The sequence below is a fragment of the Pantherophis guttatus genome, chromosome 2 (genome assembly GCF_059756535.1).
Source record: "Pantherophis guttatus breed Tessera chromosome 2, ASM5975653v1, whole genome shotgun sequence".
Taxonomy (NCBI): domain Eukaryota; kingdom Metazoa; phylum Chordata; class Lepidosauria; order Squamata; family Colubridae; genus Pantherophis; species Pantherophis guttatus.
Window position 1 is genome coordinate 231,873,278 of NC_142064.1, and position 72,089 is coordinate 231,945,366.

General features: G+C 39.5%; 1 protein-coding gene across 2 annotated transcripts; it reads right to left on the reverse strand.

The window, feature by feature from the left end:
- Window positions 1-2,358: 2,358 nt before the first annotated feature.
- On the reverse strand, window positions 2,359-36,893 carry ARL8B (ARF like GTPase 8B). 2 transcript variants are annotated; one of them, XM_034431649.3, is made up of 7 exons: window positions 36,525-36,893; window positions 14,000-14,080; window positions 12,130-12,203; window positions 10,243-10,336; window positions 8,489-8,556; window positions 7,725-7,795; window positions 2,359-4,647 (listed from the first exon to the last, which is right to left on the reverse strand). In XM_034431649.3, exons 1-7 carry the CDS (start codon window positions 36,645-36,647, stop codon window positions 4,598-4,600), a joined length of 561 nt encoding a protein of 186 aa, XP_034287540.1. In that variant the 5' UTR covers window positions 36,648-36,893; the 3' UTR covers window positions 2,359-4,597. The 2 variants fall into 2 exon arrangements, with proteins under 2 accessions (XP_034287540.1, XP_087744032.1); XM_087887906.1 differs by lacking the exon at window positions 36,525-36,893 and adding an exon at window positions 35,390-36,484.
- Between the last annotated feature and the right edge of the window lie 35,196 nt (window positions 36,894-72,089).

Below are 72,089 nucleotides of genomic sequence, written 5' to 3' on the forward strand. Positions count from 1 at the left end.
ACGAGTTTTTAAAAATGACCAAGAAAGGAATGAAAATAACATATTTTGCAGAAATAAGTTTTGCCTCAACAGCATTCTAGAATTTTCTGAGTGTTAGTAGGCTTTCAGATAGCAGTGACCTTGTTGATACTATATATCTGGATTTTCCAGAAGCCTTTAATTGAAGTTTCCATCAAAAGTTCACAAAACACAGTAATCTTAAAATAAGAGGATATGTCATTTTACAGATAAAAAATCAGAAAGCATAGAACTGGAGCAGATGGTAATTTTCTCAGGAAGAAAAAAAGATGGAGTCTCTCAAGTATCTGTATTCAGACTATAGTTATGCTTTTAACTTTGGTTATACACAATTCTAGGGACGCGGTGGCTCAGTGGCTAAAGACGCTGAGCTTGTCGATCAAAAGGTTGGCAGTTCAGCGGTTCAAATCCCTAGTGCCGCATAACTGGGTGAGCTCCTGTTACTTGTCCCAGCTTCTGCCAACCTAGCAGTTCAAAAGCACATAAAAAATGCAAGTAGAAAAATAGGGAGCACCTTTGGTGGGAAGGTAACAGCATTCCATGTGCCTTTGGCGTTTAGTCATGCCGGCCACAATCACAGAGATGTCTTTGGACAGCGCTGGCTCTTCGGCTTTGAAACGGAGATGAACACCACCCCCTAGAGTCAGGAATGATTAGCACATACTGTATGTGAGAGGGGAACCTTTACCTTTACCTTATGCACAATTCAAGGTGGGCTTATTAGTTTATTTAAATCACCTTATGGTAAATGCAGTGCTATTTAAGTCAAGGCAACTGAAATAATTTGAGAAAACGACATCCACTACCAAGTTCATACTCCTGTGAGGGGGACAGCAACCAGAGTTTCATGGCGCATGAATCAATGTAAATGGGATTCAGCGTGCAGCAGATATGAAAATGGCAAATTTATGCTTGGAATCATTAGAACATTTATACAAATCTATGATACATGTGATAAGAACATCTTTGTCATACATATTATAAACCTTTGTAAGTCTGCTGTCAACAAACCACCTCAACTTGCACCGAACAATAAGCTGTTTAGGCAAACTTTTATCATTGGTATTAAAATGCTTTTTCTGTAAACATGCCGATAGGGTCTGATCAGAATTGGACTGGAAGGATAGTAACTGCAGTTTATAGAGTTCTATCCATCTGAAAAGGGCAAACAGCAAAACAGATGTGCAAACCATAACAGGAGTGGGGAAAGAGACACAATGAGGTGTGTAAGTCACTTGTAGCATGAAGAAAGTGGGCAGAGTGTGTTTCCTGTTATCTCAAACATGGCAACCAGCAACTTATCCAGTGAAGCTAATTGGAAGGAAGATATGATGGCAACTAACTTGGATGGCTGGGGGACGGGTTAGATAAATTCATGGAGGACATCTTTCAAGGGCTATTGATCTTAAAGATTCAATGTTACAGCAAGAATCCTGGAACAGCACTCATCAACAGTAAGGGAACAATGACAGCACAGAGTATGTATGTCTCTATCCCAAAAATATTGGGTTGGCCCCTGCAGGATAAAGTTGCTGTAAGAGGAATTTTGGTCTTATCCAGCAGGCCTTATGCTTAAGTGAAGGTCAGCTAATGCTACTACTTATCTATTCCACTTCAGTTAGGCTATAATGAAAGCAAATAGAACAAATCAGATGTGACAATTCTGTTACATGCAAACTTATATAATTGTTTTGTGATGGGGTGGTGTCTTCATCACATTATGCTAGCTTAAACTGGCAGAAGTTCTACTCACCTCAGGACCAATGCATTAATTTGAAGAAAACATGCCAAAGCTCTCTGCTGGAGGCAGCTGGAGTCCCATTTTTTTTTTACACCCTTCTCTGGTGATTCTGCTCTTTTGAGGGAGTTGAACTAATATACAGTGGATTTGAAACTATTCTAATTTTTCTACCCTAGTTTTAAGCACTTAGTGGGTAAGCAATATCGTTGGAGAAAAGAAAATGTACAGAAAACATGTTTCTACTAAATGAGATAGATAACTGGCTATATTTTTTTCTGTTAGTCTTCAAGCCAGTCTTGACTCCTGTAATTTTCTTGATAAGATTTTAAGAGTCACTTGCCCTTGCACTTCTTCTTAAGGCTGAGAGACTGACTGGCCCAAAGCTGGTTTCATATCTAAGGCAGAAGTAGAACTCAGGACCTTTAACCATTATACCAAAACTAGTTCATGTGCTCTAATTTTAGAATACACAATGAAGAGAGAATATGGTCTCTTAACTCAGGCACTTCAGTTACTTGTAATATATAAAGCATACACTCAAGTTTTAATGAAATAACCGGAGTAGATATGTACTCTTACATATTTCAACTAGACAACGATTCTTGAGGAGTCAAGTTATATAAATATCAACATGACCCTGAAAACTTAAAGTTTATTGGATAAAGCTAAATAGCAGTAAACAAATAAAACGCATTCCACCTAAATAAAAAAATTCACATATTTACAGAATTTCATAAATGTGTAAGTTGTTCACATGCCAAGATTAATGCAAGATTAAAAAGTTGATAGTGGTTTGGGGACGTCAAAACACTGAAAGCTGTGTGGTATACACTAAAATCCCAAATATATTGAATTCAGCAAAAGGCCAGTTACCTAAACAATAATTTAGTTCCTGCAGGAAAGGCTGACATGTTCTAATTCAATTTCCTTATATTTTTAGGCACAAGCAGAATTGCTCTTGTCAAATACAGCAGTCCATAGTGAGCTACATATACAATCGGGAGTCAGTGAACCTTTTCTACAGCACCAACAATATAGGATTTTATTGAAGCATAGAGAAGTTAAAATTGCAAGCTCAATTTGTAAATGGAGGCAGTACTTGCATGTTGCAATAGTGCAGGAATTTGTACGGGAACAATAAGGCCATGGCAGTTATAACTCAAAATTTATTGTGCAGGGGCACATTTTTAGGTTGTAACCTCAGTCCAATCATTATGAGGAAAATGGTGCAATTTAGTACAGAATGTGTACATTACACTTGTAATGCTTTAAGCACACTTTAAAAGTAATCTAGACTTGCTGCCACTGTAGCTTCTCATTTTACTTTCTCCAGATGATCTATGACAGAACTACAACAGGCTTATACAAACATTTCATGTATTACTGTAGAGGTACCATCCATGCCTTTTGGCAAAGAATCTTTGAAAATAACAGAATATCTATATAAGGCCAGAGAAGTTTCATTCTGCATGCAGGTAACAAAAGAAAACATACTATAGCTAATAGCAGTACTTGATCCAATATAAAATGTTCATTTTTGAGAAACAATTTGTACTTGAACAAGCACATTAAGAATGGATGCATCAAACATATATTAAACAAGGGCTCTGAACAGCATTTAAATACATACAGGTGTTCCTTAAAATAATAATACAATAAGGAGCAACCGAAACACTTGTACCATGTATTTGCATACTGTAGCCTACCTCAACATTACTGCATCAACAACTTCAGCTTTGACAAATCTGTTTAAATATTGACACTACCAAGAATGTAAAGATATGAAAGTAGTGTTAATTTTTCCAGTTCAAATAACCTCTATACTGCAGAAGCTAACTGAGAAAGACAATCACTTCATAAATTTCCTTGTGCTTCAAGACACAATTTAATGTTTCATAGCCTATGAATTTTATACATGATTACACAGTGAGAAGCAGGCAAACCTAGTGTTGTCACAATAGCCTAGGTATTTAGCACCAAGTGCAACTGTGCACAACTACTCCATTAATAGAAGAATAAGCTAGACAGTGACACATATTTTTGTGCTGGAAATCAATATGACATCCAGAATGTCATAAAGCTGTAGCCTATGTAAAGCATTTCTAGAAGAAAGATGTGACTGTTCCATCTAATTCAAATTACGTAATACCTGCTTATATGTTCAATTTTTTGACAGGCTGATTTTGAAGTATCTTATTCTTTACTCCACTTAAAAGAGCTTTAGCAAATATAAAGAAATTAGCAATGCCCTGCACGATACCAAAACAAAAAAAGCTGACAACCTGAATATTTTATTCATTGGGAGGAATACAATTTGAGAATTTATGATAATTTAGTGATTTAATTCTAGTGCCTCATACTTTCCATTGAAATCTTTTTACAATAAACATCACATGCATCTGAGAGGAAAAATTAGTACAGTATCCCATTTAAACAGTGTCGGAAAAGCTTTATAATAACAGTTGATCTAATCCCTGTGCTGCCACGTGCCAGCATTTCCAATGAGCGGCTACATACAAGAATGAAATAATTGTGCGGAGAATCTAATATAAAAATCTGGATCAGGAAGACCAGAGAGAAAAAAAATTCTGGAGAAGAAGTACCCACTGCCACTGTCTAGATGAAATGAATAAAAAACATTTGCACGACTTATGACAACTCTAGCCAACTCTTTGACAGAAGTAGGATTATAAGTCATTCAGCAGTGCATATATGGAGGCATGAACTGTGAAAAAAAGGCAATTCCTTGGACACAGGAGGGCTATCCTGGATAACAATTCATCACGGAGGGAGTAGACAATTGAGAATATGGCCAAATGAGCAGCTATGTGAACGTTTTCAGCTTCTTCGAGACTTTGAGTGCTGAATAAGCCACTGAAGTGTGATATCTAAAAAAAAAGGGAAAACATGACAATTGGTTTTCAAGATAATTGCTGTACCTAATCATTCTTAAAAATAAGCATTTAAACAGGAGCGCACATGGATTCATTTTTTCCAGATTCCAGAAACATCCACTGTAAGATCGCAAACAGAAGCATGTTCTATGTGGCTGAATCAATAATGAAAATATTTCTGAGATTTGTTTAAATCTGGGACAGTTATTTGGACAGGCTTTGGTAATTTTAATTCATTCAACATTTGTTCCAACTGCATTACTAACTTTTTTTTTTTTAAATTAAAAATGAATTTCAATGCAGGCAAAAAGGCTGCCCAAGTGATAATTCAAATTCTTTAGTCAGTAGGTGTTATTCTATGAAAACCATGTCTAAAAATTTGATTGCTTCTTTGATTTAACAAGATCCTTTGTCACAGTCAAGTTTTTTTTCACAAAGCAAGACTTGCTGTCACGTGTTAGACAGTTCATTAAAAGATATGCATGCAAGAAAATCAGATCCTTGTAAAAGAAAAAAAAATACTGCATATAAATTTAAATAGTCCTTTAGCACATATGGATCTTGCCCGGCATTTAACTGGACTGAACCATCACTTGAAAGCATATTGTACATTTTATTTGTAAGTATGAATTGCTTGAACCTTAGAAACTTTGTAAATATAAAGGAGTTCTTTTCATAAATTCTTAAAGGATCTTTAAAAATATATGTTTATTTTTGAGGCATCTTTAGAGACATGTTTTCAAATGTTTTCTGTTCAAGTCATAAATAACATACCTTTGTATAAAATGAGGCTGATGTGAAAACCATCATTTCACAAAATGGTGGTTTTCACATCGACCTCATTTTATACAAAAAGTATTTGCCTTCTAGATGGCACTGATTTAAAATTCAAGAATGTGTGAATTTTTTTTTCAATAGCACCAAGATTCTGATTTGTTTGAATGGAGTAAAATGGAATAGAACAGAATAGAACAACAGAGTTGGAAGGGACCTTGGAGGTCTTTTGGTCCAACCCCCTGCTCAGACAGGAAACCCTATACCCATGATGGCGAACCTATGACATGGGTGCCACAGGTGGCACGCGGAGCCATATTGGTGGGCATGCAAGTGTTGCCCTAGCTCAGATCCAGCATACACGCGCGCACCGGCCAACTGATTTTCAGGCCTTCCGGTACCACCGGAAGTCGGGAAACTGGCTGTTTCCGGCCTCCGGAAGGCCTCCGGGGGAATGGGGAAGGCTGTTTTTGCCCTCCCCAGGCTCCTAGAAAGCCTCTGGAGCCTGGGGAGGGGGAAAAATGGGCCTACCAGGCCCACAGTGCCGTCGCGTACCAAAAGCAGGGGGAAGTGTGGGAGGGTCACGTGCACATGCACGGGAGGGCGGGGCGCATTGAATTATGGATGTGGGCACACGCACCCGCAACCCCACCACACTCCCCACGCTATTGGCACGTGATGGCAAAAAGGTTAGCCATCACTGCCCTATACCATTTCAGACAAATGGTTATCCAATCTCTTCTTAAAAACTTCCAGTGCTGAAGTGTTCAATGAAGTATTGCTAGAAGCGAAAGTAACAAACTCATGGATGGAAGTATATATTACTCTCATACCGAAAGAAGATTCAGATTTACAACAGATAAAAAATTATAGACCAATATCCTTATTGAATGCTGACTATAAAATATATGCCTCAATAATAGCAGAAAGACTAAAAAGGTTCTTAAATGAATTTATACATTCAGATCAAAATGGATTTTTACCTAAGAGACAAATTAAAGACAATATGAGAATAATTTTAAATATACTGGAGTACTGTGAAGCATATCCAGGGAAGCAAATGGTGTTGATTTTTCTAGACGCACAGAAAGCATTTGACAATGTGAACTGGCAATTTATGCTACCACAATTAAAAGATATGGATTTTGGGGAGAGATTTATTAACATGATTAAGGCAATATAAGCAAAGAGCAAAGGTGATGGTAAATGGAGACATGACAGAGAAGGTTAACATTAAAAAAGGTACAAGACAAGGATGCCCCTTGTCTCCACTATTATTCATATTGACACTAGAAGTATTAAACAGAAATATTAGACAGGACATAGAGATAAAAGGTATGGAAATAAAAAAGGAAAAATATAAACTACAGGCATTTGCAGACGATTTAGTCTTCATTCTGGAAGTTCCACAAGAATCAGGGCCTAAATTAATAAAAATAAATAAATAGAGGAATATGGCGAAGTGGCAGGAAATTCCTCCTTAATTCTAGGTTGCTTCTCTCCTTGATTAGTTTCCATCCATTGCTTCTTGTCTTGCCTTCATGTGCTATGGAGAATAGTTTGACTCTCTGTGGCAACCCCTGAGATATTGGAACACTATCATGTCACCGTAGATTTCTTTAAATTAAACTAGACATACCCAATTCCAGCAACCGTTCTTTATATGTTTTAACCTCCAGTCCCCTAGTGATCTTTTTTGCTCTTCTCTGCACTCTTTCTAGAGTCTCAGCATATTTTTTACATCGTTGTGACCAAAACTGGATGCAGCATTCCAACTGTGGCCTTACTAAGAAGGCATTATAAAATGGTATTAATTTAATAGGGTTTGCTTTTTGTTTTTTTAATTTTTGTTTGGAAGCTACCCAGAATTTGTTATAAGAGGGGTGGCTATACAGCATCTTTCACAATCCAGCCTTATTTGAAGATAACTTACAAAAAAACCTCACAACTTCATGTATCAGCCTGTTCCAACGACTAACAGCTTGATGTCTAGCCTGTACCTTTCTTTAATTCTACTACTATTTACTGGGCAACACAGAATAAATTAATTCCCTCATCTTGTGAAAACCCTTCAAATATTTGAAGAGAGCTATCATATCTCCTCTAAATCATCTTTCTGTAGACTAAACACACCCGGATCCTTTAACTGTTCTCAGAAGCTTTGTTCCAGAATGGTATACCATTTTAGTAGCCTTCCTTTAAACTTGTTTCAATTTGACATTGTCCTTTTTGAACTGTGGTAGTCATGGGTAACATACTGTGTACTCTAAAGTTAGCATTACTGATATTGTTATTACCTATATTGTCCTTTTCTTTGCAAGAAATGGAGTAGCAGCAGATTTCTCTGTCTTGAATAGCAGCCAGGTTCCTGGAGGAAAAGCAATTCATAATTTGTTGAAAATTGACAGCAACATCCTATTAAATGTGATGTACATATGATTCACATTAAAATATGAATTATTTATAATTACAAAAGCAGTGTATTGGAAACTTTCTCCTATGACAGCAAACATATATACACATCAAAATAACTGTAACTAAAGTAATCTACTGTTAGAAAGTCCAGGCACAGATCATTTTATAGATCCAGCAAATTCATAAAAAGAATTATGTGATATATGCTGGACGTACCCATATTTATCACTGATGGACAATATTCCATAGGCCCTTATGTGACTGATGAAATAACAAAGCATCATGGGCTGTCTAGGGAATTCTGGGAGTTGAACTTCACAGGTCTTAAAGGTTTTTCTTTGAAGACATTTCACTTCTTATCCAAGAAGCTTCTTCAGCTCTGACTGGATGGTGGGGAATGGAAGTATTTATACCCCATCATCCAGTCAGAGCTGAAGAAGCTTCTTGGATGAGAAGCGAAATGTCTTCAAAAAAACCCCAGAAAGTCCAGTTGCCTCTTGAAAAAGCACCTTTGGGACAACCATGACCTGGATGACTGAGAATCTCCATAGACACAAGTCTTAAAATTGCCAAGGTTGGACACACCAATTTAAAACATGTTTTTTTTTAACCTTACTTCTTAAAATATGCTTGCTTACTCACTTACATTTTTTCAATAAGCTGCTTCTCATCCAGTGCATTAGCAAGGTCTCTTTTGTTTCCAAGTACTAGAACCTGCGAACAGAAAATATGTACTGATTTTAGCATTTAGCTTTTTAAAGCAGGAAGCAGTTAAATTTCATTTCAATAAGAATCCATTTTTGTGACACATAGAGGAAATAAATCACTCATATTAAGGAACTAAAGTTGCAACATTTATTCCCAGATACAAATAGCCAGTCTTTAAAAAAAAAACATATTACTAATGAATGGTAAATATCAGATGTTCCTCTAGACATGGCATTTGGACCTGGATAACTTCGAGACCGTCTTCTGCCACCAGTAGCCTCCCACCAGCCAGTCCGCTCCCACAGAGAAGGTCTCCTCAGGGTGCCATCGGCCAAATTATGTCGCCTGGGGACACCCAGGGGGAGGGCCTTCTCTGTGGGAGCCCCTGCCCTTTGGAATGAACTGCCCCCAGAAATTCGTAAGATCACTGATCTCTGTGTATTTCGCTGTGCCCTCAAAACCTTGTTGTTCCGCCAGGCCAGGCTATCAATGTAAAGATTTTAATTGGTTTTAAATATGGAATTTTAAATTTGGGGGTTTTATAATTGAGCCAATTATTTAATAATTTTAATTATTTTTAAATTTTGTCTGTCTTGTGCTTTTAATCAGGCTGTACACCGCCCTGAGTCCTTCGGGAGAAGGGCGGTATAGAAGTAAAATTAATAATAAATAAATAAATAAATAAATAAATAAATAAATAAATAGATAGATAGATAGACAGACAGACAGACAGACAGACAGACAGACAGACAGACAAGGGATGGACATGAATTCCACAGCTAGAACACCACTTTTTTTTTTAGTTGGGCTACTAGTGGCATGTCCAAAATATCAGTTTCAATCCTTCCTTCATTAAAAAAATAAAATAAAAAAGATACCTTACGCTTATCAAAAGATCATGAGTATAATTTTTTTTTGTTTAAAAATAGCAAGAAATCATGCTGATCTTGTCTGGTGGCATGATTCTGGGAGCAGTGGTTGTCCATCTCTGCTATCAGTGCATTATATTCATATGTAGCTCAAATAATGTCTCTTTATAACTCTGTGTGTTACTGTTGTCTTGGTCATGGAAGAGTATACAAAGCAGGTTGTAATACAGAACAGGGTGGGCTAGTCTGACAGTGACACAACCAGATAAGCCATTCTAAGTGCTTATCAGAAGCACTCAGAAACCGCAGGGAAAGTCATTTCAAAAGGAAAATTTGGTACAATAGATAAGAAATCGAATAGTACAAGTCAGAAATAATTAGCCAATAGTCAGTCATTTCAGGTTGATCATTTCCTGCACAGATAGTCCAAAGCTCTTTACTTTCTCTTGTGAAACAAGATACTCCTGCCCTGCTTAATAATTTACTCAATACCTCAAGATGTTTTAAATCACTTGTCCTTTTATCAACTTGTACATAGGTCTACAGTTTTAGTATATTTCTATGGTCTGTGGCTGAGGAAGCTTTTAGAAGACCTATTTCAACTTGCATTATATGTATATCTAAAAAAACCTAAAGATAATAATAATATAAGAATCAAAGATTTACATGACAGAGATGTGCTTAACAAGCAATATACCAAACATCAAAAAAGCTGTCCACAAACAACAATGCAATTATTTTCTAAACAAATTAAAATTTCAAGCACATTTCCTCATCGATTTCTTCAAAATTTTCAGGCAGGATTAACATGTCCGCTACTCACAGGAATTCCTTGTAGCTGTGGTTTGTCTAGAAGATTGTGCAACTCATTTCTAGAAGCTTCTATTTTTTCACGATCTGCAGCATCTACCATATAGCTATTAAAAACAATTCGTTTAAATCAGTTTGTGCAATGCAAGGAACACCAGTCCAGTCCAGCAATATTACCAACTTTCCCCTCCCAAAGAATCTCAAATAACTAGGAATTTCATCGAAATATTATAAAAGGTATCAGAAAATTGCAAGCCAAAATCTCATTTAGTGACTAAAAACTGGGTAATTTTACCCCACAACTACTCATCAAAGCCTTAAATTGTAACACAACATGGCTAAAATTGTATTAAAATATGTTGAAGCTTTTCAGAATTCTTCCTCATAATAATTGAGAAGGAATAAAAAAACACATCAAATTTGAAAACTGCAAAATTGATCATCTTTGAGATCAGTATTCCCTAACCATTTCCTTATACTGTACTTTAAATATGTTGATACCTGTTTTTGTAACAGTTTCAACATTAGAATTCTAGGTATTCCTCCATTTATAACTGGACGCTTAATAATCAGTTATGACGGATCTCCCCAAAAGTTACTTACAATCCAGTTTTGAAGTTACAACAGATGCACCCCTCTATGGTCATGTGATTGGTTTTGGTGTTTGACAACCAGCTGATCATTATGGTCAGCAGTCATATGACTGTGATGTTTGATATTTTTTGCTGGTTTCAGGGAAAAAAAACACCCATTGGGTAAAACTGATTCACTTTACAACCACAACAAAAACTGCCATAAAATTAGATTCAGTCATATGTTGACCTGCTTAACAAGCAGAACAACTTACAACCATAATTCTGGACTGAATTACAGTAATAAGTCAAAGACTATCTATATTCTATGTCACCACAGAGTTCCAATATGGTTTCTAAGCCACGTTAAGTATTGAACAATAGTGAATTCTAAGTTTTCATTTATAATTGCAACAATTAAAAACATTTTCATCTGAGACTTTAGAATTCATCTAAGTATAACCTAAAGTTATATAAATTACATAGTCATCGTTAACTCAAATATTTACATTCAGAATATCATTGCCACAGTAATACAAGGAAAAGCTGCAACAAATCTTAGATTAACATTCTCCACTCCCCAACTCAAAGATGCATTTGGAAGCTTTCATTACTTAATAATAAAGTTTTGTAATACTCTATTTTAATTTCTTTTGGAATCCTTTGTCATGTCATTATGCTATAAAGCTTGAGTCCTTAGGGAATGCAGTAGTTTAGAAACATAGAAAATAAATAAACTGTATTGCAATTTGTTATTTTGTCTGGACCAAGGGAAAAAAGTTCTAATGTTTTCCTGTTTGTAAGACAACATGATATTAGAAACCTGCATTCATCGTGTTTCAGTTTACCATCATGTCCTTAAGCTCATTCTTTTAGAAAATTTTGATGGTCTCATATTTTGCTAAGTACTCCAAGATAGTACTACCAGGTCTGAGTTGCAAAAATCTGATGACCACTAGATGGCAGCAAAAGATTAGAGTTTTCTGAATCTCTTTGCCACCATTTAGTGGTCATCTGGGTTTTTGCAGCCTTAATCTTAGGTTTTGTTTCACTTGGTAGAGTCTTAATGTACCTATTTTGCTTCTTCCTTTGCTAAATAAATAAATAAATTTATACCATCATCTTGTGACATTCTGTTACAAAATTTCTGTAATAGGCCATGGGGGCCAAAATAAAGGGGGACAAGGTGAGGCCTATAGGCTTCCAAGCGTTAGTTTAAAGAACTTCATGGTTTGTAATCCAGACTTCTTACTAAACAGTTGAGAATAACATGCAACAAACATAACAGGAAAAAAACATTTAAAGTAACAAAAAGAAAAAAAACTTACACAATAGCATTAACTCCTCTGCAGTAGCGTTCCCACATACTTCGGAATCGTGGCTGTCCTCCTATATCCCAAATCTTTTTTAGAGGGAAAAAAAAAAAGAATTATATCTGGAGATTTTGCAACTAAAAACAACACTATAGCTCACAATGTTCATTTGCCAAGAAGAGCAACCAAATATCTCTTTTAATACTTACTGCAATATAACCATGATGGCGAAACTATGGCACACGTGCCAGAGGTGGCACGCAGTGCCTTCTCTGACGGTACATGAGCCATCGCTCCAGTTCAGCTCTATAGCGCATGTGCACGTGTCCCACCAGCCAGCTGGTCTTCGGGTCTCTGCCATGTATGAATGGGGTGTGGGGTGGCACGTGCGCATGCGCGGGGGGACAGGGCACATGTGCAGGGGCTTGCGCAGATGTTCAGGGGTGGGGCATGTGCAGGGGGCACACGCATGTGCGGGGACCATGCACACATTGCATTTGGGGGGTTCGGATGTGTACACTTTGGGCACTCGGTCCAGAAAAGGTTAACCCATCACTGCAATATAAGATGCTGATTAAAGACCTACAAAATTCTGAACAATCTAAAACAATGCAGACAAAGTAACTTGTCCCTAAGTACCGTATGCAGAACAGCACACCTCCCATTCAGCCTGGAATGGATACTACAGATTGTACAGATTTCATCAGCATTTCCTCTATCCCCCAAGAGTCCCAAAGAAAACATCACAGGGCCTCTGGCCACTTTATCACTCCTGTATTTCCCAAATGGAACTGGATCATCTCGAATAGGTCTAGTGGGCAGAAATTTATGGCTGCAATAGCAACAAAAAGAAGTACAAATGTTTTGCCACTGTTATTATTACTTTGTAGACCACTGCTTAGTCAAATTCATTTGTGATCTTTTGCAACCATTGCTCTAGATGCCTTTAATTAGTTTCATCTCCCACCAGATAAGAAGTTTTCAGAAGCTCACAGAGACAATCTCATTTGGTGGTCTGGTTGTACTGTTATACCAGAGTGTTCTGACCCAGCTCTCCAAACATGACAAACCCACTGAAGTTAACTCAAAGTTTCCTTTATTAGGAGTGCAGGCAGCCCCAGGAAAAGGTTTCTCTCTCTACGCAGCCTAACAAGTCTGTCCAGCCAGAAGATGAATAGTTGTCTGCCACACCTATTCATCTCTGCCTTTTATCCTCAGACCTAGGGTGGGGCTTCGCTAGCAGTGGTGGCTCTTCCTTTCTCAGGATCAGCCCACGGATTTCCACTGCTCTCTTCTCTCCCTTCTGCGCAACCATGCATCAGGCACTGGATCCAGCCATTCCTCTTCTTCTTCATCAACCACCTCCAGACCTGGGGGCTATTGACTCTCCATCTGAGGGCTGATGGATGGCTCAGGCTCCGCCCCTCTCTGTCTCTGCCAGCTCCATTCCCTCTTCCTCCTCAGAGCTTTCATGTTGCCTTGATGCTGATCTTGACTCCCACGCCACCTCCTCCTCCTCTGATTTGGCTGCTGGACAGGCCACAACAGAGACGGGCCAGGACCCCAGAATACAACTTGTGAACTTGAAACCCAGCAGTACAAGATGGTGGGTGCAATAGTTCTAAGGTCTGAAAGACTTCCCTCTAAAGATTTCTTTTGAGAGGAGTCGTATTTATAGGTTATTACATGAGTTTGTTCCTCGAAGATAGGACTACATACCACATATTCTCCCGTGAGATTTTAGTAAAATGTTCTATGTAATGTTTTCCCTCTATATTTGAACACAGCAGATCAGGGAACTATATTAATCTTATTCAAAGATTAAGACTAATCACTCTTCCCATGCTTTTCTCATTAGCAAAATATAATTAACTTGGATACATACCTTTATTGTGACATTACCCTTGGTAACTTTCCGCATGTTGAAGCCCACTGTAGGAATCATGTCTTCGCTGAACTGGCCTGACTGAAGACAGAAAAGAGATAGCCTTTAGTGAGATCTGTCAAGTAACTGAGTCATCTTTTCAGTCAGTTGCTTTCAAATACAAAGGTTATTGCTGAACAGAATAGAAAACATTTGTAATACTAAGTCTTAGTTAGCATTATTTTTCTTCCCCTTCCGTCTGAGAAGGTTAATTTTTGCAATTTAGACAGTCCATGAGCATGTATCGCATGTGAATGAAGCCAGGAAAATTATAAAGCAGAAGGAAAAAGGATGGAAGGGAACAAGTGGCCAACATATTCAGAGTCATATGTAATGACTCAAAAATACCTTGTTGGTTTAGAAAGATTGGATAGAAATTATTCAAGCTTCCCAGCATACCCTATTAAAATCTAGAAGGCTACTCCAGGAAATAGTTTTCTCCCAAAAAAATGTTAGGAAATAGCACTGGCCAATTAGAATGTCTCATGTTGTTCCTTTTTTTTTAATTGGACATCAGCATAAAAAGTAATCTTCCCAACATCCTAAGGCAACACAATAGCATCTGGAAGAACCTGAAAAACTTATGCACTTCGTGGGAAAGTATAAAGTCAGCGTCATACAACATTATTCCAAAGAATAAAACCTGAAAGTTTACTTAGAGGGTAAGCCCAGACTTGAAACACTTATGAAATATGATAAATGAATTTTCAAAAATTATACATCTAATATTATACTGTAACATAACATTTAAATTATTTATAATTTTATTAAAGCATTTATTGCTACTTATTTCAGTATGGTATGTTCCAAGATGGACAAATGCGAGAAAACACTTCAAAATATATTTATGTATTAAATTTGTTTGCTATTCATCTCGCTGCAAGGTGATTCTGGGTGTCTTATAATTTCAATAAATGCAAATGTATCCCTATATATCTCCCTTAAATTCATGAAGTACTTGCTCTAGGCCAGCTCAATAGGAGTCTAGAACACTAATGGAAAGCTAGCCTCACACTGCTCTCTCAGGATCTCCTGAGAAAAGAAGCAGGCAACACCTCCATGGATCGTCTGCGTTGTTTTTCCTCTATCTTGAAAGCTATTAAAGGCACCGCTTGGCATCTTTGCCACTTCTTTTCCCAAGGACTTCTGTCTAGCTTAAAACTCCATAAGGGCTTGGAATGGATGTGGCTGGGCTTGAAAACAGTGATCTCCGAAAATAAGACCCTGTCTTATATTTTTTTGAACCCTGAAATAAGTGTTTGGCCTTATTGCCCTGCACTCAAAAGCCCGATTGGGCTTATTACCAGGGGATGTCTTATTTTGGGGGAAACAGTGTGTGTGTGTAATCCAGGAGCCCTCAAGCAGTCGCATTTTATACCAAATTTATATTTTACTGATAAAGAAGTAAAGGGGGACTAGTATAGATCTATTTCAAGCTTTTTAGCTTTCATCAGCTAGCCATACCCTTACTTGGATTCGAACTTGGGCTTCCTGCATGTTAGGCAGTTGAATTAACCTTCTGAGCCACAAGTTCTCCTCTCTTCATCAGCTTGAGCCAGGGGAAAGATAAAGTGTTTACCGAGACACCTGGTTTACCCCAACATGTGAGACGGGGCATTCTGCTCCCTTTTGCCTTTCAGCTCCAATCCAGGAGCCCTCAAGTAGTCGCATTCACGACAAACACTTAATCTTTCCCCTGGCTTGAATCTTTCCCTTGGTTTGAATCCAAGTAAGGGTATGGCTAGCTGATGAAAGCTAAAAAGCTTGAAATAGATCTATACTAGTCTCCCTTTATTTCTTTATCAGCAAAATATAAATTTGCAATATACTGTGAATGTTTGCATTGCTATTCCATAAGATGCCATGAGTCTTTGTTGAAATAAAAAGTGTGTGTGTGAAAGGGAGAGGGAGAGAGGGAGGGGGAGAGAGAGTGGGGGAAAGAGAGGGAGGGAGGGAGATTTTTTTTATTTTTTTAAGACAAACAAACATTTAATACATCAGTCATCCCTTCCCTGTGACACCTTGGTGTGATCTTCCAAAATTCTTCTTCTACTTCCATAGGTTTCTTCTATCTTGATCTTCATACAAACCCTTATAACAGTTCATTGCTAAAACAATATTCTAATCATCGAGTTTTTATACAAAATTATAAAATTAATCATTTATATCTCTTTTCCAACCAATGATAAAAGTTATTCCATATCTTAAAATATTCTGACTCTTCCCAATCTTTAATCATCAAAGTTAATATATTAATTTCTGCACAGTCTAAAAAAATTTTTATTACTTCTTCCAGAGGTACTTTCTCTGCTTTCCAATTTTGAGCATAAACAATTCTAGCTGCTGTTACTACATGTATAATCAAGTAAATTTTTTCCTTACTAATTTTTTCAGGGAGGATACCCAATAGGAACAACTCTGGTTTAAATTCAATACATTGCTGTATCATTTCTTCCAACCAAGTTTTGATTTTATTCCAATAATTTTTTGCTTCAGGGCATGTCCATCACATATGGTAGTAAGATCCTGGTAATTGGTGACATTTCCAACATTTAGCGGATTTATCTTTAAACATTTTTGCTAACTTCTCCGGTGGCATATGCCATCTATAAAACATTTTATATTGATTTTCCTTATCTGCAGTAGACAGGAGGGAGATTTTTTTATCCCAACAAAGAGTCATGTCATGTCATGGAATGGCAATGCAAACATTCACACTTTAAATAAATCAGAATCTAAAAATGAAAATAATTCATTCTTCAAAAAAGGAGTAAAAATCAAAACAACGAAGCCTGATTATTCTAGTTATCCTGCTAAATCATAAATCTGAAATATATTTCTAGAATTCCCAAAGATAAATACAAGTTCTTATGTAGTGAACTTCTGGAAACATTTACAAATATAGGATAGGCAAAAACACAAGTTGCCTGACTATATACAACAAATCAATCATTATTCCACTATGGAAAATAATAATGAATCCTTTCCATTCTTCACTCTACATTTTTGCTACCTCTTGCTCTGAATCCTACTTAAGTTCACAACACTCCCAAATTACAAATCAATTTAGCAGACCATTCATTCTGCAACAGGGTCCCCAAATATCTATTAAATAGACAATTACATAATTACATTGATTTATATCAGTTGCTTAATAACATCATTACCCAAATAATAAAATATGCATCTTTTTCATTATAGCATCACCACATAAGTGACTCAACCCATTTCCTTGTCAACTGATCTTCAGAAGTCTGTGCTTTTGGCTGCTGCTGCTAAAGACAGTGTTAGACTGTATAAAGCCTTCCTTAATCACAGATGAGAGCACCAACCTGGTACCTATTACTGAGACCTCACAGAAACGTGCCCAGCTGAGTTTTGGGTTTGACATCAGTTGAGACTCCATGTCAGGGTCAGATTATCTTCCAAAGCGCTCTTAAATTCTCTCTCTCTCTGCTGCTCCACAAGTTACTAAATATGAGACCTGAAGTTGGACTATAGGAATCTTTTGGGACTGTTGCCATTGTACCACAGCCTCTTGGCTGCATAGCAAAGTCCTTGCCTGAGCCTCTTGATTCTGTCTCAGGGTTGGTAGTGCAGTTCCCCAGGTTCATGGTCCTGGGGACTTCAGCCTGCCTTCCCTGGGGACAGGCTCTGAGGTAGCTTAGAGGTCTGTGGTCACCATGACGGCATCTAACCCAGGGGTGAAATGCTCCCGGTTTGGACCAGATCGCCCAATCCGGTAGCGATGGCAGCAGGTGGTTCGGAGAACCGGTAGCAAAAATCCCTGTCCCCCCCCCCCATGCCCAGCTGAACCACGTGATCATCAGAGGCTTTTAAAATCGCGCAGCTCAGCTGGGATCGTCAGAGGCTTTTAAAAGCATTTTTTCTACAACCTCTTAAAGTTGTAGAAAAAATGCTTTTAAAAGTTAAAAAAAAAAGTTGGCCACACCTACCGTCACATTACCCCCCCCCACCAAGCCACGTCCACAGAACAGGTAGTAACAAATTTTACCACTGGTCTAACCCTAGTATGGGTCTATCCCAGATCATCCAGAGCCCAACCAGGGGCAGTGGCTACAGCCCTGGTTTTCTCATCAGAGTAGTAGCAATATGTTCTGAATTTGGGGGAATTGTGTCTCACCTGTCATAGTCAGATCTTGCCCTGGTAGTATCAGATTCTCTGCCACTGCCCCCCTGCCAAAAGGAGACTGGACCTATTAGATTGATCTATCCCCAGGACTAAAGAACCCGAATGGACTCCAGAGCTGGGCTTATCCCTGATGGTTTGCCTGAACCTTGGTCATTGTGTGGAACAGGAGAGAAGCTGAGGCTTTGGATTAGATTAGATTACAGTCATGTTCAACCTCTCCTCTCTCATTGACCTGGTTGATCTCCATGGTTTACAGAAAAGCTTGGATGAAACAGGTCCCACTCTCAATTCCAGTTGTTTGGTGTTCTACAGGGTTCAGTATTCTCTCCACTCCTATTTAATATCTTCATGAAGCCTCTGGGTGAGATCATTCACAGTCATGGAGTATGGTATCATCACTTAGTTGTACATTATCCAGAGTCATCTGTCCATTAAATGGGTGGTTATATAAGTATGACAATATATTTAGTAAAGCTACTAAAAAAAGCTGTGGTTTCAGTAAAAAATGCACAAACCCTCCTGCTTAATCTGCTACCTCCATTAATAAGTTTATACAAACTCTGGATACACTTGAAACAGACAGCATAGTGAAAAGTCAAATAGTTTGATCTGCTTTTCTTATTCTAAATTCTTTCTAGGAGTTCAAAACAGAATACAGAAAATTATAGAATTATGTCATGGCCAATGATACATTGTTAATATTCTATTGTTTTGCTCCAAATTGGAAAACAGCTATGTGATATGATATATGTTACTACAACATAATAAATGAACTTCACTTATGGCAATACTGTTGAAGTAAACAAAACTGGTTGTAACCATGTTGGGGATAACTGCTAAATTCAACTAGGTCACATCCCTATTTGCACACTAGCCATAGTTGTAAAAATGTGACAACTAGACACAAGAACAGTTTGTTCTCAAACACCATCACTCTGCTAAACAAATAATTCCCTCAATACTGTCAAACTAAGGCTGCATTACTATTACTATTAGTCTTCTCATCGTTCCTATACCCATCTCTTCCCACTTAGGACTATATGACTGTAACTTGTTGCTGTATCCTTACTATTTATATTGTTTACTACTATGATTTGATTGCTTATTTGTACCCTATGATTATCATTAAGTGTTGTACCTTATGATTCTTAACGAATGTATCTTTTCTTTTTATGTACACTGAGATCATATGCACCAAAGACAAATTCCTTGTGTGTCCAATCACACTCAGCCAGGGATGGGTTCTAAATTTTTTTACTACCGGTTCTGTGGGCGTGGCTTATTTTGTGGGTGTGGCTTGGAGGTCATGTGACTAGGTGGGCGTGGCTAGCTGGTCAGAGTCATTTCTGGAAGGTCCTCGCACTTATGACCAGTCCTCGCACTTACGACCCGACTCATTTGTTTGCTTTTAACACTGATCAGCTGTAGGACGGCCCTTTGAAGCCCCGCAGCAAGAGTTTAAACAGTTTTTTTCCCTCTAGTCATCAGCTGGGACTCAGGAGGCAGCAATAGATTGGGGGTGGGACCAAATAAACGGTAAGAATGTGGGGGGTTGGGAGGGCGGGGGGGAGAACCGGTTCGGTGACGTCATATCGTCACCGCTACCGGCTCGGCCGAACCAGACCGAACCGGGAGGAACCCACCACTGCACTCAACCAATAAAGAATTGTATTTCTGTAACTCAAGCAAACTCAGTATCACACCCAGATCTAACCTCAATTGGAATGTGTCCAGAAAATCAGTGTCATCCAGCTGCTTATTGAGCTGTGGTGCTATCACTTTCTTAACCAAGTTCTCCCAAGAGTCAAACATTAAATAGGTCTTCTGGGTCCAGAAGCGGCTTAATAAGGTTTTTAAAACTGCCTTCTTAAGGCATACATGAACACATCCTATATTTCAGGAGGCACCAATCACTTCAAGCAATTGGCATATAGAAAACAAGAAAAGGTTATTAAAATGAAGACATCTGGAATAAAACAAGTTGTTTAGTTTACATTCAACATTATTCTACATTCTATTTGACCTTTTATATAAATCGACAACACATTAAATCATCACTACTGTTCGATGGCTATTATAATTAATTGATAGTTATATATTCACTTATTTTAGAATCAGATTTACTATAGCCAAAATAAGAAAATGTGGGCATATATGTTTTCTATCTATAGTAAGAGAGTTAGAATAATACTGCTAGAGTACAATTACAATGACCACCAGGACATACTCAGGATATACACATAGGATATATACTCTGTAGAAATAGAAAACCTCAGCTTATGTAAAACCTTATATTATACATGGGAGCATGATATAATGTAACATCTGTACACAGCAATGGGTTTCACATTATGTTACTACTGGTTCACGCTATGCATGTGCGCACACTCGCTTAGTGCATGTGCGTGCTCAGTTCACGTGCGCCTGCCTTCCGCACATGCACTTTGCTCTCGCGCACGCCTTCTACACATGCGCACGGCCTCAAAAGTGTGCCTAAATAGGATGGCATAGAGCTGGGGCAGGTGGGCAGGCCCACCCACGATTTCCGCTACCGTTTCAGGTGAACTGGTCCAAACCGACTGAATACCACCTCTGTCTGTACATCTCTGAAGAAGAGCTAAAGGAGAAGCTTTTTGGATGAGAAGTGAAACATCTTCAAAAGAAAAAACAAAGAAGTCCAGTTGCCTCCTGAAAAAGCACCTTTTGGACAACCATGACCTGGATGACTGAGACTCTCTACAGATTTTTTGTCCCAGGGATGTTCACTTAGTCTTTAAACTGAGAAAGTGGTTCACTTTTCACTGCAAAGATGCCAAGCACTATTGGCCTCCACTTAAATGTATTTTTTTCTTGGGGATCCCACTGTTCCTGCCATGCTCTAGAAAAAGAGACATCGTCTTTAAGAGTTGCTTGACAAGTACTACTTGAATGCCCCACATGCTCCAAATCACATTTTCTGTTTCAAATCCAGTTCATTGCCACACAGCCCTCCTTCATACTCTACTAGGGCCTTTAAAGCCCCAAAAACCTAGGACAGCATAAAGAAGTTTTCTTCTCAGATGAAGACTAGGAGTTGACAACTTTCACAAAATCATCAAGTGAGTTTCCATAGTTAGCCGCTAAACTGCCTGTATGTTAGTAAAAGTGCATCCTCTTTTTTCTTTTTTCCCCCCCACCATTATAAACTTCACAAGGTAAGATATTTACCTTGATATTTAAGATATAAGATTAAGATATATAAAATATTTACATAATGTGCAAAATATTATAATTTGCAACTGTTTATCTGTGCTTTCAGTGAGATATCTGAATAGATTTGTTCTATGATCAATTTTCTGGTCTGGGGTTTGTGTTTGTTATTTTTGGGTTTTTTGGCAATCTATGGTATACTCACGAATTTTCTCCAACTCAAAAATTTAAAATGTGTTAACATTCTTTCTCTCCTGTTTCTTGAAGTCCATGTTTTGCTTCCATAAAGTGTCACCAAAAAAATTGCCTGCATGATTCTGATCTTTGTAGGCATACCTGAATATCATTGCCTTCATTGCTACTCTACCAAGTGTAAATCTGTAGTGTTATTTCTTGATTGTTGGTTCCTTCACTATTGATAGCTTCTGCTCATTTGTTCATTCTAAAGTTGGTTGCTATGTATATTGTCATTAATTTGGTTTATATTTAATCTTAGGACATTTTTTCCACTGTGTTCCTAAACTTTCATTAGTAGAGCTTGCAGATCATTTGCATTTTCAGCTTCCAAGGCAATGTCATTAGCATAGTGCAGGTTATTTTAATTTTAAAACCCCATTTACCCTCTTCCAATCCAGTTTCCCTCAATATATATTGAGCAAAGCATATAGATTAAATAAATAAGGGGAGAGGATACAGCCTTAATCTTGAGTCAGCCTGTTTTATTTTAACTCTGACTTCTTGACCTGTGAACTGATTTGAGATGAGGAAAATGAGATGTTTTATGATTGTTACTTTCCTAAGCACATCCCACAATTTGATGTGCTTTTAAATATGCCAAATACTTGATATATAAAAAAGTGAAACATTCATTTTTTTTCTGCCAGATTTTAAAAGTGACAGCTGCAACTGATAAATACATATATATGATTGTATTTTAATATATTGGCATGCATATGAAAATGTTGATACACTACAAATCGGCAAAATTAGGGAGAATTATACATCCTTATAATCTTGGCCTCATACATCATTAAGGGGTTCTGGAATGTTTGAGTAATCAAATTTTAACACATCAATGACTGTAACATATGGAAATGCTTGCAAAAACTGTCATGAGGCATTACTGCTCTTGTCCTTGATAATCTCCATGTCCTGATTTAATTAGTTCAGTAGCTGCAAATGACATATAATGATGCATAAGAGGCCCCTACGCTCCTAAAAAATAGGTTAATATAATCTCTCTTGCTGACAGGTCAGCTATCAACATACCAGTGCATAAATAAGATTTTAAATTAAGCAAGCACAAAAACAAAGCATAGCTGCCAATACATGTGCTGTTCATGGCACTGATGAGTCATGACATTTGACCAAGAGACTAAGACTAAGCACACCAAAAATTAGCGTTCAGCAGTCTTGAACATTTCGCCACATAAACATCATGTACTTCATAAAAGCCTGTATGTATCAATCCTTTTCAATATCTCTAATTAGTTAAGACTTTTTGACTGGAAGTTATCTGACTGTGCCCTACAGTCTTGCTGCACTTAAAAGCCTTTTGCTTTTGATTTCTTCACACCCTTGAGTAACAAGTAACATAAAGTAAAACTCTATAAAAAGGGAATAGGTTCTATTTCCTCCTACTTATATTTATATGAATCATTCTAAGACTGAACAACAACTTTACAAGCACAGAGAAAATACACTTAAGAACATATTCATCACAAAGGAGGCAGCTGTTGGGTTGTGAAAACATTCACCCTGAAATGTTTTTATTTAAACTTTGATTACATATAACTACATAGTTATATCTGTAGAAGAATCATATTTGAAACATTTTGGCAGTGACTTTTTCACACTCACATCTATAATCACGAAGACTAAAAAATATTTTACTAAAACATGATCCCTCTAATTCTGATTCATACAAGGGCCAACAAGGGTGTAGCAACAAGTTTTTGAAACAAAACCAGGACAGCGAAAGTTCTGCTTCACTATTGCACTTTGGTAACGAGTATTCAAGCACTACTGTCTGTGTTTCAGGAAGCAGCATATAACCATCAAGACTAGTCATCACTACTAGTCCAATTCTCTGTTAATAAGCTGCTAGACATACCATGTATTGCATGTTACCCATATTTATTCAGTAAAATATGCTTATTAAAATCATATTGGTTTAAAATTAAGCAGCAGAGGGTTTTTTTTATATTTACTGGCCAACAAATCAAAGGTTGAACAAATGAATGGTTAGATTATTAGAATACTCCCAAGCCTGTTACAAATCAGTAAATCATTAAAACTCAGCAGTGGTTTTGAGGAGTTCAGTTACAAGTTATATATAACAGTTTCAACTCTTCCAATACCTATTTTGCAAGGCCCAAAGCCCAAGTTAGGAAGACTATTTTAAGAGTCTTTAGGAGTTGTTTAAATAATAAATGCTGAAAAGTTGAAAATTTAACTGGTGGTTAGGAATAAAGGATTATTCTGAACAGGCCAGGAAGCAGAAATATCAATGAAAGAGACATCAAATGTATCAAATTTTATCCATTGGAGCAAATGATATAGCAATTTATGGTGCTTCTTTATACATTAAGTGGATAAATTAGCCACAGCTCAACAATTTCAATTCTGATCTGCCTTGGGTCATCTCATTTTCTTGAAGATCCATCCACTTCCCCTTTGATATGATTCTTTTTGTATCCAGTTTGTTTCTAATTTTAATGTTGCCACTTTTAATGCTTACAGCTTTTGATAGTTTTAATGCTCTAATTGTTTATATTATTATTTATAAAGTTGTAGGCCATCCAGAGCTGCTTGACAATGAGATGGGCAGTATATACCATGTTTCCCCAAAAATAAGACTCTGTCTTATATTTTTTTGAACCCTGAAATAAGTGCTTGGCCTTATTGCCATGCGCTCAAAAGCCCAACTGGGCTTATTATCAGGGGGTGTCTTATTTTGGGAGAAACAGGGTAAATGTAAAAAATAAAGAAAAAAAAATGGACAATATATGTAAATATAATGACAGATGATTTATTCAGTGGCTTATACTCAGCTCTTCAATAATATTCCCAAACTACATCATTTAATTCAGTTGTTTTAATCAAGGAACAAATACTATTAATTATTCTGATGACCAGTTTTAACAAAGTCTACCCTTGAAAATCAGAAATTCTGATTACTACTCAGTCCATACTACAGTTTACCGTATCTGAATGGAATACAGTAAACCACTGGAACACAAAAAGAAGCAGATTATTTGGACTCCTGACAGGCCGACACAGGGAAATTACTGAATTAGTTGGGTAGGACTGGTAGGATTTGAATATGGGTACCATAACAATAGGGGCAGAGAATCAGGATCATACATTAAATTGCAGTTCAAAAGATTTATTGCTCAAGCTATACACAAGAATCTACTTAACTAAAGTTCAATATTAAATTGGCACCAAATAATTCAAGAGACGCTGGACTTATACCATTTGTGGGAACATAACAATGCCAAGCTAATGATGCACTTAACTCCACCCCCAGCTCTGCCTGCTCTTCTCCTTCACATAGCTCTTAAAAGCTAGGTCTCTCAGTGGCCTTTAATAACATCAACTACAATATCTTCCTGTGTTGTCTGAGAAGGAAACCATTCTGCTCCATTAGTTCCCAAGTGGCTGATTTCAGGAGCTTATGAAAAAAGGTTCAGCATTCAGGTATCTCTATACAGCGTGTTCCAGAGTTTGATTTTCTCTCAACCCCAGATGCTTAAGATTCAAACAAAGCACAGGACAGTTAGCTTATTGCACAAACTGGCAGAATATGTAATTAAATTTAAAATCATGTAGCATGTAGAATAGCAACCTTGTTGAAGGAGAGTTAGCATGACTACTACAGTGGTAAATTCTGTTTCATTAAACCGCTTAAGTTCTTTGAAAATGTCAAAAACATGCAGATGGAGGTAATCCTAGTGATACCTGAATTTCAAAAAGCTTTTGACAAAATTTCTCTACGAAGACTTGAGAAATTGGAATAATCATGGGATTACAGAAGTGATCCTCCAATAGACTGGTAACTTGTTGAGCAACGAAAAGCAAAAGGAGGAATAAATGGTCATTTACAAAATAGAAGTAAGAAGTAGAATCTTCTTTCTACTTCTATCCAGTAAATTAGGAAAAGTTTCAGAGGAAACAAAATTATTTAAATGATGATATGGGTATTTTTAAGATCACTTGTTTTATGCTTCCAATTCATACAGAGTATTGTTGAGGTTCTCTTCTACCTAGATATCTGGCAGCATAGGACACAGAAACAAGCATTCCTTATAGGAGATAAAAATAGCCTCTTCCTTTAACATCCTCTGGAAATTTATTAAAACTATAGGTAGTCCTCACTTAACAATGGTGAGACTGAAATATCCATCACTAGGGCAATATCACATAACCATGCTGCTTAGTGATGGCAGTTCTGACACTTCCAGCAGTCCCCAATTATCATCGCCATAGTTAAACAAATCACCACAGGACATTAAATGAGGATCTCATTGTGGCTGTGACTTCCAACTTCCTGCTATCTTCCCGATAAGACTTTGCTTGTAGCAGTGGACAGGGAAATCACAATCACATGACCATAAAAAATGCAATGCTCGGAAATGTGTACCAGTTGCTGAAGGCCCAGATCACAATTGCATAACTGCAGGGGTACTGTAACAGCCAGAACTTCGAGGACCAGTCATTAAGTACCACTCATTAAGCACTGTTTTTTTTTTAATTGAAAAAGTTTTACAATTACATTTTCTCCCCAATTTCCCCCCCCCAGCCCCCCCTAACCCCCCCAGCCCTCCCTAACCCTCCCCTCCCCCCGGACTTCCACAGAATATAATCCAAATCAAAAACATATTTTATAAAACTTGAACCCCAAGCACTGTTGTATAGTCAAATGGTTGTGGAATGAAGAGTCATTGATGGAGGACCAACTGTACTTGAACTCAACAGTCTTCAAGGAATAATACTGTTGTCTTAATGAGATCAGACATGATCTATTGTTGTTGGCATTTATTATGTATATGTGATGACCCGGGGCTGGGCATAGAAGCAAAACAGCCAGAATGAAGGCTTAAGTCCCCTGTATTGCTCCAACTTTCCTCCAAAAGTCCCACTGTTCACTGCAAGTCCAGGAACAAAGCTCTAAACATGCACCTCCAATAGTTCCTGGCTGCTATTAGTCCAGAGGAGCAGCACAGTTCTGAGAGCAGCCACAGTTCAGGGAATTTGGTTCCAAGGAGTCCTCGTCACAGTAAGAGTTCACTGGGACTGCAACACAACCCGGAACAGAACTGGCTTGCTGCGAACTGGCACATAGCTAAGCAAAGGCAAACAATGCAAGCAGGGCAAGGCAAGGCAAACAGGGCAAGGCAAGCAAAGTATCCAGATGTTGATAACAGCACGTGAAACTGGAAAAAGGCAATGCTTGTTCCCAAGTACCCCTCCCAACAGCATCTCTTTAAATCTCATTCCCCAGGTGAGTCTTGTGAAGAGGGGTGGGATGCCCTCCTCCCAAGTTGTTGGGTCACCCTGTGCTGATCCCACCTCCTCTCCATTCTCCGTGCTCTGGAGCTCCACTGCCTGCCCTCTCCTCCCCCGTTTGGTCATCCTGCGCCCTCTCTCCTTCGCTGGTGACCCTTCCCAGGCCCGAGGGACCTGGGATTGTTTCGTCCTGCTCCTCCAGTCGTTCCTCTGTCAGCCCTAGCTCCATCTCATCCTCCTCCTCAAACCCAAGCTCTAACAGGGTCATGACAGTATAAGTAGTTGGTTTACCACTTAGAATCAATTGCAATTGAAGCAACAAAAACTAAATATTGTTTCCATATGCTTTTTATCGGGTTGTGATTTTATGTTTTATGACTATCAGACTGCCATTAAATATTCAGACTAGGTGGAAAACAGGTAATAAGACTTGTAGCGTGTATTACAAGCAGCTGCCTTTGAAGAAACTTGGATGCTTCCAGTGCTCATTTGAATGAAAATGAAGTGCTCATTTGCTAAATGAACATGACATGTTTAACAGTATAACTGCTGTCTACTGTTTTGTTTCCAGTCCAATTCAAAGTGCTGCTTTAAAGCATTACGTGGCTTGGTATCCAGGTACCTATGAAATCAACTATCCACCCAGATTCATCTTGCCATGTGCATTTACATATCAACTATGCTAAAGATCAGAATCACACAAGCCACGGTATTTCCTGTGATACTCTAGGGAAGCAAAAGTTCATCTTTAACAAACAGGATAGGAAGAATATTGACACCTTTGAACACTGAAGTTGGAGAAGTCTCCTGAGTATACTGTGGAAGAAAACTGATAGATGCATTAGGTCCGTGATGGCGAACCTATGGCACGGGTGCCACAAGTGGCATACGGAGCCATATCTGTGGGCACACGAGCATTGCCCTACCTCAGTCCAGCATGCATATGTGCGCTGGCCAGCTGATTTTCGGGCCTTCCGGGCCCACTGGAAGTCAGGAAATGGGCTGTTTACGGGCCTCCGGACCGCCTCCGGGGGGGTGGGGAAGGCTGTTTTCGCCTTCCCTAGGCTCCTAGAAAGGCTCTGGAGCCTGGGGAGGGCAAAAAATGGGCCTACCGGGCCCACAGTGCCAAAAGCGGGGGGAGAGTGGGGGGGTCATGCACACATGCGTGGGGGGACGGGACGCATTGAATTATGGGTGTGGGCACGCGCGCGCACAATCCCCCCCACTACCCCCCGCTTTTGGCACGCGATGGCAAAAAGGTTAGCCATCACTGCATTAGGTGAACAGTCAGCTCTCTGGAAAAGACTCTAATGCTGGGAAAGGTAGAAAGATAGAGGAGAAGAAGATGACCAACAACTAAATGGGTGGATTGAATTATGATGGCAATCAATGCACATTGAGAGACCTGAAAGAGCAAGATAAGGATTGACATGAAGAAAATCTATGTGGTTGCTAGGAGTCTAAAACAATCAATCAATCAACGCTAAGAGTTTCCATTCCCTGGAGATAAGGGCAGTGAAACCTTGACACATCTTCCCAGTGGCTTTCCTTTCCCGCCCCGCAACAGCATATTACCCGAGATATGGAATGCCTCCACCTTCTAGTCTCCAAAATGATGTTTCACAGAATGAATAGATGCACTGATGACAATGGGCTGACTTAATTAGGCTAGATTTACACACTGTATTCTGTTTTGCAAACCACCTGGAATCCTTTAGGAAGTGTATAAATAAACTGACATCATTCTTACTATGAAAGTAGTACATATGACCAAAAACAGAAACATTCATTTTAGGACTAGAGAAACTTTTTTCACCTGGCTGCACAAGGAAACTCAACATCTCTGTCTCGATAAATCAGAAATATTTTCCCTCAACACTCCTCCCCCTATTGCCAATATGCTACACAAATCAACATACTGCTATCTGGATAGATTCAATTGTTTTAATGGGAGGGGTTTGCCATTGCCTTAACTGACTGCATTCTTTGCAAGCATACCTTAACTGAAATGCAGCTGTAATTTCCTTTTCACTTGGGATATATTTGTATATATTCCTACAAAAAAAACATTTCATTATTTTTTTCACATTCCTTTTCCTATTTAGAGCTGCAACATGTTTGTGCTTTGCATAAATCATCTGTAGGCTTTTAAGAAAGATCACAAGAAAGGTTTAGCAAAGGTCACTGCTAAACCTTCATATATCAAAATCAGCCATGGAAGTGTCCACTAGCTTTAGCCCCAGTAAGCCATAAATTAGCAAAACAGCATCTGTGACCATATTGGCAATCACTAACAACCATAAGTATTATTCCATAAAATTAGAAGAAGAGCAGATACAATTCTGCAACCTTTGCTTTAATACACTAAGTGGAGTGGCAGGCTTTGCTTCGTAACAGATGATTTCAGCATTATTAAAATATTCTGAATTTAGATGGGCTGGGTATTCTTTTGTAGTAAATCCAGTTTTGTAACATCGTATTTCATGAGTAATACTACTATTATATCCGTTTGGAAAATAAGTCATGATGCAGTTTGACTGATGACTGCATAAGAAACTACATTGTAGGTAAGGTTTACTTTGCAATTAAAAGCCATGTAGTACAGGTAGTCCTCAACTTATAACCACAATGGAGCCCAAAATTTCCATTGCTAAGCAAGACAGTTTTAAGAACATTTTGACCCATCTTACGACCTTCCTTGCCTACAGCTGTTAAGTAAATCACAGTTGTTAAGTTAGTAACATGGTTGTTAAGTGAATCTGGCTTCCCATTTGATTTTGCTTGTCAGGTCACGAAAGGTAATCACATAACCCCGGGAACGCTGCAACCATCATAAATATATGCCAATTTCCAAGCATTTGAAATTTGATCATGTGACCACAGGGATGCTGTAATGGTCATAAGTGTGAAAAATGGTCGTAAGACATTTTTTTTCAGTGCCGTTGTAACTTCAAACTGTCACGAAATGAATGGTTGTATGTCTAAGACTACCTGTATTATCATTAACACAAGTGAAATTGTCCCAGAGGTCCTTGCTACAATGAGGCCTGCACATAAATACAAATATACCTTTCCTAATGCCATATACAATTTATAATACTAGCCTCTACTTTACTACCCAAAAGAAAAGGTATATAAAATCACAGCCTAATTTCATTCCCAAAATGAAAAAGAAAAAGAAAGAGTTACCTATCTATTTCTGACCATTATATTCACCTTAGTTCTTAAACAAAACTTGCAATACAAGAATTATGATGGAATAATAAGGTAAAACGTTAAATATGTATCAACTCCAATCTAAGAAAGGATTCTTACTATCTTTTAACATTCAATAAATATTAAAAGGGTACAAGAACACCAATACAAAATAAGCCACAGAGACCTGAGCCTATAATTTGGCAAATTATGAATTAAATTATTAATTTAAATCTGTTATTGGAGAGATTGTTATCATCAATAGAAGACCAATACAAAAGTAAAGCAGGTTTGTAATACCATTTTAAACAGGTGTCTCCAATCTTGACAACTTTAAGACTTGTGGACTTCAACTCCCAGAAGTCCTCTGGCTGAGGAATTCTGGGAGTTGAAGTCCACAAATCTTAAAGTTGCCAAGATTGGAGACCCCTGATCTAAAACAATCTAGCATTTACCACATGGCAATAAGGTATCGTTCAAAGGACAACAAAGCCATTGCACTGCAGCCAAATTGAGTTATAAATGCATAACTCACTTGTTAACCCATATATATTGGTTATCCTCGAAATGTTTCAAAATATTGGTCATGATCTAAATATCGTATTTTTTGGAGTATAAGACGCACCTTTTTCCCCCCTAAAAGGAGGTGAAAAATTAGGTGTGTATTATACACTGAATGTAGCCCTGCCCGCCCGCTGGCCCCCACCCTTTGGCTCTGCCTCACAGCAGTTACCTCCTTGCAATCAAACAGCAAGAAAAAACAGCTCCTTTCAGCTTCAGCACAATCTAATTAGCACAAGTTGATTGGATTGGCCTCCTGACTCTCAGCTGATTTGCTCTCAGCTGTTTTGCGCAGGGCTCTGCTGCTTGCTGCAAAGAGATAAATTGCTGGAGCAGATTTTTTTTCCCTTGTGCTAATGAAGCTATGCTGAAAATGAAAGTAAAGTAGGCTGTTTGCTGCAGCGAGGCAAAATTGCTCAGAGGCAGAGGGAGAGGGAGATTTCTTTTTCTTCTTTTCCTCACCAAAAAAGGTAGGTGCGTCTTATACTCCGAAAAATACGGTAAACCAACTGTTATTTGGGACTCATGTGAGCCTAGTTGACTCCTGGAAGAGAACATTATATAAATTAAGAAATAAATTAATTATTAAAGTTAATCAATGGATTTGTGAAGATACATTTTAATAGCTTTTTATTCAACTGAAAAATAAGAAACCACAACCTAATAGGGCTGTGTAACTGGGGTTTAAAAAATCAGTGTGACCATTACATGACAGCCAAGAATTAGGGCTTTCTGTAGATATCTTGTGGTTATCTGTACTTTTGATGCTCAGATTTGGTAATCCTACAACTACACAAATTGAATTAACAAATAACTGTCCATGATTTATACTGAACTCTATTTGTGCTTTAAGAATTTAAGTTTAATTTTTCTTATATACAAAACCTTCCCTTCTTTCCACATGTGTCAACCTGTCCTATGTCATTCCATTTTAGGCTAATAAACCAATTTTTATTAAGATGAAAAGTTCCTTTTCATGAAATAAAAATTATGTTATCAATAGCAACTCAGTTGATGCAGTTTTTTTCTAATAATTTGACTCATCAATAAAAACAAAATCTTATTTCATCTATACAAACACAGTCACACATGCCAAGTTAAAGATAGCTGACAATTCATCTGAAAGGTTACAAAAGGTTACAAGAGGGCATGTTTACTTTGAAGATTATTTTGAAAGGAAGCTAACACAGACAGCCTTCTCCTCTCAAAAAATAATTGGAGTAAGAAACTAGCATAAATCATTGCTGATATGGTATTTTGGCTTCACCATTATAATTCAATAACTACCTCACTTAAATGTATTTGCTTTGTAATCGGCAAAAAAGTAATACAATTGTCAAAGAACAAGATATTCAGGATCATGTTTTATTAGTTTAATTTGGCTATATATTAACTCAAGTATTCTGCTACAGCTTTCGGTAATAAATAAAACAATACCAAAGCAAAACATTGTCATAGCAATACATTTAGCCCTTGAGTGCTAATCAGAGAAATATATTCCATGAATATTTCTCTAATTTTTCTGTTATTTTCTTTTGCTTAGGCAAGTGGGCTGATTTCGGCCTTGTGTAGTTTACTTCTCTTTTATCAGCCACAGAAATCATCAATATATTTTAAATTTAAAGAAGAAACCCCTATTCAGAATCAATTTCAGGACATATTTTATTTGTGGTTGCAGACCCAAACTCTTTTGAATTTTTAGCAATGTCTATGCCCATAGCACCATTTTTAAACATAATCCCCAATACCACAACTCATGACCTAAAAGAAGAAAAGATTATATAGGAATAGGAGGGAGAGAATTTGTCTATTTCCTTCATCAATTTCTTAAGGAACCTGCAATGATTTTCCCACTTTAGAAGTAAATTATTTCAGGGGAAAATGTTGAATTAGTTAAACATTAAATTCCAGCTCTAACCTATACCCATCAAATACAGGACCTGAAATAAAAGGGTGAATCAAAAAGAGTAGGATTTTCAAGCACCTACTCAACAACCTATAGATATGAGCTACATTCTTTCTCAAAATAAATAATGTTTTACTGCCAAAGAACCCATCAAGAACCTTTCAAACAATGAACAAGAATGTATCTTAGGATCCTATCTTACCTAATCTATACTAAAGCCCTTTCTGCATTTATCAACCAAATTAAAAAGAACATGTCAAGATGCTCATCTCCTAAATAGAACATGAATAACAAATGAAGACAAATATACATGTCCCAGGATAATGTCTATGGAGATTCTCAGTCATCCAGGTCATGTTTGTCCCAAAGGTGCTTTTTCAAAAGGCAACTGGAACTTTCTGGTTTTTCTTTGAAGAAGTTTCACTTCCCATCCAAGAAGCTTCTTCAGCTCTGACTGGATGGTGGGGAATGGAAGGATTTATATTCCTTGCAGACAGCTGGTCATTTGCATTTGTTTAGTGAGTCATTAAGGTTTATGTTTCATCAGGGTCACCTGAGTGGTGCAAATGAGTGTGGAGCCTTCTTGGAACTGTTGAAAGGACTGTGTTGGAGATAGAATATGTCATATCCCTCCCCCTCTGTTGAGTGAGGGATGTTCAATTTTGACATAGCCTCTTTGACATGGCCTCTTTTACCCCCCTTTCAAACCAGTGGTCCTCTCTGTCCAAAATGTGGACTTTGCTATCTTCAAAAGAGTGGCCTTTGTCTTTTCAATGCAGATGGACTGCTGCTGCTGAGTCCTGATGTTCTCCTATATTGTGCATGTGTTTATGATCCCAGAATAATGTTGCAGGATCCAGTCTGGATCAGTCACTGGGATCAGAGGTTTTGTCTTCCGAGCTTTCAGACTCATGCTGGAGCCCTTCTTCAGGGAACCTCTCTCTAGCAGGAGAAGTTCCAGTGACTGACACAGATTGTATCCTAGATCATTAATCCACCAAAAAAAAAAAAAAAACAACCAGAGGAAAGCTTCATTTAAATATCCCCTTAAGGCGGCACCTGAAAATCTTGTCAGAATTAGGGTTGCATCCATCATACTTTAAAAAATACAATATTTATATCAATGGATTTTAAGATTAAAATTGCGTCAATCTCAGATAATATACTTACACATTTTGCTAGCAAGAGTGATAACTCATTTAAATATATTTACAAATGCACTCTTGCCTAAATTCAGGGCAAGATTACATGGTATTCTCTACAAAGCATAGTTTGGTTTGTAAAGTACCTTGCTTATTCTTCTTTAATGCACATTATTGATACAAATGTAATAAAAGCCAAGCAGGATCCATTTCTAAGTTTCATAAACAAAAAGAGAAAATATTTACATACCAAGTTTATTACATTGAGCGGGGCTGTAAAGAACAAGTAGTACTTAGCATGTGATGAAGCTGTAGTGTTATACCGCAAGCTATAAAACTATAACTGTAAATTATAACATTACAAATACAAAAACTGCAAATTACAACATTACAAACACCTTAAATTACCAAAATGATCATTCCAGAGCAACAGTGAACAATACTGTTACCAGGAACATCCAACTTGGCTACACATATCTTGTTTGTTCTGTAAAAACTAACACATTAAAAAAAAAACACCAACAAAGACTTTAGAGCTAATTTCAGCATGCATAATTAAGTCAACAGCTAAATTAAAGAGGCATGTTCTAAACTGTACCATTGCAAAAGCATTTCTTAATCTATCCCAACCAGTTTCCATCAGCAGTTTGACCCCACCCTCCTATTGTTGCTGCTTTAAGTAAAAGGTCACTTTGTTCTATCACATGACTAACATAGATGTTACTCACTAACTCTTATCTTTCTAATCCCCTCACTTTATTAAGTATACCATACAAACAAATTCAGCACAGCTTATTCCAGTACCAAAGCAATAGATAAAAAGCACTGTTCTAAGAAGCTGTATAGATAAAAGCCTATTAAACTATAACATATTTTCCCACTATAATTTTTGCTACAAATTATCTGATGAAGATTCATATTCCCAAATCCAAAGCATAACAAAAGATTTCTCTTTGGATCTAAGACTGCAACTTAACAAAACTTTTTTGAGAGTTATCCCACTGAACTGAGAATTCCTTCTAAATATACATCCTTAAATTCACTCAGCTAATTGTTTCAATACTGTCTGAGAAGAAAATTAACATCCAGGTAAAATGAAGGCTATGACAAAGAAAAGAAGCTGTTACACTACAGAATACCTTGCCTCTGAGGTGCAAGAAGATTGCTAGTTCCACAAGCGGTAGTAGCTTCAATTCTCACTTAGGAAAGCAAGACTACAGGCAGTGGTTAAAAGGTACAATAATTTTGAATGTTGTAACCAACTTTCGGTATATGAATGAGCCACCTATATGTTTTCTGGAAAATCTCAGACACACAGAGGGTTCCAGGACAATCCTGAGTTCTCGGATGGATCCCACAATATTCAGTCCTACATAACAAGGCCAATCTCTACACATATAAGTGCATTCTCTACATACAAGTGATATTGCATCAACTGTCAAATCTTAAACCTTGTGTGTCCCATTTCTTCAAAAGAGGGACAAGGCAGGAAAAACCCCAAAGCAAGGCAGAGCGCCATAAAGCCAAACTGCCTTTTTTTGTCTCCTCCACCACCATGGGGAATCTCTACCCTCCACTATTAAGATGATTCCCTTTTTGGGGGGGGGAGGATGCCACACCCACAAAAGATTCAGAATGACAACAGCCCCAAGGACGGGAAGGAGAGTTTTAATTCAGAGCAAGCAGCTCCTGACCTTGCTGCTCATCCCAAAGGAGCGCTTACTACTCAGGAAGCTCCGGTTCAGCCAGGCGAAGATACCAATCTGGTTTTCTCCAAAAGCGTTGAGTAAGAACAATTGGGTTTAAAAAAAAAAAAAGAAGAAGAAATCCTCAGCCCCACCCCATGCCCAAGAAGACGAAGCTTCCGTCACCTACAGACAGCAGCATCCCCTACGCCACGAAGCTTAATAACCTGCCACCAAGTCACGGGGCCCCTATAGCTACTTAATATATGTAGTCCACAAAACATTGTGCGTGGGGAATAGACTCGGGATCGAGTGTGTGTGTGTGTGTGTGTGTGTGTGTGTAAGAAAGGATCGATCTTTCTTCTTTTGCAGGCATTTTTTCCCGTACGTGACCCTGTTTAACAAACCACCACCGTAAAGGCAGCATTTTTTTCAAGCCAGCGCTTGCAGACCAAATGGCTTTCACCCCCCTTCCCAGGTTGCGTGGGACACGTTCTCCTGCCGTGGCACTTTTCAATATATATTTATATATATTGAAAAGTGCCACGGCAGGATATATAGATTAGATAGCTAAATGATAGATAGATAGATAGATAGATAGATAGATAGATAGATAGATATAGATAGCTCTCATCTATCTATCTATCTATCTTCTATCTATCTATCTCTCTCTCTTCTATCTATCTCTCTCTCTCTCTCTCTCTCTCTTCTATCTATCTATCTATCTATCTATCTTCTATCTATCTATCTATCTCTCTTCTATCTATCTATCTATCTATCTCTCTCTCTCTTCTATCTATCTATCTATCTATCTATCTTCTATCTATCTATCTATCTATCTATCTATCTATCTCTCTCTCTCTCTTCTATCTATCTATCTATCTATCTATCTATCTCTCTCTCTCTCTCTCTCTCTCTCTCTCTTCTATCTATCTATCTACCTATCTATCTGAGATTTGATCAGCCAGTTTCTGGTCCCGCTGTGGATTCCGGGGCAAGCGGCGAAGCAGCCACCCGGGGCAACCCCTTCTCTTTCTCTTCTCCTTTTCCCTTCTCCTTCCCCTCCCCAAACTCCGGCCGGGCAAGAAAGAGCCGAGGCGAGGCGAGGCGGGGCGGGGCGGGGGTGCTCCGAAGCCTCTCTCACCGCGATGACGTTGACGAAGGTGGTCTTGCCCGAGTACTGCAGCCCGACCAGCGTCAGCTCCATCTCTTCCTTCCAGAAGAGCGACCGGAACCAGTCCAGCAGCCGAGACAACAAGGCCAGCATGGTGGCAGCGACAGCAGCCCAGCCCCCGCGTCTCTCCCCCTGCGTCCGCCTCGCCGGCTCAACTCGTTCCGCTTCGCCTTCTGTCACCACGGCACCGACTCGACTCCCGGCGGCTGCAGCTGTTCCCCCTCTGTGGCTCCTGGCGTCCGTGGGTCATATGACGGCTTTGGCGTGCCGTAGGACAAGAACGGCTCCCGTCACTCCGGCTTGCTCGGGGATGGCCTCACAGCGGCCTCTGCCGGCAGCGGGGAGGCGCTACAGCCGTGGAAGACTTAAAGGAGGAGGAGGAGGAGAGGCCGAGAAGGGGACGGACAAGGACGACTTCCTTTTAAACTCCGCCTGATAAGATAGCCGAGGCAACAAAAGGAGACGCGGGGAGAGCCGGGAAGGCAAAGCTGGTCTGGGTTAAAAAAAAAATCTGCTCTTTCCCACCTCTCCGTTGCTTCGGTTCAATAGTCCTGCCTCTAGCCCCGATCAGGAAGAAATTTGAGCCAGAATTCACTTTTTTATATATATATAATTTGATTTATATGCCGCCCTTCTCCGGAGACTCAGGGCGGCTTACAATGCGTTAAACAATAGCCTTCATACTTTTGTATATTTTATACAAAGTCAGCTTATTGCCCCCACAAACTGGGTCCTCATTTCACCTACCTTAGAAAGGATGGAAGGCTGAGTCAACCTTGAGCCTTGGAGAGATTCGAACCAGCAGAAATTGCAGGCAGCTGTGTTAATTACAGGGTGCGTAGACCACTGTACTATCAAGGCTCCTTGAAGCAGTGGTGAAATCCAATTTTTTTTTTACTACCGATTCTGTGGGCGTGGCTTGGTGGGCGTGGTGTGGCTTGGTGGGCGTGGCAGGAGAAGGCTAGTGCAAAATCTTCATTCCCACCCTACTCCAAGGGAAGGATACTGCAAAATCCCCATTCGCTCCCCACTCCTGGGGGAAGAATATTGCAAAATCTCCATTCCCATCCCACTCTGGGGCCAGCCAGAGGTGGTATTTGCCGGTTCGCCGAACTGCTCAAAATTTCCACTACCGGTTCTCCAGAACCTGTCCGAACCTGCTGGATTTCATCCCTGCTTTGAAGTGATTCTAAGTGAAACCTTGATCCTGGATGAATGTTATTTTGTTTGTGCGCCCGTGCTTTTGAGTCAGGACTAGCAATATCTCTAAACATTTCATCTAGATTAGTAAAACACAATAAAATATAAATGTTAAAAAGATCTATGTTCAAATACCAATGTCGGCCAAAGAGATTGTAAAAAAAATGCTTTTAAAAGGCTCTGACGATCCCAGCTGAGCCGCGCGATTGTCAGAAGCTTTTTTTTTTTACTTTTAAAAGCAATGCTTTTAAGAGTAAAAAAAAAGATTGTGCACCACAGCTGATCACCCCCCCTTTGCGCACTGTTCTACTTACTGCATGCCTCCTTTTGGTGTGCAGTGCACGCGCACACCTCACATTTGGTGCGTGGTGTGCACTGCGCATGCGCAGCCAGCGAACCGGTAGTAAACCAGTTCAGATTTCACCACTGGAGTTACCCGTGCTATATTGGGGAAAGACAGGATGAAGATTGCCCTTTGGGCCACTGTGACATATCTCCACAATTCTTTGCAGAACATATTTGCTCAGAGTTAGATGAATCTAGATCAAATAATGCCTTATGACTCAAAGTAACATTCTTTTGATCTTGTATAAGGTGACCAGACATCCCGCTTTTGGCGGGACAGTCCCGCTTTTTAGCAATTTGTCCCGCGTCCCGCGGCGTTTCAAAAAAGTCCCGATTTTTCATTCTGCCTCCTCAGTCCCGCTGCCTCTTGAGCCCCAGCTGATGGCTAGAAGAAAAAAAAACTGTTTAAACTCTTGCCCGGGGCTTCAAAGGGCCGCCCTACAGGCAATCAGTGTAAGCAGTTTTTTTTTCCCCTAGCTAAGCTGCAGAAACGAAACCGAAACCAGGATCTTTGGTGCAACGTGACAAAATGAGGCAGAGGGAGATTTATTTTTATTTTTATTTTTCCTCCCCAAAAAAGGTAGGTGAAAAACTGCAAACAATGGGAAATTTAGGAGGAGAGTTCAAGATTTTAAAACACAAAAGAACAAAAAACTGTATTTAACTAGGGAATTGTAATAATTGAATTGAGATACTATTAATTGTATATTGTGTTGAAAGCAGAAATGTTTAAGTTGTGGTTCAGAGGAATATATGGGGGAAATTATTTGGTTTATTATTATTGGTAAATATAATTAATTGATTTGTAAGAAATTGGATTGCATGGAAATAATTGGAATATTCATGTTCATATTGATTAATATACAAAAAAGATAGTTTTATAACTAATTGATTTATATTAAAATGTTGAATTTGTATTAAACAACTGTATTACATAATTACATAATTAAACAATGTGAGGATGGATATAAAAATAGATGACAATGGAAAGGGGTATAATATAGAATAGAAGGGAAAAATTGAATTTGATTAAGATTAGAGATGAGGATGAAGGGTAATATTGGTTTTTTTAAAAAAATAGATGAGAAATAAATATGGCAAAAAGGAAATATAGAAATTGTAAATTTAATTGAAGTGACTAAACACTGTTTAAATTTGTGAACCGGCCAAATACTCTGTTCAAAGAAAATAAATTGTATGTTTGTATGTGTGTTTCTAATTACTGCTATTTATTCATATTTGTTCTCTTTTATTCTTTAAAGTTTAACCATTCATTCTTTATCTTAATATCTTTATATTTGTTTGGGGTTGGCTTTCTTCCCTTTCATCTTTTTTATTGTACAGCAATCTTTCTCCTCAAACCTACCACCTCTCTCTTTTCTTTCCTTCTTACTTTCTCTTCCCCCCCTCTTCTTCTCCTCCCTACTTCCTCTTCCTTTCTCCTTCTCCTCTCTTCCTCCCCCTCTTACCCTCACTCCTACTCTAATTTCCCTTCCCTTCCTTCATCCCTCTCTATTGCTGTATCCTTTTATGCATATGGACTACTCAGAGGGCTGAAAAAGTTATTTTTGACTGGTCCTCGCACTTTTGACCAGTCATCGAACTTACGACTGTCTTCACATTTTATGTTTTTTGCCCTATCTTATCACCATGGTGAAGAGAAGCAGTTGTGAAATGAGTGACATGGTTGTTAAGGATGCTGCATGGGCATAAATGTGAGGATGGTCATAAGTGTGAGGACCAGTCAAAAGTGCGAGGACCTGTCAGAAATGACTTTTTTCAGCCCTCTGGTTAGTCCTTTTGTGCATATGGACTACTCAGAGGGCTGAAAAAGTTATTTTTGATTGATCTTCGCACTTTTGTGCAGTCCTCAAACTTACGACTGTCCTCACATTTTACATTTTTGCCCTATCTTGTCATCATGGTGAAGAGAAGCAGTTGTGAAATGAGTGACATGGTTGTTAAGAATGCTGCACGGGCATAAATGTGAGGATGGTCATAAGTGTGAGGACCAGTCAAAAGTGCGAGGACCTGTCAGAAATGATTTTTTCAGCCCTCTGGTTAGTCCTTTTGTGCATATGGACTACTCAGAGGGCTGAAAAAGTTATTTTTGACTGGTCCTCACACTTTTGACCAGTCCTCGAACTTACGACTGTCCTCACATTTTACGTTTTTGCCCTATCTTGTCACCATGGTGAAGAGAAGCAGTTGTGAAATGAGTGACATGGTTGTTAAGAATACTGCACGGGCATAAATGTGAGGATGGTCATAAGTGTGAGGACCAGTCAAAAGTGTGAGGACCTGTCAGAAATGACTTTTCAGCCCTCTGAGTAGTCCCTATACACATAGCCATGGCCACCCAGTCACATGACCAGCTAGCCACGCCCACCCAGTCACATGGCCTCCAAGCCACGCCCACACAATAAGTCACGCCCACAATGGTGTCCTTCTTACCAATGTTAAAATCTGTTCACCTTACCCTATACACATAGCCATGGCCACCCGGTCACATGACCAGCTAGCCACGCCCACAAAATAAACCACGCCCACAATGTCCCTCTTTACCAATGTTAAAATCTGGTCACCTTAATCTTGTAGCAATCCAGGAACCAAATAGCTTTATCTGTGACATGAGTTATACCATCTATAGGCTGAAGCCATTGGTCTGTCTATTGTCTTTAAAGGCGTGTGGATGTATTTCGGAGGTGGTTAAAGCTTTCTTAAGAAGTACTGCCTATTATGAAAGGGGAGTGTCTTGATCAAGCTGTGTTAGACAACTTCTGCCCGGTCCCAAATCTATTTTGGGAGAAGATTATGGACGTGCTGATAGAGTTTCAGCTAAAGAGACCCTAAACAAAATAGATCTGAATACTTCCCAGTTGGGAAGAACTAAACGGGATTGATGGATCCAAACAAGCTCGTAACCAATGTTTTAACAGTTAACTGTTTTAACTGATCCAACTGACTCAATCCCAGTCACTAGATTAGTTTTGGAGAAGGGGGGAGGACATCTGTGACTTCTTGGACTTCTGAGTCCCCTTGGACTGAGATCTCCTTTGGATCACCAAGTGGAAATTCTTGACCACATAGCTTCCAATGAGCCTTTCCGGACTGGGAAGCATTTACAACTGTGACTCATGCCCTCTTTGTTTTGTGCTTAGACTGTCTTTGAAAACAACTTGAAAATGCTGGTGATACAAAATGCAGTGGTCTGGTTCTTGACAGAGACAATAAGATTCAATAGCCAATAGGCTTTTGGACCAGTGGTGGAATTCAATTCTTTTATACTACCGGTTCTGTAGGCGTGGCTTGGTGGGCGTGGCAGGGGAAGGATACTGCAAAATCTCCATTCCCACCCCACTCCAGGGGAAGGATACTGCAAAATCCCCATTCCCTCCCCACTCCTGGGGGAAGGATATTGCAAAATCTCCATTCCCACTCCATTCTGGGGCCAGCCAGAGGTGGTATTTGCCGGTTCCCTGAACTACTCAAAATTTCAGCTATTGGTTCTCCAGAACCTGTCAGAACCTACTGAATAGCACCCCTGTTCTGGACACAATTGAAGATGGTGGTTGTAACCTATACACCTGTACAAAGCTCTGGATGGTCTTTCTCACTAAACACAGCTTGTCCTGAAAAAAGAAAATATTTGTTGTGGCTCCGTTACCTGAGCCTGTGTCATCGGCAGGAGAGGACTCCGAGAGTGAAGGAGAGGAGTTGGCAAGGCCTCCCTCTCCAGGACCCTCCTCTTTGGCAATGCCTTCGGTGTCCGCCGAAGGGCAAGAGATAGGGCCGGGGCCGTGCACATCCACGCAGCCACAGGTGGACAGTGATGAAAGTAATGAGTCTTGGCTGGATCCACGCCAACGTCGCAGAGATAAGCGTACGCAACAGATGAAAAGGCGTCCCCGAGATTAGGCTGAATCACTGGACCACACCCCACAGGGTATAAAAGGGAGCATGGTGGCCAGTCAAGCCTTGTGACGAACAAAGCTGAAAGCTTCCACGCCATTCTGCATTGCCGGACTTTTGCTATAGACTTTGCTGGATTATCTTTGGACTTGAATTACTCTGTAATTATTGAGCATTTTACTTTGATGTACCAGAAGCGGAGAGAAGTTATCTCTTCCCTTCATAAGTAATAAACTCTTGGCAGGCAGCCACGAGGTTGCTGCCAAGTTATGTTATCATAAGGAAAAGGATTTTGTCCGCTGGTTTGGTCTTTAACTCTTGGACGTCTGTTGGTGTGTGTGCATGTGGGACGGGTACAGAACAATATTTGTAACTCAAGGTTTGTCAGGGCATTTATTAATCCCATGTTTGGCTCTGGGACTAATTACCCTGGTTTAGAGGAGGAGATGAATCGAGGCTTATCCTTGTTTGCAATATTCTGAAAAGAAACGCGAAGGAAGGTTTCTAATAAAACTCATTTATTTGTTATAAAGAAAATAAAACACCTCACTAACTAAGAAAAGTAAATTTCTACATTTTTGAAAATAATTCTTGCCGGCTATGTCAGCCGGACCTTGGCAAGAGAACAAAGGAAAAAGTGTGTGAAGAACAAGTGAAGGAATGTGGGTGGATACGGAAACACGTAGCTTACTGATAAGAAGTTGGCAAGCTACGGAGAGCCAGACAGTCCAGAAATAATGAGCTCAGCTGGTAAATAAAATAACGCAATGACAAGGTTGAACTGTGGAGTTCTTGGTATTCTCTGAACTTGATTGTTTTCTTGTAAACATTTCACTACCAAACTAGGTAACATCATCAGTGCACTGGTGATGTCATCTAGTTTGGTAATGAAACATCTACAAAACAACAACAACAACAACAACAACAACCAAGCTCAGAGAACATCAAGGACCCCACAGTAACTTGTCCTGTGCATCTCTCATGAGAAGTGTTACTGAGAGTCTCTCCCATGCATGGTGGGAACATGCTTTCTTGATGGCAACCCCCATACTGTGGAATCCTAAATCTAAATAGTTCAGGTCAGTGGTGGGTTTCAATTTTTTTTACTACCGGTTCTGTGGGCGTGGCTTGGTGGGCGTGGCATAGTGGGCGTGGCAGGGGAAGGTTACTGCAAAATCTCCATTCCCACCCCACTCCAGGGGAAGGATACTGTAAAATCTCCATTCCCTCCCCAATCCAGGGGAAGGTTACTGCAAAATCTCCATTTCCTCCCGATCAGCTGGGACTTGGGAGGCAGAGGATAGATGGGGGCAGGGCCAGTCAGAATTTGTACTACCGGTTCTCTGAACTACTCAAAATTTCCACTACCGGTTCTCCAGAACTGGTCAGAACCTGCTGAAATCCACCTCTGGTTCAGGTGGTGTCCTTTGCACAAACTGGTGGAAATAGCCGCCTTTCCCTCCTTTGGAAGCTAGGTGAAAGAGCCATGACTAAGTTAACTGAATATAAATATGAAAAGAAATGCCCCACTGAAGAGTGAATGTCTTTTTTCTAGGTAAACATGACCGATATTAGCATGTTTGATAAATGATAAGGCAGGATTTCATGTGTTCAGTCACTGTGACTTTCATTCCATTCCCATTTAGTATTCTGTCACTGGGCTTTAATTGCTTTTAACATAACCATAAACCGAACTATAAAACTTCTTTCTGTGGTTTTCCTTGTTTAAATAAGAACATAGCAGCATCTAGATAGCAAAATCTAAATTGCAGCATCTGGCTTATCTTCTCTGAGCTAGGAAGCTATGCATATTTGGGTTTGGATAGTGCTTGAATGGAAATCCAAGAGCTGTAGTCTACCGAACTAGGTAACATCAGTGCATTAAAAAGTTGAAAAAGTCCCCAAAGCAAGCATTAGAAAAGGATGCCTGTATTGTGGCCAAAAAAAATATTCAATTTATATTTTGCTTTTCTGCTTACATAAGCACACTTCACAGGTCAACTCAAAGCAGGTTTGAGACTTGGAGAAAAAACTTTCTAAAATTGGCCATAAGTGGCAGTCTGGAATCTAGAAAAAAAGCATACTAAAATGTTCATATACATTTTATTGCAGATGGTATTTACTCTTACTATTGGCACTGAAAACTCCAGCAATGATAGACTATACATCTCAATATCAATAAAATTTAAATTAAGAATGCATCCCATTCACATGATAATCCAATTGTGAAATAACTAAATTAAAGAAATTCGCTGATTCCAGTGAGTTTTGTCCTAGATCCGTGATGGCGAACCTATGGCACGTGTGCCATAGGTGGCACGCATAGCCATATCGGTGGGCACGTGAGCTCAGCCAGCTGATTTTCGGGCCTTCTGGGCCCACCAGAAGTAGGGAAACAAGCTCTTTCTTGCGTCTGGAGGGCCTTGGGGAGCGGGGGTGGAGCGTGTGGATGCGCAGGGGTGGGGCACATAAAATTATGGGTGTGGCCATGCATGTGTGCGATCCCCCCCCTGCTCCTGGCATGCAATGGCAAAAAGGTTAGCCATCACTGCCCTAGATGCTCACTGCCATTAAATGACAGCACCTAGCTGATCTTAAAAAAGCTAAGCTGATCTTAAAAAGCTAAGCAAGTTGGAAGCGTTTATTATTTAGATTGAAACCATCAGGAAGTGTGCCCAAAGCAATTGCCTAGACTAGGAAATAAATAAATAAAAAAGAACTACCCTGCGCTAGAAGTTGCACATCATTGAGTTCCAAAGGACAGCTGAGAAGATTATAGGAAGCTCACTTCCCGTTATTCAGTATACTGCTTACAAGCTCTATTTGTTTAGAGCTCGAAATATGCTTCTGTTGCTCCTTCCTGGGAGGAGGTTTTGAAATATATATAGCAGGGGTGTGAAACTGGCGGCCCGCAGGCCACATGCATCATGCATAGGCCACACCTACCCCAGCTCCGCCAAGGGAAAAAACGTCATGATATATCACGTGATGGCAACGTGAGTCGCCAAGTTTGACACCCGTGATCTATCGCAAGACAACTAGATTCTGGAACAGCTTTGTTCCTTATGTCATCCGTCTTATACATTTGCTGGATTCTTTTTTCTTTTTTTTGCCATGCGTATCAGTGGTGGGTTGCCCCTGGTTCGCACCAGTTCTATAAAACCGGTAGTAAAACCAGCGGCAGGCTCTGCCCACTGACTCCGATGTCATCAAAATGCTTCTGTGCACACACGGCCCCGCTGCGAACTGGTAGTAAAGGTAAGTAGAACCCACCCCGATGTGTGTTCTGCCCCAGCTATGGGTCCCAAGAAGTGTAGCACACACACACAGCTCCAAAAACTCAGTTTAATACAAACAGACCCCTTTCAAAATGCAGGCTTTAACCACAAATGTCTTTATCAGCCTGCTATGAATTACAGAGATTAAACAAAGTCCGACAAGGGTTGGCAATCAGCCCAGAAGCCAAGTTGTAACAAAAAGCTCACTCTCAAAATGCTCTATGTAGAACCAAACGTTGTTTCCAGCAACATTTGCTATCTGTGTGCGAACTTAAATAGGCTAAAGGAGTGGCCAATTAACCCCAAGCCTTACTCTCAAGGAGACCTCCTCCTGAGTAGCCACTCCTGCCTTTTGGCAGCCCTGCGTGCTGGAGCATTGAGAAGAGGCTCCTCCACGTCACTCTCTTCACTTGAAGGAGCCTCTGGAGGTTCTGAAGGCCCTGGCTGAGTCTCTGCCTCTGGCACCACATCCTCTTCAGCCTCCTCGCTGTCCGACTTGAGCGCTGGCTGCACAGGCTGCTGGCGTGACACCACACCAGCCTCCTCATCGTCGGGATCAGCCACAATCCGTGCAGGCCTCTGGCGGGTCACAACAATGTATATGTATATATTCGAACTAGACTGATGTTTCTGTGTGTCGTAGATGTGTGTGTATGTGGGTATATGCATAATGGCTATCTTTTGAGAGCTGAATGCAACAAAATTTCATTTTAATGTATGCTGATTAGTGTATATTTAAAGTGACAACAAAGATTTTATTCCATTCTATTCTATCCTACTTCGGTGTTGCTATGAAGATCCTATGGAGACTGTCCAGGAATTTGACTTTTTTCCCAGGCAAATCTGTTCAGGTTGGCAATGATGCCGCCATATCCAAAGTAATGACTTGAAACACTTGAGTCTAATTCTGCAGAACTAGGAGGGACTGATCCATTACTATTACACTTATGTTTTTTGGAGAATACAAACTTTTTTAAAGTATCTGTTTTGTTCTATTATTAGGACGATAGTTTTCTATGCAATTTGCAACCATTCAGGAGGACGATGTGTCAAAATTTAACACTGAAGAATCACAGCATGTGATTAGTTTAATTTTGATGAATCTATGAGTGATATATAGATAGTCCTTGCTTAGTGACCCAGTTGGGATTGGCAACTTCGTCACTAAGAGGTATGGTTGTTAAGAAGAAAAGATGATTTTGATGGGCTTACAATGTCACAATCATTAGGTGAGACATCATGGGATTGCAACTTGCAATTTCACTTCTGTATTTTTCATTAACTCTGCTTGTTGCAAGCTAGTTGGGAAGCACACATATGACAATCACATGACCGTTGGATGATGTAACAATTGTAAATGTACACTAGTTGCCAAGTGCCCCAGTGATGATCACATGACACTCGTAAATGTAAAGACTGGTGGCAAAGCTTGTTTTTTCACCATTGGTGAAAATGGGTAATTAAGGTCTACCTGTACACCTTCTCTGGACTCTTATTAGAGGGGTGAAGCTGTTAATTTCTGACAACCCCTCACACTAGAATTTCCATGATTCCACTATCCTATAAAGGAAACTATTTCCTTTTCTGTAGTTTTACATGTTACTTAACTAACATCAAGCAGTTTTTTTTTACTGAGACTCATCCTATTGTGCAAATCTAGCATTATTTATAAAACATGGACTCTTTCTTCCTATGATGCATGAGAGCCAGTTTGGTCTAGATCAGGGGTGTCGAATTTGATTTTCATTGAGGGCCGTATCAGGGTTGTGTTTGATCTCGGAGGCTGGGGTGGCATGGCCAGGGCGGACATCACTCGTGTTGGGAGTGCCTGTGTTGGCCTGAGCACTCTGCCAGTGAAAACAGGCTCCCAAGCTCCGTTTTCTGCTGCAACGCCTCCTGCAACCTTTTGCCAATGAAAATAGAGCTTAGGGGGACCATGTGCAGTCCTCACGAGCTCCGTTTTGCTGGCAGAGGTACTGCGGGCCGGTCCTTCACGGTTTCCAGGGTAGCTCCGAGGGCCAGATCTAACCACCCCACAGGCCGGATCCAGACCCTGGGCCTTGAGTTTGACACCCCTGGTACCAGACTAGAAAGCAGGAACCTGTGAGTTCAAGTCCTGCCTTAGCTATGAAAGCTGGCTGGGTGATTTTGGGCCAGTCACTCTATCTCAGCCCAACTCCCCTCACAGGGTGGTTGTTCCTGGGCAAATAAGAGGAGGAAGGTGCATTGGATATGTTTGCCACATTGAGTTATTTCTAAAACTAAATAATATAAATAAAAAAAACCCTTAACAATTCTAGCTCATTCTTTAAAGTATAGTACAATGTGTATATTCAACCATAGAAGATGTAGACATTCTTTAATTTCAGGGATGAGATAAATGAGGACCAGGAGTTTCCTGTGTCTTTGTTTTTAATGATATTGAACAATAGTTTTAAGCAATGACAGTTTGAAGGGATTGCAAAAACCACAAAAAAGCCTCTCAGAAGTCAGAGAATGCCCGTTATTATATAGAGTAGCAGCTTAGGCAAATGCACATATCCAACAACAAAACAAAAACCCTGGTGACATCTCGTAGATCAATGTTTTTCAGACTTTGAATTGTGCAGACTTTAACTCTCAGAATTCCGCAGCCCTATAGCATATGTCAACATTTCTGAATCCTTTCTCATCTCTGAACCAAGATATGGTGCCTGGGGAATTCTGGGACTTGAAGTCCACACATTTTAAAGTTGCCTAGTTTGGAAAAACACTGTCCTAGATTAAACTTTAGCAGTGAGTTTGCTTGTCTTTTACTTAAAGTTAGCCAAAGTTTGATTTAGACTTATAAATATGCATGAGTGATTTCAGGATAAATGTTGTCTATGGTTGCAGATCCAATCTGTTTTAAGTTTCTAGCAATGCCCAAAGCATCATTTTTGAACATATTCCCCAACAGTTGAAAAAGAATTCTCCAGCAGTTTTTTTTTTAAGTTAAAATGCAATTGTATGAATATTTATGAGTTTGCAGTCAAAGTGGGGCATGGATACAAATAAGTATACATCACTAGCGATTTAGTACAAGTTTATACAAATCTGCTCAGAAACAAAGTTTACTAGATTGACTGGAACTTAGTCTCGAGTAAGCATTTCTATTTGAAGTTACTTTTCCAAAATAAATGATCAGATTAATTCTTGTGATGCAAACAAGTATTATTCTGCTCTAGAAAAGATTTGAGTCTGAACATTAAAATGAGAGAGCAAAGGACCTTGCATTTTTATTATTTGGTCAGTCTCACATAAAGTTGCAGAATAAATTGTGCTGAAAGTTGCTAATAAATTATGTTCACAAATTATGTTAGAAATCTCAGGTTAGGCCAACACTATTTTAACTGTAAACGGCTTCATTGTTAACTGCTTTTTAACAAAGCTTTGTAGCTTACTATTTATACAAACTTGAATATTCTCCCCGCACTGAATTTTGTCTCTTAAAAAGAAGCAAATTGTCCTGTTTATGAAACAGTAACCATAACAATGAATGTAAATCATATAAGTGACAATTTCATATCTGAATCTATCATTATCACATAAATGCTGCTATTATGTACATGGTGGCAATTGTGTGACGAGAACATCCATATGGAATGGCATAGGGTATGTGGGTAGCAGTGGTGACATTCCAATTTTTTCCCTACCAGTTCTGTGGGCGTGGCTTGGTGGGGGGTATCCTGTGACTGAGTGGGCATGGCCAACTCAATGTCACTCATGGCCATGCCCACTCAGTCACATGACACCCACACCCACACCAAGCCACGTCCACAGAACCCGGTAGGAAAAAATGTGTGTATGAGCACAAGAAGGGAGAACTTTTCTTCCTTCATTCACAGCGGGGCTGCTGCTCCCCTTATGGTCACCCCGGCCCCCTCCCTCTCCAAGGTCAAAGTACCGTAAAGGGACAGGCTGCAGCAGCTCTGCTGTGAATGGAGGGAGAAAACTTTGGATTCTCTTTGCTGCAACATATAACATTGAATTCTGTGGCAGAGAGAAGCCGAACTTCTCTCCCTCCATTCACAGCAGAGCTGCTGCAACCATGTCCTTTTAAGGTAGTCCCCAGGAGGGAGGGGGCTGGGGAGAACCATAAAGGGAGCAGCAGCTCCGCTGTGAATGGAGGGAGAAAAGTCTCACCCTGTAGGGCGGGGGTGGGTGGATGGGTCGAGCGGCCGGAAGGGATGAATGGCGACCGGGCGAGTGGGTGACCGGGGCCAACCACGGGTGGTTTTACCAGTTCGGTGAACCGATTAAAATCGTCCCTACAGTTCACCCGAGCCTGTCCGAGCCAGTCAAATTTCACCCCTGGTGGGCAGGCTATTTGGAAAAAAAAAAATAATTCTCACCATACCTATTGACATTTTTATGCTTGTTTAAATGCTTTTCTTTCTCTAAAGGAAAACCTTTCAAGAAAGTTGACAAATATTTATTTATTTACTTATTTATTAAATTTGTTTTGCCACCCATTACACCATAAGGTGACTCAACTATTAAAACGTCAACCACAACCATAATAAATTAGAAAAGAGATCTCTCATTGAAGGTGTTTTCAGAAGCTGATGGCACAAGTTATGTAACATGGATTTGTCTTTTAGCAATAACAATAGCACATAGATTTATATAATGCTTTACAGTGCTTTACAGCCCTCTCTAAGTGGTTTACAGAGTCAGCATATTGCTCCCAACAATTTGGGTCCTCATTTTACCCACCTCGGAAGGATGGAAGGCTGAGTCAACCTTGAGCCTGGTAAAATTTGAACTGCCAAATTACAGGCAGCCGGCATTGAGCAGAAGTAGCCTGCAGTACTGCACTCTAACCACTGCACCACCGTGGCTCACTTTTTAACTACATGTGGATCATTAACAATATGTTGGCTTGCCCCACTGTCCAGCAACCACATATTCCTGTTGTGTTCAGTCGCTGACACTGCCAGGGAAAACAATGCTGGAGAACCACTCCATGTTCGCTGATTGATTCTGCTCCCTTTTCTCGCTGCCCCTCTGTTCCTCCTCTCAGGACAGTGTCTCTGGAGATGTTCAATAGAACCACATGTGTAGCATCTCTTCACAAAATTAACTCTTTCAGCTGCTCTGCCGGCATCCTGGACTGTTGCAGATGCTGGTTTGTGCTGAACGCTCTCTCCTCCCTTTCCTGTTCTCCTCTACAGCTGTTTCTGCTCCTCCTCCAACAGCCGACCAGTCAAGTACACCATCATTAAGTCCTGTTCTTGCATGGACTCAAAACTATTCACAAGAATGTCCCATGGACTAAGAACTACATACATTTTGTATGCCTCCGAATATTTCATTCCCCTTTCCTCCAACTCAAGGAATGTCCGTCTCATGTTCTGCAAACATGTGGACACACACTCTCCTGGCATCAACTGTGCCTTATACAGCTCCTAGTCAGCAATACTTTACTGCCGGCAGTCTCTCTCACATACACACTACGCTCTCTCTCCGAGCTCTCTTTCACAGACTGGAGATCCCTCACGTGTATTAGCTGACTATCTTCCAAGGCAAGGATTATGCTGGCTAATGCCTTTTCGTTTTTTCTCTGATCCCCATCATCCAGGACTGCTGGTGGATCAAGTAACAATCGTCCACAACTCCTCCCTCCGCAGGTACATCTCCAACTTCACATTCCATGAGAGGCAATTAGTCTCATTCAGTCGAGACACCAGGAAACCTCCTCCATTACACCGACGGAGGCCATGCTGCCTGCTAACCATGATATAAACCATGTACTCTGGTGCAAACTCACACTGGGATTCTCTTTTCCTCTATACTCACTAGTCACTAGTCACTCTGGCCTTCACTGCGGACTGGGCCCATAACCTGTCAGAGTTTAGGCAGCATGACTAGTATTATGAGATAAACCCAGGAGCAAAACACAGCACACAGCACACAGAGCCTTTAGATAAATAACAGTGGTTTATATACAGCTAAGTATTTACAGACTTATATGTGGTAAGTACCTTATCATATAGCTACTGACACAAGGAGAGCAATGAGATACATGATGAGAGAGAACATGAGGAGAAGGAAACGCCCTCTAATGGCTTCCCTTATATAGACAGCTTCTTAGCCAGCTTCTTACAGTGGCCGTAACCCTGCTCCCTCATTCCCATTGCATCAGCTTTCAGTTGCTTCTGCTTACAACCTTCCATCAGCTTACAGCTATTAAATCTACATACCCTGACATACTCAACTCTAGTGACTTGAAGCGATGGCATGTAAAACTATCCTTTTGTTCCCATGGTAATACCATGGAGCTTGCATGAGTCTACTGATTTTGGTTGGCTGCTTGGCTACTGCTCCAACATTTTCATGAAGCTGCAGAGTAAGCAATTATTTTTTTGTTGAAATTCTTGCCGTTTACTCCTGAGATTTCATTCTCCCTCCTGAAATGAAAGCGCTGTTGGGTTTTACCAGAGGTGAAATCCAGCAGGTTCTGACAGGTTCTGGAGAACCGGCAGCGGAACTTTTGAGCAGTTTGGAGAATCGGTAGCAGAAAATTTGAGTAGTTCAGAGAACCAGCAAATACCACCTCTGGCTGGCCTCAGAGTGGGGTGGGAATGGAGATTTTGCAATATCCTTCCCCCTGGAGTGGGGTGGGAATGGAGATTTTGCAATATCCTTCCCCTGCCACACCCACCAAGCCACACCACACCCACAGAACCGGTAGTAAAAACATTTGGTTCTCTCCAAATGAACACCTTTTTCCAGAGTTTTGTTTATACATCTATCCAAAATATGATGAAGTCTCTTTCCACAGTAGATTCACTTCTGGTTATCCGAGCAAAGTGCAAAATGTGTTCTGCATTTCTAATAATTTAAAACTCTTCTCCTTATGGCCACCAGATGGTATCTCTGTTCTAGGTTTAACAAAAAGTTCAGTTTTGTTTTAAGGAAATGACTGGACTCACAGATACTTTTTAGAGTTATCTTTAGCTGCCTGCAACCTAATTTTTATACAGTATTTATATACGAAACTATGATTCTGAAATCAATTACAGTTATTTAATTTTTCCATGGTTACTAAATGCATTTCTTTCAAGTGCTATATTTCCTTTTAGCAGAAAACTAAAACAGGTACTGCAATTTGTAATTATTAAGTATAAATAATAAATAATAATTACCATTAAAATATCACACCTCCCTGACCCACAGAGTTCTTTCATCACCTTATAATATTAATCTGTTACAATTCACAGAAATATAATCTACATGTTGATCTTGTGTTCAGTTCCTCAGACCAATGTATTTAGAGGAAAATGTATGTTTCATTTATTTAAAATCATTTGTATTCCTTTTTTCCATAATGCAACTCAAAGAAATAAAATTTCTTGGACAATCCCTTGTTTCTGGTACTGTCTAGACACAGACCTGCTTCAACAAATTATTGTGTTATAGGCCCCAAGAACTATAAATGATACAACTCATTTATATTTCTCTATTTTGTTTTCCTTCTAGTTCATTATGGATTATTAACGTGCCTGCAGTATAAATACTGAGCCACTCACAGTGAAGTGCTGATTTCTAAAACGAGAACAAAGCCTTAGTAAGACCACACTTAGAATAGTGCATCCAGTGCTGGTCACAATAAAAAAAAGATGTTGAGACTATGGAAAGAGAAGGATAACAAAAATGATTAGGGAACTGGAGGCTAAAAGCTACGAAGAACGGTTATAGGAATTGGGTATGTCTAGTCTAATGAAAAGAAGGACTAGAGTGACATGATAGCACTGTTCTGATATTTGAGGGGCTCCTACAAAGACAAACTATTTTCCAAAGCACCAAAAGGCAATACAAGAAATAATGACTGGAAACTAACTAATGAGACAAGAAACCTAAAACTAAGGAGAAATTTCATAACAATGAAAGCAATCAATCAATGGAATGGCTTGCCTTCAGAAATTGTGGGTGCTCCATCAAAAAGAGACTGGACAACCATTTGTCTGAAATGGTATGGGGTCTCCTACTTGAGCAGGAGCTTGGACTAAAGACCACCATAGTCTCTTCCAACTCTATTATTCTCTGTTCTATGTGCTTAGTGTATGGGAAGCCTTATCTATGCCATTTTGCTATGAGATTCACCCGACACATTTCTTGGGTTTTGAAAAGAGACATTCTAATGTATTCAAATAACGCTTACTATCAGTTGTACACAATTCCTCAGAATTAAGACTTCTTTGCAGATAGGTGAACCAGTCTTCAGTAGCAGAAAATGAGCAATTTTCTCACTGAGCAAATAATTTAAAGGAATTACATTGAAAACATTAAACTTGTTTTGTTTTTATTTCATCTATTTTATTGCTGAATGAAACAATAACCACAAATCTGGAGAAAGCAACCAACTATTTGGGGAGGGGGACATAGACTGCAGCAATCTATGGAAATTATGGGCTAACATTGGCATAAGAAGTATGTTTTCACCATCAGAGTTCATATTAAAGTTATTTTGGCAAATTCTTTTATAACTTTTTTTTTTCTTTTTTGCTGTATGTTTGGGATTAAAGTTTATTCACCACTTTGGCCATCATGATATACTGGAAATAGGTTGCAGTGACTGTTCTAAACTATATCACAAGATCTCAGTTAATGGGAAAAAATGGCCTAATTTCGATCCCATCATCCAAAGCAAATAGCAAAGGAAACAAGCAAGTCAATGAAAATGTATTACAATATGTAAGTGCCTGATTTGGATAGAAAATAAATGACATCCTATGTTAATACTACAGTTTTTACATATTGTAGGTCCATTTAATCTACAATCAACAACCTATAATTGACCGTCATTTCTGGAAATTTACCTCTGCTGTTAGATCTTGTATTACCATGTTATTTATGCTATTGTATTTTTGTTATTAGTTGAATAATAAAAATACAATAGTATAAATAGCTTTTCTGCCTGGAAAAGCAATTTACTATTAAACAATGGGGTATTAATTTAGAAATAAAAAGTTTTAGTGGAGTATGAAGAATAAGTAATAAATGTTTGCCAGTAATATCTGGTAGAAGAGATAGGAAAATGGTTATAATAAAGAACTGTGGAAAGAAAGAAGAGAAAGGGAAAAAATGCATCTTGAGCCTGTGTCAAACACCCACCATGGTCACTCCCACCACCGGCCACACACCACCACCAGCAGGGGTGGGTTCTACTTACCTTTACTACTGGTTTGCAATGGGGCCGTGCATGCGTGCATGCTTCTGCGCATGCGCAGAAGCTTCCTAATGACTTCGGGGTCGATAAGTGGAGCCTCCCGCCAGTTTTACTACTGGTCCTATAGAACCGATCTGAACCAGGGGCAACCCCCCACTGACCACAGGCCCTCCGAGGTCAAACACAACCTGATGCGGCCCTCAATGAAATAGAATTTGACATCCCTGGTCTATATTCTAAAATGATTGTAAGTTTCTATCTTTAACACTCCAGTTCTGGGTTTAATCATTCTTCCTTTCTGTCACATTAAACATTCCATTTGATAACGGCTTTTGGATGTCTCTGAGATGTTAGCGCATGGCACATAGCCCAAGAGCTTAAAATACGTTTACTGTATTTTGATAACTCTTCTTTTTTAAACCAGTCAGAACATTTGTCTGTTATCTGGGGAATATTGAGATAGGGTTTCTCAGTGGTGTGATTAGATCTCCAGTTGGGTTGGTTTCAGTTTGGCTTTTAATAGAACAGCATATATCGGCTATTTCCGATGCGTGTTCATATATACATATATCTACTGATTCATTCTGAGATGTGTTTAATATGTGTTTAACCTGTGCCATAGTGAACTTTGTAATACTGATAGGATCGTATCTTACCTATTAAATGGGAAAGGCGCAGTCTTAAAAGACGGGTCAGACATGCATTGAATGTGAGGTGAATGTTAGCAACATGAAAAGTTTATGGTTTGTCCATTAAATGAGAGACCTTGAAGAACATTTACATTTGTCAGCTTCCTGCCCTTCCCAGTGAGTTCCTGATGCTGTGTTATGGTTTCCGGGCTCTCCTTCTCTGTATCCCCCATCATCCGGCAGAGGGAGCTATGATCTCATGAAAACAGCCTCCTCCCTCAGAGTGGCTCAAAAACTAATCAGGCCACCGCTGCAGGAAACGTGGTTTCCTCGTGATCTGGGGCCTCCTGTGCTGCCTAATGCAGCCAGCATGTGCCTGAACAAATCTTATCTCCCAGCTCACATAATAATCCAAAGCCACCCACTCTGGTCAATAGCTGGTAACAAATGATGAATGAACAGAGCCTTTGAGCAATCCCAACTTCCAGACCCAGGGTATTATTTTTAAAACGAATGCCTCTGGGAGAGAGATGGTGGCGACCCAAATGACAAGCAAGGGGATAAGATTCTTTTACACACACACATAGACAACTATCCCCTCACTACAATAAGCTACCTGTTAGTTTTCCTCATATAAAGATGATTTAATCACTGCAAACATGTTTTGAATTTAAAAAAAAAAACCCAGTTTAGACAGGAAGGGTATTTGTTAAAGCATAGCTGATCACTACAATTTCAGATGGGCTGTTTTATTTGTTTGGGTCAATTGCAAACAATCACCTTTTCTACTTGTCTATCTATTATTGCAGTGCAACTGTATACTTCCCTTTTTTAATAGTAATTTTATTAAAATTGCAATTAAAAAGGTAAAATAGTGCGGAAAGAAAAATAGAAAAGAAAGTGAAGAATAAAGGTAAAGAAATATATACTGAAATGACTTCCCACTTTATCACAAGTGTAAACTATTTTATTAACTTGTCACCTTTCTTTAAAATACAACAAATTATCTCATTTTCCCATATCTCATTTCTTATCTATAAACAAATCATTTAATCCTGATCAGCAAAGTCATTAAAGGTTACCAGAGATAACAATACAGTGCATTCAGAAAGCATTCAGACCCCCTTCACTTTTGTCAATTTTGTTATGCTGCAGACTAATTCTACAGTTGTTGAAATTCATTTTTCTCATTAATCTACACTTAGTATGACAAAATGAAAACAATTTTAGAAATGTCTGTAAATTTATTAAAAACAAAAAACTGAACTTTCACATTGGCATAAGACCCTTCACTCCATACTTTGTTGAAGCACTTTTGGCAGCAATTACAGCCTCAAGTCTTTTTGGAAGGAGTGAAATCCAGCAGGTTCTGACAGGCTCTGGAGAACCGGTAGTGGAAATTTTGAGCAGTTCAGAGAACCGGTAGCGGAAATTTTGAGCAGTTCGGAGAACTGGTAAATACCACCTCTGGCTGGCCACAGAGTGGGATGGGAATGGAGATTTTGCAGTATCCTTTCCCTAGAGTGGGGTGGAATGGAGATTTTGCAGTATCCTTCTTCTGCCACACCCACAGAACCGGTAGTAAAAAAAATTGGATTTCACCACTGCTTTTTGGGTATGACGCAACAAGCTTTGTACACCTGACAAATCTGCCATTCTTCTTTGCAAATCCTCACAAGTTCAGTCAGGTTGGATGGCAACTATCAGTGGACAGCCATTTTCAAGTCCCTCCAGAGATGTTCAATAGGGTTCAAGTCAGGGCTCTCTGACTGGGCCACTCTAGGACATTCACAGAGTTGTCTCTAAGACACTCCTGTGTTGTCTTGGCTGTGTTCTTAGGATCATTGTTATATTGGAAAGTGAACCTTAGGCCCAGTCTGAGGTCCTGAGCACTGTAGACCAGGTTTTCATTGAGGATATCCCTGTACTTTGCTCCATTCAGCTTTCCCTCAACCCTGTCCAGTCTTGCAGTCTCTGCTGCTGAAAACACACACACACACCCAGCATGAGGCTGTCACCACCATGCTTCACTATTGGGATGATATTCGGCAGGTGATGAGTGGTGCCTGGTTTCCTCCAGACATAACATTTAGAATTGAGGCCAAACAGTTCAATCTTGGTTTCATCAGACCAGAGAATCTTGTTCGTCACAGTCTGAGAATCCTTCAGGTACTTTTTTGCAAACTCCAAGCAGACTTTCATGTGTGTTGCACTGAGGGGAAGCTTCCATCTAGCCACTCTCCTATAAAGCCCAGATCGGTAGAAGGCTGCAGTGATAGTTGTCCTTCTGGAACTCTGTCCCATCTCTACACAGGATCTCTGGAGCTCAGTCAGAGTGACCATCAGGTTCTTGATCACCTCTCTGACCAAGGCCCTTCTGATTGCTCAGTTTGACCGGGCAACCAGCTCTTGAAAGGTTTCTGGTTGTGCCAAACTTCTTCCATTTGACAATTATGGAGGCCACTGTACTTTTAGAAACCTTTGGTGCATCAGAAATTTTATTGTAGCCTTCCCCAGATCTGCACCTTGCAATAATCCTGTCTCTGAGCTCTGCAGACAGTTCCTTTGACCTCATGGCTTTTGCTCTGCTACAGTATGCATTGTCAGCTATGAGACCTTCTATAGAAAGATGTGTGCCTTTCCAATCATGTCCAATCAATTTAATTTACCACAGGTTGAGTCCAATCAAGGTGTAGAAACATGTCAGCAATGATCAAGAGAAATGGGAGTTAAATTTCAAGGGTTGTTGCAAAGGGTCTGAATACTTATACCAATGTGATATTTCATTTTTTTTCTTTTTAATAAATTTAATAAATTTAAGATTAATGACAACAAAAAATGAATTTCAACAACTGTAGCATTACAAATTGACAAAAATGAAGGCGGTCTGAATACACTGTATGTTAACCTTGACCATATAAAACAATTTTATTTCCTTTTACTTTTAACAATCTTGATCTTTATTCCCTTCTTCAGCACTGCTAGGCCACTGCTTAACTCCCATGATCCTCATTTTCAATGTTCCATGACAATTTCCCAGCCACTTGAGCAATCCCTTACTTCCTTCTCCACCTGGTAGCAGTCAGTCACTTGCCTGCTGGGCTTGAACTTGCAACTTCCTTCTGACTTCCCCGCTGACTTTCTCTCTGCAAGTTTCTCACAAGTAAAATAAATGGGGAAGCTGGCAGGAATTCAAGAGGGGGAGAGAGGGAGGGAGGGAGGGAGGAAGGAAGGAAAGAAGGAAGGAAGGAATTCAAATGTTCCCTGGCAATTTCCCACAATAAAACTCTGTGGGGAAGTTCTTAATTCTAAAAAACTTATTTCAAATCCATCTGGGCCTCTAGTCGAATTGTAATTTTCCAAAATTAAAGTTCTAATCACCCTTTTGCTGTTTGTTTTAGGGAAAAAAAGTCATTTAAAACTTCTTTTGTTAAGGATTGAAGAAAACTCATCTGGTGCTATAAAACCTGTTGATCCAAAGACTCCTAATAGCTGTAAAGCAGTTAACAAGAAATTTACAAAAGTAATTATAAAAGAAAATATGCAAACCCAGCATTCTTTTTGATGGCACTAATCGAGGATTCTGCAAAATGGTTATTTTCCCATTTTCCTCATCTCTAAACCTACCAGACCACTGTCTAATGGTGCCCTTCCAAGGAGTAATTGTATGGAGCACTTATGAGCAATCTCCAGACCTCTCCTTGTTCAGAGAGAAATTACAAGGAATGGTTCTACTTGCCAAGCCTTCATTCTATTGCAATTTTCTCAGCTACACTTTTAGGGAAGCCGTGGTCAGTTTATCATTTCCTGGAGGTTACAATGTATACTTTTAAATTAAACAAATACCTGGGGGCAGGGTGACCTTTACAATGAGAGAGTCCTCATTTGCAAACAGTGATCATGTAATTCAGTTGAAGATCCAGTCAATGGTGAAGCTGCTTAGAAATACACTTGAAGAATTCAATTTTGTTTTACCATTCAGAAAGTGTATACATCACAGGTATACATCCACAATATGAATTAAGATGAGCTTCCTGAAACAACAATTTCCATCATTTTGTTCCAATTGTAGTAAATCTATACAGTGCAAGACAGTCTCAGCATAAACCTTGTTGCATAGTCTATTACAAAGTCTGGTCAATCAAACAAAAACACTAAACTTGTCTAGATGACAAATAAATCTGTTTGAAGATTATAATCCATTGTTGTATACAAATTCAGTAAATCCCTGCTAGCAATATGCAGTATTATCCACCAGACAATACTTGTGTTTGTGAAATAATTCATTTAAAAATAATAATACATTTAATGCATTTTTTAAAAAAAGCACATTTTGAGTTGGCAGGTCTCCCAAAGCCACATCTACTTTTCCTCTTTTACTGAACCTCAATCCCATATTCCACCATGTAAGAAGTTAATTTTCAATATTTATGCACAACACTGTCAATTACAAAAGCATTGAAGTTACATCCAGTTGATACTGACCAAGTCAATCATCGCTTGGAGGATATCTATAATTTAATACTTGCTTTGAAGGTTTCTATGAGTTACTTGGATGTGCATAGTGTTTTACTTATTATTAGTTTAATTGAAAGGTATAGGATTGCTCAGGTGAAACTCCTTATGGCAGAAGTGGGGGAAATCACTATATTCCCCCAAAAACTTGAACTGGCAATAGATGGTAGCAGCTGTAGATAAAAGTAACTGAGGGTTACTTCTTCGTGCTTTTGTCTCTCTTTTTCTTTGCCATTCCTTTCTATTTTCATTTATCTCAGTCCCTGTTATATAGCATGCTGCTAGGGAATAGCAGCCTCACTGACTCTGGTTAAAAATCTGAACTGGTCACTTGGAGGGAGCTTTTGAAATAAAGCCAAAAAGTAGCATGTCCATACCTGCCATATGCATATTTTGCCTGTAATCTTTGGAATAATTTAAGAAATAGTTTTCCTGAAGATATAGCTAGGCACCTCAGTCAATGCTTTCTATTAAAAATCAGGAGATATTTATGGTATTGGGATATACTTCTTTGTCATATTATTCATTTTAGATTTTTTAAATCCCGTCTTTAATCTCAGTAACTCAAGGCAGTAATGCCCCTTCCTATTTTCCTCACAATAAAAATCCTGTGAGGTGATTTGGGATTGAGAAAGAGTGACTGGGCCAAAGTCATCCAGCCAGTTTTCCATGCCTAAAGTAGGACTAGAATTCACAGTCTCCTGGTTTCTAGGCCAATACCCTAACTACTACTGCTCTCCATCTCTATTTATTTCTTTAATTCTTCATTATATTTATATATTGCCAAGATCAGAATCAGGTACTAGGACCATATAATTGTGGCCTACTCTTTTTTAAAAAAAATTTTTAATTTTTTTTAAAAATTTGATTTATATGCCGCCCTTCTCCAGAGACTCAGGGCGGCTTACAATGCGTTAAGCAATAGCCTTCATACTTTTGTATATTTATACAAAGTCAGTTTATTGCCCCCACAATCTGGGTCCTCATTTTACCTACCTTAGAAAGGATGGAAGGCTGAGTCAACCTTGAGCCTGGTGAGATTTGAACTTGCAGTAATTGCAGGCAGCAGATGTAAGTGGATGTTAATTAGTCTGCTGAGCCACCAGAGCTCCTTACTCTTAACAGATTTAACAGATTAACAGAGTTGGAAGGGACCTTGCAGGTCACCGAGTCCAACCCCCTGCCCAAGCAGGAGACCCTAATCTGCTTCTGTCTAGGATCGAACTCATAACCTCCTGATTGTGAGGCAAGAGCTCCACCTGTAGGCCATCAGGTCTTGATTGAAATCTGTAACAACAGAGTCCAACGAATCATCAAAGATAACTTTCTGATTATCCAACAATTGCCTGAGGTCTGTGCCCCGCAGCATACCAAGAAGAGCAATTGGGAAGCTGGTACCATATTAAACACAGAGTTAGAGAATCATTGTGTGTGTTTGCATGCAAGAATTGTGAGCACAACAGCTAGATTTGCTAATCTTGCCTGCTTGTCGGAGCATTCTGCCAAGTAGACTCACCACACTTCATCAGGTTTGCCAGACATTCATTGAAATTGTGTTTGGTGGTTTGGTTTGGTGGTTTTTCTTTCCTTTGTCTGATTCAGTCTGCCATATGCAATGAATGTCTTGACACATCTGTTCCCTAATTAGTCCCTCTATCTCCGCCAAAGCAGATCTTCAAACACAATGCTTAAAGTCTTTGTGACCCATACAAAAATTGGTTGCCCAACCCTAATGCATGATGTCATCCATGTCTCTCCTGGCTCTGCCTGGCTTAGGAAACCAAGATCTGGAGATCACACTGTATTTATCAAAGTGGGAGTTTTTCATTTTTAAACAAGGCTGGTTATGAAAACATCTCAATCTTTTCGGTGGATTTTATCGCATGTTGATGTGATGCTCACATAAACAAGTTTGGTAAAACGGCTCCATAGGATTGACAGGTCTACAAGGCATATTCTCTGTGCCATTTTGAAATTTTTGAGACTCCTCTGACATGTTTCAGATACAGATTAACAGAGTTGGAAGGGACCTTGTAGGTCATCTAGTCCAATCCCCTGCCCAAGCAGACCCTGTACCATTTCTGACAAATGGCAGTCCAATCTCTTCTTGAAAGTCTCAAGTGATGAAGCTCCCACAACTTCTGAAGGCAACCTTTGTTCCACTGGTTGGTTGCTCTCACTGTCAGAAAATTTCTCCTCATTTCCAGGTTGAATCTCTCCTTGTTCAGCTTCCATCCATTATTCCTTGTCTGGCCTTCAGGTGCTTTGGAGAATAGCTTGACCCCTTCCTCTCTGTGGCAGCCCTTCAAATATTGGAACACTGCTATCATTTCTCCCCTGATCCTTCTCTTCACTAGAGTAGCCATACCTAGTTCCTGCAACAGTTCATTGGATGTTTTAGCCTCCAGTCCCCTAATCATCCAAAGTAGGAAGTTTCTGCTTTCTACTTCTGCAAAGGCAAGTGTGTGTGTGGGGGGGGGGGGGGGATAAATCTGAATAGCTACCTAATTTAGATTAGCAACAAAGAAACCATATCTCACCACTCTCTACAACTCTTAGTGATTCCATGCAGGGGTGAAATCTAAAATTTGTTACTACCAGTTCTGTGGGCGTGGCTTGGTGGTGGGGGTAATGTGACTGGGTGGGCATGGCCAACTTCTTTTTTTTTTACTTTTAAAAGCATTTTTTTCTACAACCTTAAGAGGTTGCAGAAAAAAATGCTTTTAGAAGCCTCTGACGATCCCAGCTGAACCGCACGATCATCAGAGGCTTTTTTTTTACTTTTAAAAGCATTTTTTCGGCTGAAGAGGTTGTAGAAAAAATACTTTTAAAAGTAAAAAAAAACAGCCTCTGATGATTGCACAGCTCAGCTGGGCATGGGTGTGTGTGTGTGTGCACACAGGGATTTTTGCTACCGGTTGTCCGAACCACCTGCCGCCATTGCTACTGGATCGGGCGATCCGTTCCGAACCGGGAGCATTTCACCCCTGGTTCCACGCTTGCAAAATGTTGAGGAAACTCTAATTAGGGCTATCATATCTGATCCATAAAAGTATGGATGTCCACTTGAAAGCAATGAAGAGATAGGAAAACTATCACCCTCTTCTGCAATTGTGTGTCAAAACAAGGAGCACTGTTACCTTCCCACCAAAGTGGTTCCAATTTGTCTACTTGCATTTACATGCTTGCAAACTGCTAGGTTGGCAGGAGCTGAGGCAAGTAACAGGAGCTCCAACATGTGGGGGTAGAACCGCTGGGGAATATACCTTCTCTGGCGTCTTTTAAGCCACTGAGCCACTACATCTCAGGCCATTCTAAGGCAATCAGAAAATGGTCTGACCATATCAGGCAGTGATGGTAAATTCCCACAAATCCAGATTGCATCACCACCGTCCCAACAGAAAACCAGATCCAGTGTGTGACCATCACTATGAGTTGGGCTGTCAATGATGTTGAGTCAGTTCCATCACTACCATGGGGGTCATGAACTCCCAAGCTCAGAAAGCAGATTTAAAGGAGATTGAAGTTCTCCAGGGTCATAAACTGGAAAGCTCCACCACCAGTCCAGGCAAGGAGTCAAGATCCTCAGGCAAGAAAGCTGCTACACAGCAAGGCAACTGATATATAGCAAGAATCTTAATTGATCCCTAGAGCCTAATTTAACAGACTATCCCATATGTTATCTGTGGGGCAGCATCCCTGAAAACTACCAGAATATCTCATATAACAATAGCTACCCACCATCTCTGACCTTGCGTCTTAGTTGATGACACACTCAAAATCCAGCTGGGCATATTTCTAAGAGGGCAGCCCCTCCCTCTACATATATCTTGATAATATTCATTAGATCAGTCACCTCATCCTTGATTAGATGATGGGTGAGAAAGGTATTATTACAGGCTAACCTGGCATTCCTGAAACTTGGCCCTGAAGGTCCAATTTGCAGGCTTTGGGGCAGAGAAAAGGGGCAATTATGCATAATTGGTGCAAGAATCTTTGATCCCCAGGAACAGCCCATCTCTTGTGTCCCACCCCATGTCCCTCTGAAATATTTCTATCTGCTTCCATACCCCAAAACCTTTCCCTGCCCAACTTGGACTGGGTCATCACTGGACCAAGAGGCAACATCCAACAACCACTAACCTATATGAGCTAGCCTCGGTCACTGGGATGCCCCTGGCACTCAGCAACTCCAGCTCCCCAAGCCAGCACTCCTCCAAAGAAACACCCACCAACACCCAGGCATCCAGGCATCTGCATACATGACCAACTTTCTGCACCTGTTCCCACAATTCCCCTAGGGATTCACATACTCATTCAAAGGTAAGTGACAGGCTGCTGCTTCTCCCCCTACCCTGTCCCCCAGCTTTCAGCTCAGAGAGGGCACCTACAGCTCCAGAGCAGTACTGATTCACCATTCAGTCTCCTCAAACCATACAATGCCACATTCAATTTTTCCTACAGCAAGATTCAAGAAAAACATGGAGGCAAAAGTTTTTAGCATCCTGTTCATGCTTATGGTTATTTTACTTCAACGCCTTTTCCAATGAACTCATTATTTATGAAATCCATTTTCTTTGTGGTTGAAGGTGAAGTAACAGGTTTTGAGTAACTTCATCGATGTTCTTATTTTGTAAATTGGTCAGGTTTCTCTGCAATAACCTTTAAAAAAAAAAAACAACTCCCACAGTCATTAAAATGAACTCCCGAGAACCCATGAATATTTTCTCCTTGATTAAACAGCCTGGGAACTAAGTCAAGTCTTTTTCACACCAATCACAAATAATCTATGATGGGATCTAACACAGAGCTAAATGTGGCTTTGATTTGTTTTATCGACATTGAAAGCGACTATGGGAAACCCTGCCCTGGCCCTTCCCTTATCGGATGACATTTTACCCCATGCTATTTCCTAACTGAAATGGAAATCTACTTCCTGAAGTTGCTATTTGTCTCACGGGATAAAACATGCGTGGGTCCTGATCAGACACATTTCCAACAAAAGGAAGAATCATTTCACTTTTGCAAAGAGAGTGAGATTTGTGTGAAAATCTCTGGCAGAGTTGATTGCCACCTCCTATTGCTTTGAAGGAGAAAAAAAAAGAGGGACATACGTGCAGGATCTTGTGATGGTTTTTGTTCCTGTCAGTTGTGAAAATGCACTGAATGGCAGTGGTCAGGCAGGTTCTGCTTGGCCTAGCTAAAACTGTTTAAAAAGTTTCCGGAGCTTCAGAAATTCAGTATATTAAATGGAGAAGTAGCAGGAACATTGTTCAGTGGACATTTGCACCACATCACAATTTCTCTTCCCAATTCTTACAGTGACTGACAAAGATTGTCTTCACCTCTGCTTAACTATGTAGCACCAGAAACCAAAAAATTCTCCCTCCGGTTGACCAGTGTGAAAGTGCAAAAATTAGTTCAATCAGTGCCCTGGAAATCCAAAAGCAAATACAATCATGCACAGTTTACAGAGCACTGAGAAAAATAACACCTTGAGAATGGAACGTAAGAGTTTTGTCTGCTAAAAAGCACCTTAGCAAGCTATTCTACCTGATGCTAGAGTTGACACAGCCTAGCACAAGAGTCTGCAACCTTAAACATTCAAAGAGCCATTTGGACCTGTTTCCCATAGAAAAGAAAACACCGGGAGCCACAAAACCTTTCCCGTGCCTATTTCTTGAGTGGCCACAAAACTAGTATATGTAGTTGAATTAAATGTTCTGTTTTCTTCTGAAACTTTTCTTTTCTTGGATTTATCAATGGTTGGCCTACTGGGGGTTGAAAAGCTCAATAAATCGTGTGACTGCAGGTGTCGCACATTGGTGGTTGTGATGCATATTTTGAGTGACAGGGAGCCGCAGCAGAGGGGTGAAAGAGCCACATGTGACTCCAGAGCCGCAGGTTGCTGACCCCTGCCCTATGTCTTTTGGCAGCAGCTTTGCAAATGTTTTCTCAAGGTCATTTAAATATATCAAGTAGTTTTGGATTGAGATTCATGAAGATTGTAATGCTAATAGAAGGGAATATATGTGAACTATGGAGCCTTTGGTGCTCTCTGAACTTGGTTGTTTGCTTGCAGCCATTTTGTTACCCTTCTAGGTAACTAGGACTGAAAATGTTAGCTAGTAGCAGCATATAGTAGTGTTTCCTGGTTTACCTTCACTCTGTGGACAAGGTTCTTAAGATGAACTTGGCCCACTGATCACACTGATTATCTGGATCCATTTCAGGCCAGTTTCAAATTGGGAGATGGCACAGTCATGACTTTGATTATTCCTATGAATAATTTCATTGACGGAGCGCTACAAGGGAAGTGGTGCTCAGTTTATGCTCTTCCGTTATGCTTCTCTCTAAGGACAGATTTCATGACAGTTAGAACAATTAATCAGTGGAACAACTTGCCTTCAGAAGTTGTGGATGCTTTAACACTGGAAGTTTTTAAGAAGAGACTGGACAATGATTTGTCTGAAATGGTATAGGGTTTCCTGCCCAAGCAGAGGGTTAGACTAGAAGACTTCCAAGGTCCCTTCCAACTCTCTGATTCGGTTTTCTTGGTGGCTTTGATACCATCCATTATGGTATCCTGTTGAATTCTACAAGAAAGATGAGGTTCTGAAAACACAGTTCTGATATATTTTCACTCATCTTCTCAATGGTATCTATGAGCAATATGGTAATTCATCTTCATGGATTTATTATGTAGATGTTACCTTGAAAGGATGCTCAGCTAGAAACAAACAGACCCATGGCATTCTGTAGAGTGGCATCAATACAGTAGAATGTCCTCCTTCTGGGAGATGGACCACACTCACATCTGCTTTTAAGAGAAATCTAAAAATCTATATGCATGAACAAGAATTCACTTCTAAACTTTTAATATTTTTATGACTTTATTATTCATGGCTTCGAAATAAATAAGATCTTTAAAGAGCCCTCACAGATATTATACTTGTAGGACTGATATACCATACTGTGGATTGTTCTAATTTTGCCATGAGAATTAATGGATGAGAATAATTTGCATCATGAGTAGATGGAAACAAAGAAGTAAATAAAATCATTATTTTGCCTGTTGTCTCTATTGTTTTCTCAAAAACTATATCACTCAGCAAGGATTACTTTATTTTCTTGGTCATAAAAGCAGCAGCAGAAGAGCAGTTTTGCAGTAACAAGAATGGAAAATGGAAGGTTTTATAAACTTTCTGACCCAGCCCACTTTATAAGAACAAAATATTAAATTCAGCCCCAAGTATATGCTACCATCACAGGTTATTCGCCCAACAAATGCCTTTCAAATTGGAATGTGTTATTTCCAAATGCTCTCCGCATAGTATAAGTGGAGGCAATCACAATATGGGTGTAATTTTAGAATTTGAATTAAAAACGGAGCAAACAAGTTCAGGAGCTGACTATATCATCAATGAAAGAGACATGTAGAGGCCTTTAACCAGTCATTTTATAACCTGATAAGCCAAGGGATGTAAAGGTGGCACGCAAAAAGTTGACTGCACAATTCGTTTTCTTTACACGTTTCATGAGCATATATGCTGCTTCCAATAATTCAGAAATGAGCTATTGTATTACTATGCTTGTACTACTGGCTAAGCCATGTTTATCATTAATTCCTGACAGTTTATCATTAATTATTTAACCGTCAATGTGAGGCCAGAAAACACAGCTACACTGTTGTCGCTGTTGGCTAGTGCCAACGTCTAAACCAGTGGTGAAATCCACTTACCTTCACTACAGGTTTGCAAATGTGAGTGCGCGCGCCTCCTCCGTGCATGCGCAGAGCCTTCTGTGCATGCACAGAGGGTCAAGAATGGACATGATGATGTCCGGGTGGGTGAGTGGAGTCTCCCGCCGCCAATCCTACCGGTCCGCCCGAGCTGGGTAGAACCGGCTGCATTTGACCACTAATCTAAACCAAATTCAAAAGTAAATGTGCAGAAGCCAGATGGTAGGGTAGGGGTAGGAAAGGGTAATCCTCCTACCAATTTTGTTTGCTCTTTTGCACTGTGTATGAAAAGTAAGACAAAAAGGTAAAGATACTGTGGCAGAAACAGCCCTACTTTGTAACTCAATCTTGCAGCTCCCTCTAAAAGCTACTGTAGGATTAACATTATTTGGAGATCAAACAGTATGTAGAGATAGGTGTCCAGAGCTATCCACAATGATGCCAAAATGTCAATCATGACATCATGACCCAAGCTCTGGCTTTTTATAGCAGTGTCTTGATGTCACACGCAAACATGGAAGAGGTCAAGTTTGCATAGCAATGCCATATGTTTTGTCATTTCTCTCCTTATTTATTTATTTTATTTATTATTCGAATTTCTATACCGCCCTTCTCCTTTCGGACTCAGGGCGGTAAACAGCCAAAATAAAAACATTTATACATAAATACGATTAAAAATAGATTTAAAATAATTAAATTTGGCCCATAGTTTAAAATTTATCAATTTAAAATCCATATCAAAATTTAAAACCTTGACATAAGCCCATCCCCACTAATGCTCATTTATGCAGGTCTGAATTTCAAGAACATGCCATGAATTTAGATTGTGGCAAAGGCTTGGTTTGGTTTAGAAATAACATTCTAAACCAAACTTGTATGTACGATTTAGGTTGATATGCACATGTAAATACTGAAGTTTGGGTTTTTGATTTCGATAATGAAAATTCCTGTTTGGCTTGAAGTTCACTTTGCCCCAATAGCTATTAACTCCTTATACTCTTGTATAGAATTATTATAGCAGTAAAATGGATGAAGAATCATTTGGATTCATGTGAAATTTCCTGGAGGAGATGAAGAAGAATCAAAATGAATAGGTATGTAGGAATATTTCAGCATATGTGCTGCAATTTTGATTTATTAAAGTGTAAAATACTATATTATACATCCGGAACCTAAAAACAGGCAAAATCACTAATCTTTGTAATACTCTCCCATTTGACCTCCTCGTCCTATTAAACCCATCTCTTAGGGTTTCAGTATCAGCTGTACCTTGAATTCCAACATCAATTTTACAATGTCAAGTTTTAAATGCATAATAATTATTGTATTTATCCCCAAACATCTGGTTCATTAACAAGTTGGCCCAAGAGCCAAAAAAGGGCTGTAGAAATGGGACTGTTTCCTTATATCTGCAAGACCCTTCAGAGGATTGAAATCTTCTTTGTTACTGTTGGGTTAACTTAGGTCAGTATTTTATCTTGCTTAGACCCTAGATCTATCCATCATTTTTTTTATATCAAATTCCTATAATGAAAGTCAACTGTGTTGTAAATCAGGAAGAGAAGAATGTCCACCGCTCAGTGGAAACTAGTCTCTTTGTACAGCACAGTGTGGGTACCAGAGATGTTAAGAGCTTAGCACAATTCACATGCATCATACGTTCTTCGCCTTCTTTCCCCATAGGGATTTTGTGGAAGAGCATACTTGTGAAGAACTAAAGCCTATATAATTTTATGGTTTTCATCTTCTATCCCAAATAAAACAAGAATTCAATCGACTTTGGCAACTCATTGTACCACCAGAACACGTCAGTGCACTGTGGTTTTATCCCCGAATGCCTTTGCATTATAACGGTAATCCTGCTCGGCCTCTTTACTTTTCAGGGAAAGAACAATCATTTACAAATATTTCAATTTCTGGTGAAATGTGTTACACAACCACACTGGTACATTTTGATTCACAGCAACCCATCAATAGCCCATGTGAGTTAGAAGATAATGCAGTCTAACAGCAAGTGAGGGCAGATGAATTGAAAGAGGCGGATAAGCCTGATTTGGCACTCAAACTCAAAGTTTTCACACAAGGAGATGCCTTGCACAACAATTACCTATTCACCCTGACTCACAGACAGAAGTCTTACAGATCAACCGATACATAATCTCTCAAGCAAGAAATAGGTGATCTTCTCCATGGAGTTTGTGTTGAATCATCCATAATTCTTCCCATTCCCTATTACAATAGAAGGTGTGGACGCCACAATTTCAGCTACCGACTCTTCACTTTGACACCTGCTTACATAGGCACTAAATCCTACACATTCACAGCAGGATGTTGATGACAGGATTGGTTATGGACATATTAAAGTATCCTTTTTCTTCATTGGTTCCAGCATATTAGGGCATTTTAAAATGCATCATGGCCTTGTAGCCAGCATCTTGCCATTTTTTAAAAAGTCGTTTTGTTTACCCAAGCACTTGTACATTAAAGATGTACATCAAAGAGGCAGAAGGAAAAAAAGTATAATGCCATTTGGTGACCTTTGGAGGATATGCCAACAGATGATTAGAGTTGTGTCTCAGCTCATCCCAATAGTCCCAGACTGGTAAAAGCTAATTGAAATAGATTGACTGCAAAGCAGAACAATTTCCAGTTCAGAAATAACCTACAGTGGCTTATAAGCATCAGGCTATACCATTCCTTTAGCAGTTGTTCCATCTTGAAGCTTCAGAATTGCATTATCATCAAACCCATCCAGCACATGTGCAAAACTTCAGATGCAGTAATTTGAACAGGTACATTGATTTCAGTTTCCTCTACCCTCCACTTTCAAAAGTATAGCTTTGTGTAAAATGCATGAAACGTATTAAATATGGACATTTTTATTCCACATACTAAAACCATTGCTTTTTTTTCCCAATAGCATTTTTCTGGATTCCATAAATCCCTGATGTGAGGCAAATGGATCTCTGGATAGAGTATGGCAGGCAAGTTAAGCAACAGCTTTGAAGAATGTCCCATGAAAGTCTGCACTGATCAGCCCAGTAACCTGCTTTCTACGCCTGCCAATCAAATATCTCCTGTCTATGTTTCCATGAAGTGGGGGGTAAATGGATATTGCCACTTCACTATGATGGCCAAAAAAACTACCTGGACATGTAGAGTTTTTATCAGGTGGGAGAGAATAGAATAGAATAGAATAGAATAGAATAGAATAGAATAGAATAGAATAGAATAGAATAGAATAGAATAGAATAGAATAGAATAGAATAAATAGAATAACAGAGTTGGAAGGGACCTTGGAGGTCTTCTAGTCCTACCCCCTGCTTAGGCAGGAAACCCTATACCACTTCAGACAAATGGTTATCCAACATCTTCTTAAAAATTTCCAGTGTTGGAGCATTCACAACTTCTGGAGGCAAGTTGTTCCACTGATTAATTGTCCTAACTGTCAGGAAATTTCTCCTTAGTTCTAAATTGCTTCTCTCCTTGATTAATTTCCACCCATTGCTTCTTGTTCTACCCTCAGGTGCTTTGGAGAATAGTTTGACTCCCTCTTCTTTGTGGCAACCCCTGAGATATTGGGACACTGCTATCATGTCTTCCCTAGTAGTTATTTTCATTAAACTAGACATACTGTTCGTCATATGTTTTAGCCTCCAGTCCCCTAATCATCTTCGCTGCTCTTCTCTTCGCTGCACTCTTTCTAGAGTCTCAACATCTTTTTTATATTGTGGCGACCAAAACTGAATGCAACATTCCAAGACTTTTTTTAAGATTCAAAGTCTATTAGCTTTCTAAACAAAATCAGAAGAAAAAATGTTTCTATGGCCAAACCAAGTTATTGAAGATTGAAGGCAAGAATTTAAAAGAGAATACAATGGTTACAATACACTACAGTTTAGCTGATAAGAAATCCCCTTTTGGTAGTGTTTTAAATCTGTTGCCAACTTGTGTAAGAAAAGGGCAGAGAGCACTGTGCAATACGTTTCCCACAATTCAAGTTGTGCTTCAAATCGCCCCCTCTCTAGGAATGTGGGTTGCAACCCATTCGTACGACCTAGGTCAGCCACCATCAAAATAACTTATTTTCAAATCTGGATGCCCAAGATGGAGTGACCCAAATTGAAAAAAATGCCCTACTGCTCAGAGTCTGAAGTCAATGAGTGTATTTAGTAACAGACTCATTAGTAGCCCTTCATTTCACTGGATGGAAAGCTTCATTTGACTGGCATGACTTGATCAAAAACCCTGGTTTTCTAAGCCCACCTTGCAGCTGCTGTGCCTAATTAGCTACAACACAGAGGATTAGACAGAGATCAAAACCATCAGAACAATTCTTAAAATCCCCCATGTGACCTCGCCTTCACCCTTTGACTAACAGGAACAGCCCAAAAGAGAAAGGAAGCTAGACTCTCTGTGTTAACTACTAGAGGGTTTAATTTGCATAACATCAAAGAATCTTCATTTTGGAGCATGTGCTAACTGGAAATCCAAACTAATTGGCATATGTCAAGGAATGTATTCTCTGTTGTTGCTTCCAGTGTGTGTTAGCACTGCTTGCTGACAAATATTCCATATTTGCAATAACCAAACATTTCTTCCTACATTTGTACTGAATCTTAAGAGGAGAGCTGATAGGGATTCTTAAATATGGAGGAAATGATGGATTAAACATCTATTTGGAAACAAGATATCGTGTTTCTATGGCAGAGATTAAGTATT

Coding starts and splice junctions, on each gene's coding strand:
- ARL8B (XM_034431649.3), bottom strand. CDS start 36,647: ATGCTGGCCTTGTTGTCTCGGCTGCTGGACTGGTTCCGGTCGCTCTTC. Junction 14,081..36,524: donor CCTTCGTCAACGTCATCGCG/GTGAGAGAGGCT, acceptor TTCTGTCTTCAG/TCAGGCCAGTTCAGCGAAGA. Junction 10,337..12,129: donor AGAGGAGTTAATGCTATTGT/GTAAGTTTTTTT, acceptor TGTTTTTAATAG/CTATATGGTAGATGCTGCAG.